This window comes from Aplidium turbinatum, chromosome 15, assembly GCF_918807975.1.
Source record: "Aplidium turbinatum chromosome 15, kaAplTurb1.1, whole genome shotgun sequence".
NCBI lineage: Eukaryota > Metazoa > Chordata > Ascidiacea > Aplousobranchia > Polyclinidae > Aplidium > Aplidium turbinatum.
This window is the reverse complement of record NC_137486.1, coordinates 2673125-2745213: the sequence shown is the minus strand read 5'-3', so window position 1 is coordinate 2745213 and position 72089 is coordinate 2673125. Positions and strand designations below refer to the sequence as shown.

Here is a 72089-nt window from a genome sequence, read left to right as displayed (position 1 = left end):
TTATTGGTCAATAATTCAGTAGTAAACATAAATCCACAATTCACGACACAAATCAATCAATCATACAATTCAGAATAATGAACGTACCGGTAGTATGACCGGATCAGTAATGCCAAATGATGCACTTGTACGCGAAGGATTCTATAGTGATTGACTCTGCAATATTTAAGTTTGAAGTATTAGCCTAACAACAATTTACGCACATCAGAGATACGTTACGTTTGTTTACGGTAGACAGTCAACATTCAGCTACAAAAAACATTATTACATCACAAGTACGCTCACCAGTAAGTTGAACTTTGAGATAGCAAGCTGCAAATATGGAATTCAGCCTACACGCAAATAAGTATTACCATAGCAGTTGTCAAACTTAAGTCCTGTAAAAGTACATAACAGAGAAGCAGCTAACAAAGCATAAACATCAATCAATCAACTTTCAGTCACAAACTACAGTAACTAACAAGTTCGGCTAGCTGGCAAACTAGCAGCAAAAACGAAAACGTCTCGAAAGTTCCATAGACAATCTCGTGGTGAGTGTTGCCATTTGCAAAGAGCGATAACATAACAATGAAGGGGAAACGACGCTAGGTGGCGAATACACAAATCAACGGGAGTAATGCAGTAAAACGAAAGGCAGGCTTTTCAAAGACCTGTTGAAAATCTAACACTCCCGGGCCAAAGAAGGGCCAAACTGGGTCATTCTTTTCATGAATAAAAGTTTTTCAACAGTCTATTGTCATGTAACAGTTCAGTCCTTTGACTCTTCCTCATCGCTCTGATCTTCCAGCAAAATCTCAACGGTGTCTATTGGTGTCTCATCTTCATCTGGATCATCTTCTTCTCTTTGGACAATTACACAAAGTTTGGATATTGGTCTCTTCAGAGATCCGGTTGCAGTCTTCACTTCTACGGAACGAACAACTCCGTGACGATCAGGAAATGTTTCAATTACTCTGCCTAGTGGCCATCGTTGTCTGGGAGCAGAGTCATCAATCAAAAGGACGATGTCTCCTCTTCGGATATTTTCCGTTCTGTGAAGCCATTTTGTTCTTGACATCACAGATCGTGGGTATTCCTTAACCCACTGCTTCCAAAAGGTGTCTGCCAGAAACTGCACATGGCGGTATCGATCACTTGGTCGGTAGCCATCTCTGTCGCAGCTTAACATTGGTGGTAAATTCGCTGAAGAATTCAACTTCAACAAGTGGTTAGGTGTAAGGGGTAAGTCGCCATCAACTTCCAGTTTCACATCGGTGAGTGGTCTTGAATTAACGATGTCTTCTACTTCAAGAAGTAATGTGTGCAATGTGTCATCATCGAGTGGTTGTTTTGGTAAGATGTTCATAAGAATTTGACGTGCTGTGCGAATCATTCTCTCCCAGGCTCCACCCATATGGCTGGCTGTTGGGGGGTTGAATGACCATTCTATTCCTTGTTGTCGAAGGCTCTGGTGGATCTGGTTCTGATTCCACTCATCGATGGCTTGCTTCAAGATTCTTTCACAACCCACAAAGTTGGTTCCATTGTCAGAGAAGATTTTCTTGATGGGGCCTCTGCGAGCTATGAAACGCCGTAGGGCATTTATGAATGCGCCAGTTGTCAGGTCTGGTGCCACTTCCAAGTGAATGGCTCTAGTTGTGAGACATGTGAAAAGGCAGCCGTATCTCTTAATGTCACTTCGTCTGTTTCGGACATTCAGCGGCCCAAAAAAGTCAACGCCAGTCTGTGAGAATGGTGGCTGTGACATTTGTAACCTTGCTTCTGGCAGTTCTGCCATGAGCTGTTGTCTAGGTTTTGCGGTCCTTCGCCGGCAAGGCAGGCATCTTGCAAGTACCCTTTTAACCGCAACTTTGGCATTAACTATCCAGTATTTTTGGTAAATATTGTTCAGTGTATGGCTTTCACCCATGTGCTTCGATTCGTTAGTATGACAATGTTCAATTATCAAGTCCGTTAAGTGGCGCTCTGGAGCTATGATAGCAGGATGTCGCGTTTCGAACGGTAAGTCGGCTCTGTCGATTCTTCCGCCAACACGTAGAACATCTTTCATTAGGACAGGGCTGAGTTTTTCGAGTGGGATCCTCTTGGCTTTGGGCATGTTTGGATGTTTTGCTTTGGATAGAGATTTGATCCAGGCTGGAAAACTCTGACGCTGCTCGTATTTGATTAACTCAATTTCTGCCTCATCAAGTTCTGGCACACTGATTGGTCCTTTCAGTGTAATCTGGGTTTCGTTCTTCATGCGCATCAGTAAGTACGATTTGAATCTCAGGAACCAGGCTACTGATAGTTTCAGTCGGCGCAGAGATGAGAAGTAGGAGATTAGCCTGTTTGTTCCTTGGCTTTCAGTTGTAGAAATGGTAAAGGTTTCGATTTTCCTCTTTGGTTTGTAAGCAGCAAAGATATCTTCAAATTGTGGTTTCTGAGCAGTTTGATTGGGCCATTCTTCTGGAGGTTTCCTCAGAAAATCTGGACCATTGAGCCACATCCCAGAATTCAACAAGGCTTTGGCCGTCATGCCCCTTGAAGCTTGGTCAGCAGGGTTCTGCTTCGTGTCACGGACAAGAAAATTTGAAATGTCGGATTCAGTATCGAAATTGCCTAAGCCTGTCTCCTTTGGTCGAGTACCTCTAAGCAACCAGCCTAAGGGTGTCCTGACTGCATCAGGTCCTTGCTTCGGGTTAGGTGCAAAGCGGCTTTCAATGCATCGGTGGGCGACAGCATGATCATTTCCGATCAACAGTGTAACTGTACCATGGTCCAGTTGCTTCAAGTCAATGCCTTGGAGGTGCTTGTGCGTTTGCAGATACTCCGGAGAAGGCGCTGGAGTTGGCTTGGTAGGTATCTTGTCAACGACGATCACATCTGTCAGTTCTTGCACTTCGCCGCCAACTACTGGTAGAACTTTCAACGATACAGTTGAAGAACTGAAGGAATATGGTCCACTCGAAGACAGTGTTTGCACCTGGAAGTCACCAGATGGCTCAGGTTTCAGTTCAAGCATCTCTACAAGTTTTCGTTCACAAAAGGTGCGGTTTGAACCAGAATCTAAGAGAGCATAAGTATGTATTACCTTTCCTTCTCCTGTCACACGTACGGGAACGATGTCCAAGTAAGTTGCCGAGTTGCTTGTTCTGGAATGGAAGGTTTCTACAACTTCATTTGTGTTCCTTTCTGATGGTCTTCTTACGGGATCATCTGGCTGGCTATCATTTCTTCTATTAGCAATGGGATTAGGGTGTCGTCTCTGGATTTGTTCTCCAGTTGTGACCAGATACCGATGTAAAAGAGAATGATGTGATGAGCTTCCGCATTCAGTGCATTTACCTCGGCTTCTGCAGTCGGCACGTATGTGATCTGGTCCAAGACAGTTTAAGCACAATTTGTTGTTCCTTACAAATTTCTCACGTTCAGTGACGGATTTGGCTTTGAACTCTTTGCAGTGTTGCAAATAATGTGTACTATCGCACAGGATACATTGTATGAGTCGCTTGTTGCCAATTCGGAGCTGTCCGGATTGTTCAGTAGGTTTTGTCACTACGTTAAACAGTGAAGCCTTTTGTTTCCCTTTGGTGTCAGGCTTGTTAAGTTTGTCGACATTTGATGAAAAGAGTTTCACGCCATAGATTGAATTGGCAATCCTAGATTCGTTCGTTATGAAGTCAGCAAAATGTTGGAATCCAGCCACTTTTCCAGTGTCGTCATTAATTTTCAGAGCTTCAATTACCCACTTTTCTTTCAGAGACGCTGGCAGCTTATTTGCAAGGCAGGTGATAAACTGCACGGTATCCAAGTTCGAAGCTTCGGTGTTTGAGCTCAATGATGAACAACATCTTTTCAACAGGACGGACAACTTCTCCAATTGTTCGGGTTCGTGGTGAGAAATTCTGGTAACAGCTCTCAAGCGTTCCTCGCAAGCATGCGCAATAACGTGTGGTTGGCCATACCTCCGTTTCAATTCTTCCCACGCTTCATCATAGCAGTTGTGACCTTCGCTGCTATCGGCAAGGTGCCTTATTTGTTCACAGACTGCATCACAGCAGTGCTGCATGAGGTAAGACATCTTCCTGTCGGGTGTCAACCAATCAGAAATATGGGACTTAAAACGGTGCCAGAAAGCCCAGAAATCGAGTGGGTCACCAAAGAATTTCTTAACATCTGGTTTAGGTAGAAGTCGTTCTGAAAGATCAGGTTGTCGGCTAGTATAATAACAAGGGTAATTTACCTTTTGGTCTGGCATTCTTGCAGATGTTGCAGTTGGTTCTTGTTTGTGCCGCTCATCACCGTGACGCAGAGGTTCCAGGTGTGTGTCTTTGTGAGTGAAGGTTTGCTGTGGCAATCGTACGGGTGTCATTGATCCAACATTGATAATCGAAGAAGAATCATCTTGCCAGAGTGCGGCTTCAGTTTCGGCAGCTTTAATTTGACGCAGGTCTTCAGCTTCGGCTCTCTCACGTTCAAAGCGAGCTTTATCCTGCTCCAACTGAGCGAACAAGCGAGCTTTATCCTGTTCCATCTGAGCGAACAAGCGAGCTTTATCCTGTTCCATACGAACTAGTTCTTCTTTCTCTCGTCGCCTGGCATCATTCTGCTCTTTTGTCAAACGAGCTAGTTCCAATTTGGCATGTGCTTCACGTTGACGCAAACTGTACGTTGTACTCGATGACCGAATGCTTCCGGATTTGGAGCGGTGAGAATGGGTACGCAAGGACGAGTGATGTGAACGTAGTGGAGGAGTTTTAGTGTCTGTCCTCTCGCATTCCGTGAACCACTGTTTGGCTCTATCAGCAAATTCTTCTTTACCTTGATTGTAATCCCGTTTGGTTGAAAGACCTCCTGGAATTTGTTCATTGTCAGGGACATCGACACAAAGCGCCATTAAAGAAGCATAATTTTTATCAATTTCTAACAGGATAATCTGTACTTCTGTGAGGTTTTCACGTTTGCTCATCAGCTGTTCACCACGCTTGTAGCTGTCTCTCAAAGTAACAGCTGCTTGTTGAATAGCTTCGGCTTTGGAATCCATAACTGTGTATGCAAATCCGCTTCGCAACAGCATAAGCTAACTTCAGCAAATGAGAGTTGTCACGTAACACTGATGGGAACTTGGTAAGTAAACGCAAATTTGATCGTCAGGTTGGTGAAGATCAGCAGTTTGGTTCAATTGACGAAATCAGCTTCAGTTCAAAGATGGTTAAGCTTTGATGTCAAATTTGAAAAACGATGTTGTGTGCGACGCGAACACAACAGGTGCGGTAGTTAATTGCGCCGGTGACGTCACGATTTTCCTAATCCACCCGGCAGGACTGAGCAACTGTTAAAGCACGCCAACTTGAAGAAATCACTCGGTTTCCAATGACTGCTTCGCAGCAATGAAGTTTATACGGTTTTTCTGTCAAGAAATAACACAACATAAGACACTAGTCACAATTCAGCAAGCACAACAGTCGAACTGATAAACGTACCAAATTTGTTGACAAACAGTTCTCAATCCACTGTACGGTACACAAGTTCCACAGGTTGGCCAATGACGCACTGAATAAATAAATTCGCGATGTTACCTTACACAATTATTACGTAGGCTACCGTACCGTACAACCATAACGCTAGGTCAATAATCATTAAAAAACAAAGAAACGTGGCAATTCACTTGGCCTAGTTAAGATCGGTTTACGAGAATTAATTTCCATTAGGCTGACAAATTATTGGTCAATAATTCAGTAGTAAACATAAATCCACAATTCACGACACAAATCAATCAATCATACAATTCAGAATAATGAACGTACCGGTAGTATGACCGGATCAGTAATGCCAAATGATGCACTTGTACGCGAAGGATTCTATAGTGATTGACTCTGCAATATTTAAGTTTGAAGTATTAGCCTAACAACAATTTACGCACATCAGAGATACGTTACGTTTGTTTACGGTAGACAGTCAACATTCAGCTACAAAAAACATTATTACATCACAAGTACGCTCACCAGTAAGTTGAACTTTGAGATAGCAAGCTGCAAATATGGAATTCAGCCTACACGCAAATAAGTATTACCATAGCAGTTGTCAAACTTAAGTCCTGTAAAAGTACATAACAGAGAAGCAGCTAACAAAGCATAAACATCAATCAATCAACTTTCAGTCACAAACTACAGTAACTAACAAGTTCGGCTAGCTGGCAAACTAGCAGCAAAAACGAAAACGTCTCGAAAGTTCCATAGACAATCTCGTGGTGAGTGTTGCCATTTGCAAAGAGCGATAACATAACAATGAAGGGGAAACGACGCTAGGTGGCGAATACACAAATCAACGGGAGTAATGCAGTAAAACGAAAGGCAGGCTTTTCAAAGACCTGTTGAAAATCTAACACTCCCGGGCCAAAGAAGGGCTAAACTGGGTCATTCTTTTCATGAATAAAAGTTTTTCAACAGTCTATTGTCATGTAACAGTTCAGTCCTTTGACTCTTCCTCATCGCTCTGATCTTCCAGCAAAATCTCAACGGTGTCTATTGGTGTCTCATCTTCATCTGGATCATCTTCTTCTCTTTGGACAATTACACAAAGTTTGGATATTGGTCTCTTCAGAGATCCGGTTGCAGTCTTCACTTCTACGGAACGAACAACTCCGTGACGATCAGGAAATGTTTCAATTACTCTGCCTAGTGGCCATCGTCGTCTGGGAGCAGAGTCATCAATCAAAAGGACGATGTCTCCTCTTCGGATATTTTCCGTTCTGTGAAGCCATTTTGTTCTTGACATCACAGATCGTGGGTATTCCTTAACCCACTGCTTCCAAAAGGTGTCTGCCAGAAACTGCACATGGCGGTATCGATCACTTGGTCGGTAGCCATCTCTGTCGCAGCTTAACATTGGTGGTAAATTCGCTGAAGAATTCAACTTCAACAAGTGGTTAGGTGTAAGGGGTAAGTCGCCATCAACTTCCAGTTTCACATCGGTGAGTGGTCTTGAATTAACGATGTCTTCTACTTCAAGAAGTAATGTGTGCAATGTGTCATCATCGAGTGGTTGTTTTGGTAAGATGTTCATAAGAATTTGACGTACTGTGCGAATCATTCTCTCCCAGGCTCCACCCATATGGCTGGCTGTTGGGGGGTTGAATGACCATTCTATTCCTTGTTGTCGAAGGCTCTGGTGGATCTGGTTCTGATTCCACTCATCGATGGCTTGCTTCAAGATTCTTTCACAACCCACAAAGTTGGTTCCATTGTCAGAGAAGATTTTCTTGATGGGGCCTCTGCGAGCTATGAAACGCCGTAGGGCATTTATGAATGCGCCAGTTGTCAGGTCTGGTGCCACTTCCAAGTGAATGGCTCTAGTTGTGAGACATGTGAAAAGGCAGCCGTATCTCTTAATGTCACTTCGTCTGTTTCGGACATTCAGCGGCCCAAAAAAGTCAACGCCAGTCTGTGAGAATGGTGGCTGTGACATTTGTAACCTTGCTTCTGGCAGTTCTGCCATGAGCTGTTGTCTAGGTTTTGCGGTCCTTCGCCGGCAAGGCAGGCATCTTGCAAGTACCCTTTTAACCGCAACTTTGGCATTAACTATCCAGTATTTTTGGTTAATATTGTTCAGTGTATGGCTTTCACCCATGTGCTTCGATTCGTTAGTATGACAATGTTCAATTATCAAGTCCGTTAAGTGGCGCTCTGGAGCTATGATAGCAGGATGTCGCGTTTCGAACGGTAAGTCGGCTCTGTCGATTCTTCCGCCAACACGTAGAACATCTTTCATTAGGACAGGGCTGAGTTTTTCGAGTGGGATCCTCTTGGCTTTGGGCATGTTTGGATGTTTTGCTTTGGATAGAGATTTGATCCAGGCTGGAAAACTCTGACGCTGCTCGTATTTGATTAACTCAATTTCTGCCTCATCAAGTTCTGGCACACTGATTGGTCCTTTCAGTGTAATCTGGGTTTCGTTCTTCATGCGCATCAGTAAGTACGATTTGAATCTCAGGAACCAGGCTACTGATAGTTTCAGTCGGCGCAGAGATGAGAAGTAGGAGATTAGCCTGTTTGTTCCTTGGCTTTCAGTTGTAGAAATGGTAAAGGTTTCGATTTTCCTCTTTGGTTTGTAAGCAGCAAAGATATCTTCAAATTGTGGTTTCTGAGCAGTTTGATTGGGCCATTCTTCTGGAGGTTTCCTCAGAAAATCTGGACCATTGAGCCACATCCCAGAATTCAACAAGGCTTTGGCCGTCATGCCCCTTGAAGCTTGGTCAGCAGGGTTCTGCTTCGTGTCACGGACAAGAAAATTTGAAATGTCGGATTCAGTATCGAAATTGCCTAAGCCTGTCTCCTTTGGTCGAGTACCTCTAAGCAACCAGCCTAAGGGTGTCCTGACTGCATCAGGTCCTTGCTTCGGGTTAGGTGCAAAGCGGCTTTCAATGCATCGGTGGGCGACAGCATGATCATTTCCGATCAACAGTGTAACTGTACCATGGTCCAGTTGCTTCAAGTCAATGCCTTGGAGGTGCTTGTGCGTTTGCAGATACTCCGGAGAAGGCGCTGGAGTTGGCTTGGTAGGTATCTTGTCAACGACGATCACATCTGTCAGTTCTTGCACTTCGCCGCCAACTACTGGTAGAACTTTCAACGATACAGTTGAAGAACTGAAGGAATATGGTCCACTCGAAGACAGTGTTTGCACCTGGAAGTCACCAGATGGCTCAGGTTTCAGTTCAAGCATCTCTACAAGTTTTCGTTCACAAAAGGTGCGGTTTGAACCAGAATCTAAGAGAGCATAAGTATGTATTACCTTTCCTTCTCCTGTCACACGTACGGGAACGATGTCCAAGTAAGTTGCCGAGTTGCTTGTTCTGGAATGGAAGGTTTCTACAACTTCATTTGTGTTCCTTTCTGATGGTCTTCTTACGGGATCATCTGGCTGGCTATCATTTCTTCTATTAGCAATGGGATTAGGGTGTCGTCTCTGGATTTGTTCTCCAGTTGTGACCAGATACCGATGTAAAAGAGAATGATGTGATGAGCTTCCGCATTCAGTGCATTTACCTCGGCTTCTGCAGTCGGCACGTATGTGATCTGGTCCAAGACAGTTTAAGCACAATTTGTTGTTCCTTACAAATTTCTCACGTTCAGTGACGGATTTGGCTTTGAACTCTTTGCAGTGTTGCAAATAATGTGTACTATCGCACAGGATACATTGTATGAGTCGCTTGTTGCCAATTCGGAGCTGTCCGGATTGTTCAGTAGGTTTTGTCACTACGTTAAACAGTGAAGCCTTTTGTTTCCCTTTGGTGTCAGGCTTGTTAAGTTTGTCGACATTTGATGAAAAGAGTTTCACGCCATAGATTGAATTGGCAATCCTAGATTCGTTCGTTATGAAGTCAGCAAAATGTTGGAATCCAGCCACTTTTCCAGTGTCGTCATTAATTTTCAGAGCTTCAATTACCCACTTTTCTTTCAGAGACGCTGGCAGCTTATTTGCAAGGCAGGTGATAAACTGCACGGTATCCAAGTTCGAAGCTTCGGTGTTTGAGCTCAATGATGAACAACATCTTTTCAACAGGACGGACAACTTCTCCAATTGTTCGGGTTCGTGGTGAGAAATTCTGGTAACAGCTCTCAAGCGTTCCTCGCAAGCATGCGCAATAACGTGTGGTTGGCCATACCTCCGTTTCAATTCTTCCCACGCTTCATCATAGCAGTTGTGACCTTCGCTGCGATCGGCAAGGTGCCTTATTTGTTCACAGACTGCATCACAGCAGTGCTGCATGAGGTAAGACATCTTCCTGTCGGGTGTCAACCAATCAGAAATATGGGACTTAAAACGGTGCCAGAAAGCCCAGAAATCGAGTGGGTCACCAAAGAATTTCTTAACATCTGGTTTAGGTAGAAGTCGTTCTGAAAGATCAGGTTGTCGGCTAGTATAATAACAAGGGTAATTTACCTTTTGGTCTGGCATTCTTGCAGATGTTGCAGTTGGTTCTTGTTTGTGCCGCTCATCACCGTGACGCAGAGGTTCCAGGTGTGTGTCTTTGTGAGTGAAGGTTTGCTGTGGCAATCGTACGGGTGTCATTGATCCAACATTGATAATCGAAGAAGAATCATCTTGCCAGAGTGCGGCTTCAGTTTCGGCAGCTTTAATTTGACGCAGGTCTTCAGCTTCGGCTCTCTCACGTTCAAAGCGAGCTTTATCCTGCTCCAACTGAGCGAACAAGCGAGCTTTATCCTGTTCCATCTGAGCGAACAAGCGAGCTTTATCCTGTTCCATACGAACTAGTTCTTCTTTCTCTCGTCGCCTGGCATCATTCTGCTCTTTTGTCAAACGAGCTAGTTCCAATTTGGCATGTGCTTCACGTTGACGCAAACTGTACGTTGTACTCGATGACCGAATGCTTCCGGATTTGGAGCGGTGAGAATGGGTACGCAAGGACGAGTGATGTGAACGTAGTGGAGGAGTTTTAGTGTCTGTCCTCTCGCATTCCGTGAACCACTGTTTGGCTCTATCAGCAAATTCTTCTTTACCTTGAATGTAATCCCGTTTGGTTGAAAGACCTCCTGGAATTTGTTCATTGTCAGGGACATCGACACAAAGCGCCATTAAAGAAGCATAATTTTTATCAATTTCTAACAGGATAATCTGTACTTCTGTGAGGTTTTCACGTTTGCTCATCAGCTGTTCACCACGCTTGTAGCTGTCTCTCAAAGTAACAGCTGCTTGTTGAATAGCTTCGGCTTTGGAATCCATAACTGTGTATGCAAATCCGCTTCGCAACAGCATAAGCTAACTTCAGCAAATGAGAGATGTCACGTAACACTGATGGGAACTTGGTAAGTAAACGCAAATTTGATCGTCAGGTTGGTGAAGATCAGCAGTTTGGTTCAATTGACGAAATCAGCTTCAGTTCAAAGATGGTTAAGCTTTGATGTCAAATTTGAAAAACGATGTTGTGTGCGACGCGAACACAACAGGTGCGGTAGTTAATTGCGCCGGTGACGTCACGATTTTCCTAATCCACCCGGCAGGACTGAGCAACTGTTAAAGCACGCCAACTTGAAGAAATCACTCGGTTTCCAATGACTGCTTCGCAGCAATGAAGTTTATACGGTTTTTCTGTCAAGAAATAACACAACATAAGACACTAGTCACAATTCAGCAAGCACAACAGTCGAACTGATAAACGTACCAAATTTGTTGACAAACAGTTCTCAATCCACTGTACGGTACACAAGTTCCACAGGTTGGCCAATGACGCACTGAATAAATAAATTCGCGATGTTACCTTACACAATTATTACGTAGGCTACCGTACCGTACAACCATAACGCTAGGTCAATAATCATTAAAAAACAAAGAAACGTGGCAATTCACTTGGCCTAGTTAAGATCGGTTTACGAGAATTAATTTCCATTAGGCTGACAAATTATTGGTCAATAATTCAGTAGTAAACATAAATCCACAATTCACGACACAAATCAATCAATCATACAATTCAGAATAATGAACGTACCGGTAGTATGACCGGATCAGTAATGCCAAATGATGCACTTGTACGCGAAGGATTCTATAGTGATTGACTCTGCAATATTTAAGTTTGAAGTATTAGCCTAACAACAATTTACGCACATCAGAGATACGTTACGCTTGTTTACGGTAGACAGTCAACATTCAGCTACAAAAAACATTATTACATCACAAGTACGCTCACCAGTAAGTTGAACTTTGAGATAGCAAGCTGCAAATATGGAATTCAGCCTACACGCAAATAAGCTCAGTGGTTACGCGCCGGGCTCAAGATCACACGGCGCTGGTTCGACTCTCGGGGTGTGCGTTTGAGCAACGCATTTCAGGACTGCTCTCCATTCAGCGGCACCTAGTGAATGGAATAATTTCTCGGCAACAAGACTTCAACAATCGGAAAACTTCACTCTGCCAATCTCGGTAACCGGCCCTGCGTCAAGTGCCTCTACAAGTATGCGAACAAGTACCAGGAATAACCTATCAAGGCTTTGTCAGTCCGAGGATAAAGATTCAAAACCAAACCAAACCAAACCAAACCAAGTATTACCATAGCAGTTGTCAAACTTAAGTCCTGTAAAAGTACATAACAGAGAAGCAGCTAACAAAGCATAAACATCAATCAATCAACTTTCAGTCACAAACTACAGTAACTAACAAGTTCGGCTAGCTGGCAAACTAGCAGCAAAAACGAAAACGTCTCGAAAGTTCCATAGACAATCTCGTGGTGAGTGTTGCCATTTGCAAAGAGCGATAACATAACAATGAAGGGGAAACGACGCTAGGTGGCGAATACACAAATCAACGGGAGTAATGCAGTAAAACGAAAGGCAGGCTTTTCAAAGACCTGTTGAAAATCTAACAGCTACTTTCAGGCATTGTCTATAATTTCAAGGCATTGTCTAAGATTTCCAGACATTGTTGATCATTATCAATGCTTGACAGGCTTGTTAGGCATTGTCGGAAATTTTCAAGCATTGTCGAACATATTCAGGGGTTGTCGAGCATTTTCAGGGGTTGTCAGGCATTGTAGAGTAGCTACTTTCAGGCATTGTTGGGCATTTCCAGGCATTGTCTAGGATTTCCAGGCATTGTTGATCATTATTAGTGGTTGAGGGGTTTGTCAGGCATTGTCTAACATATTCAGGGGTGGTCGAGCGTTTTCAGGTGTCAGGGGTTCTCAGGAATTGTAAAGTACTTTAGATGCCTTCTGGCAGGCATTGTCGGACATCTTCAGGCATTGTTTAGGATTTCCAGGCATTGTCGAACATATTCAGTGGTTGATAGGTTTGTTAGAACGCCTGACTACCCCTGAAAATGCTCGACAACCCCTGAAAATGTTCGACAATGCCTGACAAACCCCTCAACTACTAATAATGATCAACAATGCCTGAAAATCCTAGACAATGCATGGAAATGCCCAACAATGCCTGAAAGTAGCTACTCTACAATGCCTGACAACCCCTGAAAATGCTCGACAATGCCTGAAAATGTTCTATAATGCCTAATAAGCCTGTCAACCACTGATAATGATCGACAATGTCTGGAAATCCTAGACAATGCCTGAAAGTAGCTACTCTACAATGCCTGACAACCCCTGAAAATGCTCAACAATCCCTGAAAATGTTCGACAATGCCTGAAAATGTTCTATAATGACTACCAAACCTGTCAACCACTGATATTGATCGACAATGCCTGGAAATCGGAGACAATGCCTGGAAATTCCCAACAATGCCTGAAAGTAGCTACTCTACAATGCTTGACAACCCCTGAAAATGCTCGACAATGCTTGAAAATGTTCTATAATGCCTAACAAATCCGTCAACTACTGATCATTATCGACAATGCCTGGAAATCCTAGACAATGCTTGGAAATTTCCAACAATGCCTGAAAGTAGCTACTCTACAATGCCTGACAACCCCTGATAATGCTCGACAAACCCTAGAAATGCTCCACAACCCCCCGAAAAGCCGACAGGCGACAATGCCCGACAATGCCTGACAATGCCCGACAATGCCCGACAATGCCTGACAATGCCCGACAATGCCCGACAATGCCTGACAATGGGTATTTAGAGGTACCCGGCTGAGATGGTTCATTATCAGCCTGCAATATTGACTTATTGTGGGAGGATAATATGATGCTTGCAACATTCGAAGTACAACTCTAGCTCAGCTTGATAGTATTACGGTTGAATATTTTATGCAATCTATGATGGGGCGAAAAGTGGATAGAAATGAGTTTGAAAAATTCTTTACCAATGTTGCTATCAACCTGCAAGCTGAAAGGAGGATTGAACCATAAAATTTTCCGACTCCTTTTCCTAGATGTACGCAAGTTATTAGCTGGGTTGTAGCAAACTCTCTCCTTAAAACCACTTTTCAAAAGGGCATCATTATAAACAGATGCAGTCAGCAGCAGTCTTCAGGGTTACCAGATTGGCCTTTTTAAGGCCAAATTTCTCAAATTTGGCTTTTTTTAAAGCCGTTTGGCCTTAGAAATTATACGTTTGGCCTTTTTCTAGATTTGGCCTTAAATTTGGCCTTTTTTAAATTTAATCTTTAAAATGCATAATAATCAATATTTCTCTTACATATACTTGCTACTTTCAGAATTATTTTTGCTATAGTTTATTAAAATTCGCTACAAGTCATAAGATATCGATAAATATGAATGTTATAGACATTATTTTGGAATTATAATGTTAACGCTCAAAAGTAGGTGGCCTACACAGAAATGTAACGACTAACGTGTCCACTTTCAGTTTAATTTATTTTTGTTTTGTTGGCAAAAAGAAAGAAAAAAACAAAAATATACAAAAACACAATAAACACAAATAATTTGCACAACAAAGATGGCAGCGATAGACCAAAAGGTCACTAAAGTCAGCTGTATTTTCGATCGATCGGTAGTCCAACACAACCGCTGGCTTGCCAGCAGAGCATGCTTTCAGAAATTCAGTTGTTGAGCAATACAAGTGATTCGTGGTTGTGCAATTGAGTGCGTTTCAAATTACTATTATTGTGATGTTATAAATAAATTTGTGATGAGCAAATATATTATTGATCATAGACTTGTTACAAAAGAATCTTTTTTTAATAATTACTGTATAGTAGTAATGTTCACTTAAATGATACATATACATCAATACATCATTCATTTATTTATTTTTAGTCATTAACGCGTCCGGGACGAAAAAGATACTAACTAAGTATAGTAACTACAATAGTCGATATAGGCCTACCAGGACGTTAATGAACGGGAAATGGTGGCAAAACCTTGAAAGGTTTAAAACGTGCCTGAATAGTAAATCATGTAGTAGCCTGTATGTCTGTAGTTAGCACGGCCACAAAACCCAAAAAACAAACAGAAGCACACATGTAGCAATAAATGATAGCCTAATGAAAAGTGTTGTTCGCATTTGCCAGTTCCAATATTAGTGTGGATGAGCATTGAGCAGTCATCATAATAAAAATAGGATGGGAGAAAGAAAACCAGGCATAAAAGAAACCCATCTTTAGGCAAAAGCCCGTTTTGATGCAGCCCAGGAGAGCAAAGTGTTGAGCTCTTCCCATGGTCAGACTGCACATCACGCAGTAACCTACGAGTCTACGACGATTGAGGAATTTAGACGACATGAACATAAATAATTCAATTATGACGATATGAATTTAGCTTTATTCACTGACGACATTTTAATGTTGATTGCCTTCATATTTAACCTTCTTATGAAAAGTGTTCAGGTCTGTTCGACACTACAGTAAGACTCTTTCCTGTTGGACCATTCCTTTCATACCTTGCTAAGGTATTGCCTTTATAGCGGACGTCGAGTGGTCTGAACATCCTCCCATACCTAGCTGTAGCTGCTACAGCAACATCCCGGGTACTAGCATGTAGTGGGGATGATCTTGAGAACAATACCTTGCTTCTTTTGTGAGTAGGAGTTTATTACAAAGAAATGAATGAACTTCCACGTCGGAACGTTGTAGCCAAATAATGCCTTGAATTCAAATAGAACGAGCTAAACTAATTCAAAACATGAAAAACTACACTACAACCATAATTAAACTAACACCGTGACTTCCGAGAAAGGCATCCGTGACAATCTGACTGAGAAAATAAGGCACCACACAACTGGCCGACAGAAACCATACTGGAAACTCACAAACTGACTGTGTTTATTTAACGCTGAACAATTGATTTAAAGGGGCTTATTGCTTCAAGCAATGCAGCATGCAGGGCCGTAGCCAGACCGCAGAGCAAGGGGGTCCAACTGTTTTTAGGAAGGGCCGAAAATTTTTAAATGGGCAAAATCATTATAATTGTGGCTGTTGCTCGAGAATGTTGGGATTTTGCCAAGGGGGGGGCGAATTTTTTTTCAGGGGGGCAAGGTCCCCCGGCTAGCTACGGGCCTGGCAGCATGTGTCAAATGCGCAACACCTACAACAACGTAAAACTACGTATGTAAAATCAAACCCTGATAAGTGGTGAAAATTCCGAGAAAACGCCCTAATTTTCAGCCAGCGTTTCAAATTCCTACCAAGCACAAATTTCACAACGGCAATTAGACTGTCTAAAGCAAACATGAAAAAAGATCGCAGGCGCTAGGCCTACACCTCCTAAGAAAATTTTCCATGGATTTTTCTTGTATTATTTTGGCATTAAGACCTTTTCACAGTCTGACAACCCTGATTACAATGCTTATTTTATCTTGTTTAAGTTTGGCTTATTTTTGGCCTTTTTTCTACCTATTTGGCCTCAATTTGGCCTTTTTTCTTGTTGAGTTTGGCCTTTTTTTCAATTTTCAGTCTGGCAACCCTGGCAGTCTTATCAAATTCATTCTGGCCAAATGATGTGGCGGACAATCGCTTTGCAATCATAGTCGGGATTTGTCTCTTAATGTTGGGTGGGTGACTGGACTGGGCATGAATGTCAATTGGATCATTATTGGGTTTTCGATAAGGCCAGAATTTACCAGATAGTAATTTCAAAGTGACGTCAAGAAAGTCAGTTTCAATAGGCTAAGGCCAGTCTCCACAGTAATATTTAAGCCATGTTGTTTAAATAATTGAATGACATTTTTTCTCAAACGATCAGTTTTTGGGCCGGATAAATTACGCAAAATAGCCAGACCATCATCACGATACAACCCGCAAGCATCTCTTTGTCAACAATAGCAGAAAGATCGTTCAAAAGAAACAAGCCAACCAATTCACAAACCTCCGCTCCATCAAATGAGCCCATAGTAACATCAAACAATCCATATTTCTTAACCCAAGTGTCACCACCATCAAAAAGCAACGATTTCCTAACATGGAATATTGTTTGTATAATATAATCATCTAAATCCATGAATGATTTGGCAAAATCGATAGATTTGCATAAAAGTTCTTTCGTAATGGATGGGTAAAAATCAACAATATCAAATTTCAAAAAGGTGCATTGGCGTTTAGATGGAATAGCCTTAAACCAGAATAACACGGAGTCTGTGTTTTTCCATTGATTCAGGCGTGATGCATCACGGATGGTTACGTTAATAGAGTCCAAGTATTGCTTACTTATAACTAGAGATGTACCGATATATCGGTATCGGCATCGGTATCGGTGATATCGGCCATTTTTTGAGTATCGGTATCGGCATCGGTATCGGTAAAATTTGGCCGATAGTGTGGCCGATACTAAACATGTAAAAAAAGGCGTTTGCTGGGGATTTTCTGCAGAAGCAAAGATATTATATAGATTTTTTAAAGTAGTAACTAACATCACATTGATGTAGAAAAATAACAACCTGTTCAAATTTTTGATACCTCACACTCCCATGACTTCATGCCGCACCTTTTGGCATTGTTTGCTTACAGTGATTCTTTCACTCAAACAAAACCTTTTGTTTCAGCAGTTTTGCATTGTTCGATTCTTAAGTTGTGAAGGAGACACAATTTCTCCAATATTTATCATTCTTTTCTTTGTGTTTCTTTTTTACTCTCAGCAGAGGATAAAACCAGGCCAAGACTAGCCAGGTAGCAAAAATGTACTTTTGCATCGTTTTTACGTTGCTAAACGTTTAAAAAACCCATATAACTTGGTTGTTTTTAGTAAGCTGGTTTTATCAGTTTGTGATTTAATTTCCACCTTTCGTTGTAATAAACTCACCAAGCTTAAACAATGTCATGGCAGAGTAAGTAGGCGCAAAATAATAGCAATGGGACTACGAATCCTCACTAAACAAATCAATAAATGGTCTTGTTGCGCCTAAGATGACAACCTCATTGTGAAGAAAGGAGTGTTCTTCCCGGCTATCAGCACAAGGCTGAGCACTCACTAGTATACAGAGCTGTTGCGATTCGCTAACCATAACGGTGTAGCTTCCACGCTAGCCATTTAGACCATCCAATCAACTATATGTTTCTCGGCAGCCGTTTTATAGCAAGAATTGACATCGACAAGAATTGAAATGGCTAGTGTACGCCCGGACAGCAGAATAACTAACTTTTATGATTTAATTTAGGGTACTTTTAACAGAACATTTTTGCACGTAAAGCATTAAATTACCACTTTGGGCCCATAATTTCTTTGCAAAGCACCCGATTACCTTTCTGGGCCCTTTTGCTAGATTACGGCCCCCCTAAAGAATAACAACTTTAATGCTTGAAATCAGTCGTTTAGGATGGTTTTAACCAAACATTTTTGCGGGTAAATTATAAAACCACAATTTCAGGCCACCCCAACAAACACAGGCTTGGGCCATCAAGGATACACCGTACCCTTCGTACCCCCCTCTCATAGGCCTTGGTCATCTTAGGTCAACAAGACCATTTTGATTAGTTTAGTGAAAATTCGTAGTTCCATTGCTTTCATTTTGAGCCTATCTATTCTGCCATGACATTGTTTAAGCTTGGTGAGTTTATTACAACGAAAGGTGGAAATTTAATCAAAAACTGATAGAACCAGCTTACTAAAAACAACCAAGTTACATGGGTTTTTTAACCGTTTAGCAATGTAAAAACGATGCAAAAGTATACATTTTTGCTACCTGGGTAGTCTTGGCCTGGCAAAAGCTTTTCAACCGCACGACAAGCGCCATTAGGTCGCACATTACTTGTCGAATAGTTTTTGTACGACTACGCAAATCACTTGGTTTACATTTTACATCTTATTATCAATTATGATAGCCTATTTGGAAAGTTTGCGCAAACACTTTATTAATTTTTCAGAAACCCCAATTATGATGTACAGTAATGTTTCTTCCCTCATACCCCAGTCCTCAATTACGGTGGTCTTTCATTACTAAAACCTACTATTATGACTTACTTTTCAACCACAAATCAAAAACCCTACTAAAATTTGGCAAGACGCACGAGATCGATCAAACTGGAACATCATTGTACATCGAGGGCTGTATCAGCCATGATACCTACAGAGAGACTATTATGACACAACAATGTGGTTGAGATTGGATTCTTGAATCTTTAATAAATTATGCCAATTGAAAGCTTTTTTAATAGTTTTTTGCAAATAAGGTAAAGCTTAGCATTTGATATAATTCCTTGCAAATACCAAAATTGTTTCTTTTTGTAACACCAAAGTATCGGCCAAAATATCGGTATCAGTATCGGTATCGGCCTAAAAAAGTGATATCGGTATCGGGATCGGTATCGGCCAAAATATAGGTATCGGTACATCTCTACTTATAACTATGCTTATACGGCCAATCTGGGACTTGGAAGGATTATTCAACCTGCATTTAGGGTTCGATGTAAAATTAGGTTTATGATCTTTTAACGTAATAAACGCATGATTGCTTGATACTTTTTCAACCCGATCATCAACCTTTAATGCCTTGGCAATCTTTTTAGCCTCAGTATTGATCGTGTCACTGATAGCAAAGTTCACCTTTTTATATTTGGCCAATACATTATCATTAAGTAATTTTTTATAATCCTGGGTTTTGACTTTGTATAAGTTTGTAGTTTTATCGTTTCAGTTAAAATTTGATGTATATATACGAAGAAATGCTTTACGAAGAATTGTTTTACGGATTTTATTTTACGAAAAACAGTTTACAAACAATTGTTTTATGAACAATTGCTTACGAACAATTTGCCTATAACCCTTCAAGTCAGCTGCTCCCATTATTTTGGCTTGCCATTAAGTGTCTTTGCATGCGCTTGAACAAGACAGCTTTCCATTGGGTGCAACCTAATTCGTACCGTCAATTCGTACCTTGAAAAGATCAAAAGAAAAAAATAGAACAAACCCAAAGTCGCTGATAACAGTTTTCGTTTTTCTGCAGTTTCCGCAAACATTTTAAAATTTCCGGTAATGGTCAAGAGTTTGCAGAAGTCGCTGATCGCAGTTTCCGCAAACATTTTAAAAAGGTTAGGGTTGATCGGAGTTTCCACAAACATTTTAATAGGGTTAGGGTTGATCGGAGTTTCCGCAAACATTTTAAAATGTCTGGTAATGATCCTATGAGTTTTTGTTTGTTTGCGGAAAATTTTAATATGTTTGCGGAAACTGCAATCAGCAACTTCGGCTTTTTTTAATTTTTTCTCTTGATCTTTTCAAGGTACGAACTGATGGTACCAACTGACGGTACAAATTGTTCATGGTACGAATTAGGTTGCAGCCCTTTCCATTTAGTGGCAACTAGTTAGGCTTACCAATTTAGAGATGTAAAAAAACGTTTTTTTTGTTTTTAAAAAAACGAGCTCGTTTTTTTTGTTTTTTATTGTTTTTTATTCGTTTTTTTTGTTTTTTTTACCTATTTTTACATTAAATGTCACAATATGCAGCAATTAGGGTAAATTCATTGCAATAGCGTCTCTTTCAACAAAAAAACAGTCTCATTACTCGTATAACTTCTTTCAAATGAGACAATATGTCTCTCAAGTCTCAACTCTCAACACACAAGCCATAAAGATTTCTCATCGTCTCAAATAGTAACACATGTGGTTGGCAAATCTTAAGTTTTGTCTGTAATTTGGTCCAGACGGTTGTTAAATGCAGTACCACACTCGTGTATAGTTTCGAAGCCACCTGGGATTTTGGTTAATGGGCATGTTACGTTAGGACCAGGTGGTCAGGGTCCTGTTTCTCTACTTCACAAAGGCACTTTTCAGCAGCACACCACACCTTTTCCAGTACAACGTCAAGATATTGTTCCAGTTGATGTGCATTTGGTGCAAACTTGATGAAAATCACACAAGCGGTTCTCGAGTTACAAGTGAAATAACCTTAGCCACTAGGTGGCTTTATAGATAAGGAGCAATAGAAAAACGGCCATATCTCAAGAACCGCTCAACATATTTAGATAATTTTTAGCTCTACCCCTATGTTTTTTGGGGTGGGCTATCTGTTTATGAACATTAAAACAAGTTTTGGGCCCAAGGTTGCCATCTGGTATATTTATATACCAAATTTCACAAATCTGGTATATTTTTTTTATGTTTGGTAGTTGAAATTTTCGTTTGGTATTAGGGATGGGCAAAATAGAAGAATAAGCTATTCTAGAATTATTCTAGAATAATTTTTCGAATCTAGAATTTCGAATACCTATTCTAGAATAATTTTTTTAATTTCAGAAAAAAAAAGCTTTGTTTTTATTCTGGTTTTATTGAAGACACATGATGGAAAAGTGGCAACAAAACAAAAAACAACAGTAACTGCCTGCCTAGGAGAGCAAGAATTTGTTGCAGTGAAGATTGTTTAAAGCTTCTACTAAAATGCTCGCCAGTGAGCCACAATCGCAGTTTTGATGCTGTTAATCCAGCACTAGAGAGGGATCTTTCTGAAGATGCAGAAGTAGCTAAATACTTCCTCGCAAGATCAAACAACAGCGAGAACTTTTCTTTATTTTTGTTCCACCATTCAATTGCATCGCTGTTTGGCACTTTTGCCTTAAGGTACAATCGGATTTCCTCGGCAGCTAAAAGCTGTTTGTTGTTACTTGATGCTGAAGTATTCGTCGCTTCAACACCGGAGCTCAATAAAGCATCCATTTCATTGGATTTAGAACTGCATTGTTATGAAACTTCCTACACTAGGTGGTAGCCTCACCCAGAGTTGAATTGTTTTCCATGTTTCGTACGATGAAAATAGATGCAAATCCACAGCACAACGGTCTTCTGACGTCTACAAAGCGCACTGGTAAAGAGAGCTGGCTAGCCGTTTTCGCAAGAGCGACTAACTATCGCCGAGCCGAATGTAATTGATCGGCGAAAAATTAATAAAAAAATTTGGTAGTCGGAAAAGCGGATATTTCATTTCGGTTTGGAAAATTCGATTCGAAATGTGATTTCAATTCGAATAATTAGATATTCGGATTGCAACTATTCGAAATTCTATATTGCCCATCCCTATTTGGTATATTGGTATATATTTTGTAGCATTTGGTAGGTGATTTTATGAGTTTGGTATATTTTATAATATTGTGTCGATTGACTAGTATTTTTTTCAATGTACAAATTTGGAGTGTGTTAACCAATAAAAACTTGTTTCTTCTTTAAAAAAGTTAAGTTGTAACACTAAAATGGATGTACTGTACCATTTGAGATTTAGCCTAATGACCATAAAAACTTATATTTTTTTTATGTTTGGTAGTTGAAATTTTCGTTTGGTATATTGGTATATATTTGGTATATTTTGTAGCATTTGGTAGGTGATTTTATGAGTTTGGTATATTTTATAATATTGTGTCGATTGACTAGTATTTTTTTCAATGTACAAATTTGGAGTGTGTTAACCAATAAAAACTTGTTTCTTCTTTAAAAAAGTTAAGTTGTAACACTAAAATGGATGTACTGTACCATTTGAGATTTAGCCTAATGACCATAAAAACCTAAAGGTTTTCTAAAGCATGAGTGTCATTGGAGTTGCTTAACTGCAATGTTTTACTACGTATTGTTATCTCAAGGTGTTAACCCGTTAAGTGCGTAATTAAATTTTCGAAACTCTCCTTACTGTGCGTATTTAATTTGATCACTCGCAGTATTTTTCGTCGCATTATTGCTTGCTAGGATATTGGGGAACCCCCATGACGCAGCATAATACGCTTTTGTTCAATTTCCTTTTGTGTCTATTGCTTTACCGTTCATCTACTATTGCGGAGAAGTCTCCGGCTGGACTATTGTTTTCTGGTGTAATCGCATTACTCAAGTGATTATACCTTTCACCATTGTGAAATTATTCAACTAGTTGTTTATTATGAAGAAAAAAAAATCAGTTCACAGAACAGAATAATTTCTAAGCATTTATAAGACACTAAATAAAGTACACGTAAGTTTAGTTTGGAAATATTCAAACTATCATTTTCTGACGCTTGTTCTAACATTAGCAGCAACACAAAACCCTAATTTTTGTTGACTATATGTTACAAAATATGTTTTCGAACACAACAAAATATTTCTGAAACTGCTTGCAACATTAGGCTACATTAAAATGACTTCACACAGACTGAACGCGGATGATGTGGTTCGAAGGAAGGAAGCCATTTCAGAAAAAAACACATTTAGGATGAAATCTTTTTATTCTTGCAGTTGTGGTTATATTGTAGGTGAGTGCAGAAGCTACCTAATATTGTATTTGAGTGATTTAGGGATTAATGATTTCCGTCAGGCTGCAATAGTTATTCTTATGTAAACAATGCATCTATGTTTCTTCACACGTCATAATTGCGCCTTCCAGACAAAGCAAATAGAGGAAAGCGAAATTAAAAGTGCCATGAATAGCTGCGATCACGAAAACGACAATTGTCGTCTTACGCACAGCAAGAGCGACTGTCTCGGACGACAATTGTCGTTATACGCACTTAACAGGTTAAAGAATGTTAAAGCTTCTCAGTGAGCAACATTGCAAGTGTTGTTGACTTATGATTTTTACTGTGCTGTTGATGGAATGTAAATTTTGGTTTTACAATGTTGAACAGTGTTGTTAATGTGTGACTAAAACTTTTTTTTATGCTTACTAATACCCTTATTGTGTTATATCGTATGTAATTATTGAATCATAATTACTTAATTCTTTATTACCCTGACGTTGATACTTTGGCAAAGTGAAAAATTTCCAAAATTTTCTGAGCACGTCTATTAGGCGCAGACAGTGGCGTAGCCAAGCGGGGAGGTGGGGTTGGGGGTTACAACCCCCCCCCCCTTGGCACGCGTGTGATGCCATGATATTGAGAATCATGCTTTCAATCTCTATGTCTCTAAAACAAAGTTTGCCTAATTTTAAACGAAACTGCATTAAAAGAGCAAGTTTTGCCAATACCAAACATTTAAATATCTCAGCCAGAAATTAGCAACAAAACATAGAGACTTAGCTTTATTACCAAAAAATGTCGAAGAAAAACATGATCTTATCCTTTTGCTATGCCACCGGACAACACCATTTTACAGGAATATTTATACCCACATTTTTGTTAAAATGCTCTCAGAGTGCACCAAATTCATAGTAATTTTTCTGGGAAAGGTCCCCCTGTCGCTGGGTCGCCTGCCGGCTGTCAAACCCCCCTTTCAAAATTCCTGGCTACGCCACTGGGCGCAGACAATTAGGTGCCTGCCATATAGGTGCGCACACTGTGACGTCGGGACATTTAGGTGTGGCACGCGGTCATTTTGGTGCTATTCGGAGTAAAGTCTATTTTGTTGGGTTCTTGATGGTTGCATGGTGGGTTTTATGCATTAGCCAAGTGGGCGTAGTCTCGTCTGCATCACAGGAACCAACGCTCCAGCAACGTTTATTTGTTTTGTTTTCTGAAACTTGATTAAATATCATGCGAAATCACTGTGGTAGTCAATTCATCTTTGGGTCATATATATTAAAATTAGCCCAAACTAAAACGTTCTTTGCCCAAGTTAAAAATTAAACATTGTTCAGCTAGTTGAGGTGTGCAAAACGTAATTTTTGTGTAAACTTTTGTTTTTCAGATCTTTTTGGTATAAACTTGGTATAATTTTTTAAGTTTGGTATATATTTGGTATATTTTTTTTTACTATTTGGTATATATTGCTCTGCAGAATCTGGCAACCCTGGTTTTGGCTACTAATTTTTGAGATAAAAAGAAATTAACCTCTTGTCGTTACGCACCAATAAAACCATGATGCGTAAATTAAAAAAAAAAAAAATTGGATAGAGGAAAGATTGATGACAAGTTTGGCAAAAGCAGTGTAGTGCTAAACTCCCAACTTTTAGCCCAAATCACATTTAAATGTAGTCGTCGTCGTCGTCTGAGCTTCTGGGGCCGAGGGTCTATCCTTTTACCACCCCAGATTCACGATGTTCCCGGACTACACTGGAAGGCTGCTAGAGAGCAGCCAGTCTTTAGTTTCATCATCCATGACGCGCAGACCTTCCACTCCGTTAGGCGGCCTGAAGATGGTACAGTCATTGATGATGTGGTCTGCGGTCTGTTCCTCGGCACCACATTTACAGGAGGAGGAAAAAGCCATTCCCCATTGGTGCATGGTTGAGCGGAAAAGGCCGACGCCCGCACGGAGACGGTTGAGGCGCACCCACGCCTGTCTCTGTAGTGTCAGGCCGATTGGGCGCGCGTCGGCGTCGGGGATGAATGAATGGAGTCCGGTGGTGCTTGACCTCCACTCAGAATTCCATTTATGGTCCGCCCAAGTAGCCGCAGAGATGTCTTGCTCATCAGCTTCGTTGAACAGAAGCCGAGCGGCTGGCACGAATGGGTGTCTTGATTTCAGTCGGCGGGGGTGCCCGTTTGGGAAGGCAGAGATCTTGTGGTGGAGAAGATGATTAGGCTCCAGTGCCCGCCGACCGAGGGACAGAGTGGCCCCCTCGCGACGAAGCTCAGCAGGTTGGATGCCAGCGAGAATGGGGAGATTGTCCAATGGTGTGGGACGCAGGCATCCGGTCACCGTGCGCAGGGCGCTGTTTATGGCATATTGATAGTTATATATTGCTGTTATATTGATAGAAATGTAGTGAAAGATGGAAACATTTTGATGTTTTTTTATTTTTTGTGAAGAGGTTCAATACTCCTTTATGATGTCATAGTCATGTTTGTTTTCCCTTAATTACACCATTGTGCTGTCATAGACATGTTTAAAAGAAGTATGGTTGCACTTAATCCACCCAATTTGAACTAGTTTGCAGCACTCTGAGGCTTTAGCACTTTTCTGTTTTTGCCGAACTTTTTGTCAATCTTTCCTCTGCCCAATAAAAAAAATTAAAGTTTGCATCATGGTTTTATTGGTGCGTAATGCAGGCCTCGAAATTCACGGCGGACATGTCCGCCGTCACAGCATGTGATGTCCGCGGGAAGTACCCTCTAGATCGGTCATATTTGTCCGCCGAGAAATATCGCAGAAACTAGCGATACAAATCGTCATTACATAGCACGAACAACTGTTGCAAGAATATAATTTGCGCTGGGAATGCGAAATTATCGCATTCCAAGCGCGCATCTAGAAAAAGTTAATACTGTATCTTTTAGCTTCCATTCAAGCAGAAAAACTTTCGAATTTTACGTTGCTTCAACAATTGATGACATTGAATCAGCGTAACAAAGGTGAATTCTTCGCTAAGAATCGATGGGAGTACCGGTACTTCTACACTAATCACGCGCAACTTAGTTCAAGTCTTATGTCACAATGTCTGGCTTTGATCTCCGAGTAATATTGATAAGGCAAGGTTGGTTACAAAGTTAGATTATAAGAGTAGGCTACTACAGCAAGATGCAGCAAAACTTAAGTTTTGGTATTACAGTTAGAAAGAAAAGGCCCAGGGAAAATTCTGAAAGTGAGAATGAGGGCGATAAACCTACTACTAGGAAATTTAGTGGTGATAAACGCATATATTAAAGGAACAACGAATGTAAGGATTAACTTTGTCAAAGATCACAACACATCGTTTACCCCAAGCCATCAATTTCCGCTCATCAAGGCCATCAACAATATGAGTGACAACGAAAAAAATCAAAAGAGGTTGTTTGAAATCGCATATTTCATCGCTAAAGAAGAGCTCGCATTTACGTTTTTCCCTCAACTAGCCGGTCTGGAGAAAAGACACGGAATAGATCTCGGTATCACGTATCTTAACGACAAGCACTGATCTCGTGGAGATTGGCGCACGTCTTTGAAGATCGATGCTATTGAAGCTCTCATCATGCGCATATGTTTGGATGGCCTTGATTGCGCTGATTATAACTGCGAGCCTGCCGTGGTCTCGTGGAATACTGATACTATTTTGAAAAGGCGACCGCATCATGGAGAGGGGAAAAATAATTGTGCTTTTTCTAATGTTTTGTTTATTCTTTTCGTCACTTTCGCTCACATGACACGTAAAAATAAACCTAAAGAAAAAAGCCTATAGTGAAACTTTGCACATCAGAAAATAGTAGCGTTACGCGTTAGAGTTTTCCGACTCGTGCCCAGAGCATTGTGACGCAAGAAACCACACGACCTTGTTCGGCGGAAGTTAATCAGTTATGCGGCGTATCAAGCAGCTACACGGCGCTTTGACTCTTCAAGCGCAGGTCGTTGGTCTGATGAAAGCCTTTCAGAGTGACTTCGCTGAAATTTTAAAAAGCCTTCTCAACCGTAGCCATAGTTCTCAAAAATAGAAAGTTTTCGGACTCGTACCCAGAGCATTGTGACGTAAGAAGCCACACGACCTCATTCGGTGGAAGTTAATCAGTTATGCGGCGTATTATTTTGTTATTATTTATTTGCATCAGACACAAAAAGTCCATAGAATTCAAATTTTTAACAATCATCATCATCATATTTAGTAGCTACACGGCGTCAAGCGCACGTTGTTGGTCTGATGAAAGCCTTTCAGAGTAACTTCGCTGAAATTTTAAAAAGCCTAAACCGTAGCTATGGTTCTCAAATGGCGAAGATTTATCAAGATAAAGGGATTAAGTATGACGATCGACGTTAAAACTGGTGTGTCCGCCGTGAGACTTAATTTGTCCGCCGAGATAGCTGCTCAGACCGGACACGTTTGTCCGCCGTCAACAAAAACGAATTTCGAGGCCTGGTAATGACAAGAGGTCAATTTCTTTTTATCTCAAAAAGCAGTAGGCCTAGTTCTCAAATAAAATAAGTTTTCCTCTTTGATGTTTGTTTTGTATCTTTATCCTGCATTGCGGGAATATGGGTAAAACTTTATACTTGTCAGGAAAAATATTATAAAGCATTTATTCACTATGTGAACACTGAGCAGTGCTGAAAAAACCCACTTTAAAGGGAAAATTTCTTCATTCAGGGTTGGTAGTTACTAGCAATAGTCAACATGGGTGGTGGGCATTTGAAAGGAACATTAACCTAAACCTTTTCTGACAAATGCACTAACTTTTGACAGCTAAAAGTAGCAGTGATAATATCTCTTGCATTATATGTCACAAATAATCTGCAAGAAGCATCAATGACGAAGTGTCCAAGATCTTACAACACACGAAAAGAATACTTCTGTTTCAATATTTATAAAGCATATACTGTACATCGTTGGTAAGCTATCAGTTACAAAACATATTGGCAATAGCTTGCATTAGTAAATTACCACGTCCACAAACAAGGTAAATGTGTGTAGGCTACTGAATACTGCCAGGTCCTTGTTTTGCCAAAATTTCCTCAACCCATTGAGTGTGTACAAGAATAACCAGTACCACAGTATACTAACATCATAGGCTAACTTCCATAAAAGGAAAAAGAAATTAACTCATCTACATTATGTCATGTATCAAATTGCATTAATTCAATGTTTGTCAGGTCTACTGCCACAAACATGCCTGAGAATGAAGAAAGCGAAACAATACGTAGGACTATGCAAAAACATATGCTGCCAAACACAAACACTTAGGAATTTCAGCACACCAATAAAACCATTTTCAGTAATTTAATGTTTTTCAAAAGCACTATAATGAAACTAAGCTGCAAATTGCAAAAAAATTGCAACTGTTCCAGAAAAATATGAAAAAAAAACAAAAAACGAGTGTTTTTTTTGGCTCAAGTTTTTTTTGCATTTACATCTCTACTTACCATACGTCCTGTTTTAGGCGGGAGCGTCTTGTCCCGACCGTTCAGCCAAACGTCCCGCTTGGGCGTTCAGTCAGCCAGCATAATACACGAACATTACCAATTAGCATGTTCTCGTTACTGCTGTTGCTGTGTAGCGTACCGGTAGCCATAGGCGTAGCCAGGGGGGGGGGGCAAAAGGGGCCATGCCTCCCCCAAATTTTCAAACAATGGACTCCGTAGTTGAGCCCTTTGTTGAAAATATAATAAAATTTGTAGAAATTTATAACGTTTTCCAAGACATCTGGCTATTAACACCTCCAAGGACTTGTTTTTAAAACAATATGTCTAATAGACACACAGAAAGATAGCAATAAGTTTTGCAAATCGTAAATTGCGCAAAATTTATTCGATTTACGTTTCTTTTAACTAATTTGTGGAAGCAATTTCAGAATGGCTTACTCTGTTGGGTTTTTGTGTAGCCTACCGTAGTTAGGCCTATTGAGTTTTTGTGTAGCTGAGTTTTTGGTGTTCTCTAATTTTAGCCGCAGTTTTTGCCTGTTTGTGTGTATGAGCTACCTTTAATAAGTTAATATCTGTTTAGAATAATATAGCTTTAGTAGAGAGGTACTTTTTAAAAACCATAGACAGACAATCGATTAATTTTGAATTATGCAATTCTATGTTATTAAGTTGTTATCGATTGTCTGTCTATAATATCTGTTTATCTGCTAATACATTTCATACAAATATTACCTTAAAGTGTTTCCAGAAAGCGCTATAATCCATTATTTGAGTGTAATTTTGCAAAAAATTTCCGGGTGAGCATGCCCCCAGAACCCCCTAGAATGCGCGTGCCTTCGACACGCTCTACCCCCCACCACTTTTATTGCTTCTCTTGCTCAACCTACCAGGATACGTCACTGCACATCAGGTGACGATGGCTTAAATCAAACACTTTGTCATCCTCTGCAATTCATCAAATATTTGCCCCCCCCCAAATTTTTTTTCTGGCTACGCCACTGCCGGTAGCCTACTTGCTGAAGGTGAATGTGTGATTTTGTTTGTTTTGTTGTGTTCGATAAAAATGTTATTTGTTATGTCATTGTTAGCGGATAATTGGTAGGCTACAATTGGTTATGTGTCAGCCCTGTACGTCAAGAGGGTGCTGGTCAGTGGTCAGCCACTTTTGTAGATGTAGTAGCTGGTAGCCTGGTAGTTAACGTCAATTTCTTTCTATTTTTCGAACTGATACCGATATTTAGACAGAGAATATGCGCATGAACTCTCGATGGCAATACGGTCAATGAAGACAGTCGGGATGGCTTTAAATGTAGGCCTATGTGATGATATCGGAAAATTTAAAGTTAAAAATCACTTAGCTCTAAGTGGTCTTGGTCTTTGGAGGCATCCCGTTTTGAAGTCACAAAAATATGGTTTACAACTAGTGGATGCAATAATTTTCCCACAACAACATTTCAACAATCGGAAAACTTCACTCTGCCAATGTCGGAATTCAGCCCTGCGTCAAAAGCCTCTACAAGTACGCGAAACTACCAGGTATAACTTATCAAAGGCTTTGTTAGTCAGAGAATAAAGATTCAGAAACTAAACCTACCTTCTTTAATACTGGTAGTAAAATGCATGTAGACTACCTAGGCCTAAAATTATTTATCAGATACAGACACTTGACGTTTTTGCTTATATTTTTACGTGTTGGTCACAGCGGACAACCATAATATCTCCGTGGGAAAGTTGTTGTAAGATAGAACTCCCGAATCCTTCGTCTGTATGCGATGACACCGAGCGAAGCACACTTCTGAAATAAGAAGGCTTTTAATACGTCTAACAGTAGAAGGGCTTTAGCTTATCGTAAATAATCTCTGTTTATCGTAAAATGACAATTGGCACCGATAATAGTTTAATAAATCTTGTTATAATAACCTGCATTGCGCTATTAGCATCAGGACTGGATGATCACAGCATGCTCATTGTTGCTTGTTAATTCATCTACCCATATACTTGCTTTACATCTAGCCTACTGCAAAGGCTTTGTTAAGAAAAACAGCTTAGGCCTAATGGTAACTTTTTAACCGTCTTTCCAAACAAGTAGCCTATTCTTTAAATATGCTACGATATTCTTTAAACAATGAGTGTAAAAAAGTACAAAATTTGCAAGTCAGAAAATTTAGCTTTTATCATAGTAGTTATCAAACTTAATTCATATTTTTTATTTGACATGAAAGAGTACGGTATTGGTATAAGTATAAAAAATGTGAATTTCAGTTCTTAGTTTTTATATATACCCACTTTTTTATAGGCCCCCAAAGTTTGGCAGGCCTCCGAAAAATGCGTGTATTAAATTGAAACCTCTATAATCATATCAAGCATTTCTCTGACGACTTTTTAATCTATATTTTTGGATTCCTTGGGTCTTAAAATGTCTGTCTAGCAATTTTCAGCCATATTGTATGATCGTAGGTTAAGAAATTAGAAATATGACAAGAAATTGGACAAAATCACTGAAGTGGAACAGGCAAAAATGGTGATTTTTCTAATGCCCATAACTCCACGAATGGTTAAAATTTTTCAAAATGTTTTTTGCATTCTTCATATTTCTTTGACATCTACAAGTATGCCAAATTTCAATAAAATCTATGACATGCGGTGTAATTTTTCCAAAAAATTTGCTCATTTGGCCTGGAATGACCCTTACTTCAGTCGCAAAATCGATAGAACTCTCAAGAGAAAAGACAACTCAAAGAAACCTTGGAAAAGTGTGAAGGCAAAAAGAAAGTGAAGACATGAAGTAGGCATAGCCTACACGAGCGGAAATTAAATCAAATAAAAAAGTAGACTGTTTTGGACTGAGATACAATTAATCACTATTGGAATGCAACTTTAATTCGCACTATATTTATTTTAGGCTGTGGCTATATTTACACTATATAGTGTAATAATAGCCTCAATAGTGTTGCCAGATAAGGAATTCTGCCCCAATGTGAGAAAAGTTTAAAGCTGTTAAAAACGAAAATTTGTATTTTGGAAGTTTTTTTTACTCCTGGGCACAGATCAAAACCCTAATCTTATTCCCAACTCTTAACCCTTACCTTAACCCGGTTTGGGTGTAGATGACATTTACACCCAAACCATAGATGACGGTTTGGGTGTAGCCATGTTTTTCGCAAAAGTGTTTACAATTTTATTTTACACTTGCTTTTACAATTTTTTTCTGAATCAACTTCAGATTTAGTTCGGTGAAATTTGTTTGAAAGTGAATGACATGTCGTTTCGCAACTCCGGACCTCTTGATTGCAAAGTTTATGTTGGAAATCTTGGAAATCAAGGTTCTCGTGGGGAGCTTGAAAGAGTTTTTGGATACTATGGAACTCTGAAAAATGTTTGGGTTGCAAGAAATCCACCAGGATTTGCTTTTGTGGAATTCATGGATAACAGAGATGCTGAGGATTCAGTTAGAGCTCTTGATGGAAGGTGTGGTGGGAATATTCTGAATCGATAATTAGCTGTTCTTCTCGCAGTCTCCTCGTCATTTGGCTCACAACAGTTTATGGCACACTTTTTATTATTTTTGTATTTGTATTATATGACAAATAAACTGATGATGATTCTGATTTAAGCGAAAATGTGTTAAAGACACATGTTTTTATAACGTTAGAAATTGTTGTTTCTTTGTCACGTTTGAATGTCCACAGTTCAGTTTTATTTCGTTCCGGCTGAATTCATTGTCATTTAAGATTATCTCTATAGTCTGTGCATCACCAATAGTGGGAATCATATTTATGGCTCATCAGCAGCAGCAGGTTTCATCTGGGCAATGAACAACATACCAATGTGCATCATTGTTTCAGAACGATATGCGGTGTTCGTGCTCGGGTGGAAATGTCGTCCGGTATGAGCAGGCGGGGTGGGGGTGGTGGTGGTGGTGGTGACCGCAGCCGTGGAAGACGTGATGACTATGATGATTTCAATGGCGGCCGCAGAGGAGGACGATATGACAGGTAATAAAGATTCCATAATATGGAGGTTTTTACTATTGTCTTCATATTTGTTTACATTTATACTACAGTACATTAAAAAATCCAGATTTTAAACCTCATTCTGGAATCAGCGATAAGTATATATTTAATTTGTTCTTCGTGTAAGCATTCATTTGTTGTACTGAATATACTGTGAAGTCTATAAACCTTTCCTTATCATCACCCTAGTGAAACGATGTTTGCCTGTACTGCATTGAGAACTTACTAAAGAAGGTTCCACAATATTTAGGCGCATGCCAGATAGGGTCATTCACTGTAGCACTGGGCGGTTAGGCCCTATTCCAAGTAAAGTAGTTTTATTGGATTCATGGTGGTTGTGACAGCATAGTATATTTTATCGATTTATGCTTATCGAATATGTTTTGTGTGATTGGTACTAGACTGGTTAATTATTGAAATTCAGTAACCTTGCAATTGCGGGTCCACGTCTTTTAGGCGTAGACAGTTAGGTGCTGGTCAAATAGGCGCGCACACTGTGGCGTCCGGATATTTAGGTGCTATTCCTAGTATAGTATGCTGATTGTATCAGCTCAGCTTTGGCAAAACCTAGTTGGGGTTTTGACGAAAGACTAAGTTACTCTTCACTCAAGCCTACCACCCGCTTGAATATAGGCTACGGTATATTTTTTACTGATGTTTAGTGTAGTTATTATTTGACTTATATAACTAAAAGTGAACTCAGTCATGTTCGGAAACTTGAATAATTTATTGATAAAGCTTTCGCCGACGCAAACCTGGACTAACGACAAATAAGTGCCGAACACGCCCATTCAAAAAAACAATATATTTTTCTGTTCAATATAACATTTTGTGTGAAAAGCATTGTCGGATAAAGCTGCTTCACTCACTGAAGCCATGACTAACAACAAATAAATGCACGCAGATTAACAAAACAACATATTTTTTATAACATTTTGTGTGAAAAGCATTGCCCTACCTGCCAAGCTAATACAATCTGCATACTTTACTAGGAATAGCACCTAAATGAACGGGCTCCGCACCTAAATATCCAGACGCCACAGTGTGCGCGCCTACTTGACCAGCGCCTAACTGTCTGCGCCTAAAAGACTTGCTCCCGCAATTGCAACCAATAAAGTACTCCTTTCCCAGAATAGGGTCTAAATCACCCAGCGCCTTAGTGCAACGTCACCTAATTGCACTGTGCTAGACAATAATGTAAATATATTTTTGTGCAGCTGTTGAGTGTTGATGTGTGATTTGTCGTCATTTCTTGGCTCAGTTATTCAACTGTATTTCACATTTATATACCTATTTTTGAATTGAAAATTGTTGTTGCACTTTTGTGAGGTCTATTCTTCTGTGACGGTTGATACTGATCGATCGATCACTTATCACTCCACCGTGCGCCAGTTACTTTGTTTGATTAAAAATTTGGATTATATTGATGAATTGACATCATTATGAGTGGAGCAAGGAACTTTGCTGCTGGTGGTCCTGCCTGGAGTAATGTGTCTTTTTTGTATGGGCACGATTTTTGAGCAGGAGACATAATCATAAGGATATGTGAACTTCTGTCACTCAATCGAGTGAAAATTCAATGTTTTTGTTTGAAATCAAGATCTTTTGTTCTTAACTTGGTGCACGGATTGTTCATATTTGTGTACCTTCATGGTGACTACAATGATTCTACTATTGTGAAGGAAACTGACCACAACAAATATTACAACACAAACCCTCGACGCTATGACACTGACAGATACCCTTCCACCTGTTTGACTCGAGCAAACATATAAAGCGATGGATACATTGAATCATATGCTATATTAAACCGTCAAGTTACCTGTGCGATTGTACTTTGTGTAATGCTCAACAGAGGTGTATAGATCCAAGTTTTTTAAGATCCTGACCCAATCCGACTTTTGCTTTTGGAGATCCGGATCCCACAATTTTTAGATCTCAAATCTGGATCTGAAATAGATCCAAATTAATTTTGATTTTGAGACCCGGTAAAAATATTTCACTGCATGACAAGTTAACACTTTCATATTTTTTTTTGCTAAAAGCTTAAAGGCTTGACGTATGCTCGGCCAAGGCATGATATGTACGCTTTGTGCAGTACGCAGTAACACTAGAAAGTGGTAACACACACAACGGTTTGGAAATGTTGCCAAGGGCTTATTTGAAACTTTTTTATGTGTTCAAAACTTAAAAATGGTGATTGGTGGTATAAATTTAGCATTCGGATCCGTTGAAAAAGAGTTACATCCGGTCTTGTTCTTGTACATGTACAGTTGTACACTAGGGTGGAGTGAATTTCACTTAATGTTTTAGATTTTGATTTAAGGTGTTCTAATGTTGTCTTTGGACCTAAAAAATAACCCCGAACATAATTTTGGTTCTTCTACCCCTAAATTGACCCTCCTACCTGAGGTCAAAGGTCACGCGAGGTCAAAATTGCTCTATCTCCACTTCTACTGGTGCTAGAAATTTGTTTAATGGCTTAAAAGATTCAGAAGACCCATATTTCTATCTGTTCTAAGAGAACTTTTTCTTATATTGCTAGTAGAATTTGACTAAACAGCAGAAATATAGTTTTTGTGGTATTTTTGCTTATACAACATTACAGTTAACGAACTTCAACAGCCAAAATGGTAAATTTCAGCAATTGGTTGGATTGTTGTTTGAGAATAAGTGTATTGAACATCGAAATATTCTTATCTGTAGCATTGATGAGGAACTGAAGTTTGAACAAGTATGAAATTAATGTTTTGATGCATGTAAGATGACATTTCAATGGTTGAAAGGCATGAAATTATTGAGAGAGAGATACAATATGATACAGTTTTTGCCAACAAGTCATACTACGCACAATAATATTATTACACAAACAATCAAAGTTTAAATTGAGCATGAACTAACCAGCAACAACGAGAAGGCTGCGAAGGGACCACCGACAGGTCTTCAAGTCAAGCAGCACCTAATGAAAATCCCATTGCTTGAAAATGAAAATCCAACTGCACTTTTAAACACTCAAAAATGTCACAAAACGTATTGCCTCCCTCATATTTAGGTCCCGGTTATGCCCCTTGTAACTATAACGAAAAAACAAGTGTTTTTTATGCAATCGTATTCAGCAGTAAAATTGCTTTTTGGTGTTGAAAGAGGGCATCAACTTCCGCCATTTGATCTTTTTCCGGATCACACCATCCCATCTTTCGAACCTAGCCACACGCATGGAAGCTTCTATTACGAGCTTCTACACGTTGATTGTGGCATGGGTGATCAAGTTCAAGCTTGTTTGTTTTGAAATTTTGTATTGCATCATCATTCATGTCTTTGGTTGCGGGAGGTTCTGTGACATGAATTTCATCAAAATTGACCATCTTGTGGTCGGAGAACTCGTTGATATTGATCTCTGGTATGATAAATTTTCGAACAGTTGCTCTCCTCTCTGCAACAGATTTCGCCTTTGTACTTTCATCATCTGGGGTCATTTCAACATCTTTGCTTCTGCGTAGCGATAGCACAATATTGACAGCTTGCGATCGAATTGTATCATCATCGTCAGCCGCATTATCGAAAGAAGAATGTTTTCGGGTGAGCTGAGAAGCCATTAGGCCTACGCATTAAAGTTTTTGATGCAATGTCTCTTGCTTGCTTCTAGAGAAATTGGTTGATTCGTTTGAGCATGCGAAAATAGTTGACAGCTACTTTACTTATTTTAGAGTTAAGCTTGACATCAAACCAACTTAGGAAGTAGACTTTTAAACAAAATTCTACCAAAATTCTTAAATTTTCGCTCGGATTTGTTTGGGAAGTGTAGTAGACTATTTCAAAATGCAACATCCAAGTGTCAACCATCTTGCTTGTGACAAGCCACCTACTTCAAACTGTGCTAAGTCATTCTCAAGTTCTCCAGAAATGACAGCTAAACAAATTTGGTATACATAAAATTGATCGGAACTCAAACTTTCCATAACTTCTTTTGGCAATTGAGGAAATTCAATAGAAGATAATGGCTTAAACTAAACCACATGCCAATCAGACACTAAGCCATTTAGCTCTTTGTCAATTAGGCCTGAAAACGAGCCGGAGTTTAAAGAGACTCCATCCAAGTGCTCAAAGACATGCCTGAGAGGTAGTTCGTTGGTATGCAGGAGACAGATGACCTATTGTGAAGATCTTTGCAGCAACTCTTCTGATGTGGCAATGCTGCAATGGTGTTTACCAGTCATAGTGTCAAAATTGCGGTTCCATCTGAGCCTATAATTGGCAAATTGTTCTGCAGGTCGGTATTTTCCAGTGATTTGTGGATAGCTTTGTGATTCTCAAATAACAATCCAACTAATTGCTGAAATGTTGTAGGCCTATAAGCAAAAATACCACAAAAACTATATTTTTGCTGTTTAGTCAAATTCTACTAGCAATAGAAGAAAAAGTTCTCTTAGAACAGATAGAAATATGGGTCTTCTGAATCTTTTAAGCCATTAAACAGATTTCTAGTACCAGTAGAAGTGGAGATAGAGCAATTTTGACCTCGCGTGACCTTTGACCTCAGGTAGGAGGGTCAATTTAGGAGTAGAAGAACCAAAATTATGTTCGGGGTTATTTTTTAGGTCCAAAGACAACATTAGAACACCTTAAATCAAAATCCAAAACATTAAGTGAAATTCACTCCACCCTATTGTACACCTCTGATGCTTAACTTATTATTGTGTCGTCAATAAAAGTACCGTGTGCAATACGATTAGAACAGAGGTGGTGATGAGTTATTGTTTAATAATTTAAAAAATCTCTATTTGTGACGTGTGACGGAAGCTGGACCACGCCGCTAACCTTGCTTTAATATTTTGTATTCTATGGGTGAGATATACTTGCTTCCATTAACATCAGCTGTTGTTTGATGTGCATTAGCTAATTATAAAATGTCGGGAATGGTTAACAGCCAACTCTGGCAACAACGTGCAGCCTTTGTCTCATTTAATCTGTGGTTTGCTTAGAAAGCTTGGAAATCCTTCAATGTTTTATCGTGCTATGATGTAAGTTTTGTATTCCTATCTAAACTTAAGTTTTGCTATATATAAGGCCACATGATATTTTACAATATTTGATGAAGTCTGGTTTGTTAATTTTTAGACAGATATTTAATAATTTTATGTACCCATTTCTAGGCTTGTCTCTCGTCTACCACTACCCGCAAGCCCATCATTATCATCTCCTGTAACTTAGTTAGACAACGCGTCGCTACCATCACCGGCTTAACAGCAACATCAACCCTCGATAGTTAACCAACAACAGTATTTCGATAAGCCAACATCACCGAACCATCGTCTCGCCTTCGCTTAAATGATCATCAACAACTCTTTAACAACTTCTGGTTAAACAACTCAGCACCCAAGAACATCTCAACGTTTTCATCTTATCTACAGTATGCTGCTGCGCAAGTGATATATTTTTTAAATGTGTAACCCCAAAAAAGTGCTTTCTTAGGCTAAACATTGTAATTTGTGAACTTTTTTCCAATGGTTTAATGGTCAAAGCTTCATGTGGAGGAATTAATCTTCCTGCTAACATTTTGTTGCTCTTAGATCACGATCCCGCAGCCCTCGCCGACGGTACAGCAAGAGCCACAGCCGATCGCCACGACGAGAGAAAAGAAGGTGATTCTTAGTTGTTTGGAATTGTTTGGAGAAGGCTCCTCTCGTAGCAGAATGGTCACGCTTCATTTGTTAGAATGGATGGTGTGCTTTACAGAGAATAGTCCGCGCAACAATTTTATTTTGTTTGATGTCTTGCACCGTACGGTCAGATGATATTGTTGGCCTAATCTCTCAATCTATCACCTCATCCTTCTCAGGCAACTGTTAAAGCCTGAATGATGTACGACAATAAATACTGCAAACATTCTAATTGGTAAAATGGGAATGAGTCCACCATTAGACTGTTCCGTGGTGCATCACCCACTATATTATTTTTATGTATAAGCTGTGAACACGATTGTTCACCGGCACGTGACGCGGTTTGTGCATTGCAGGAGTTTGAGCAGGTCGCCTGTGTACAAGGACCGCGCATCGCTCAGCCCCCGAAGGTAAGAATCATCCATCTGCTGTTGAATAGTGGCAACATTTGGCCACGTGAGTAAGTGAGCACTAAGATCTAGCTAATGATCCTATCTAAACAGAAAAATGTGTACTAGTATGTCAATCATGCTTAAAGCAATAAACCATAGAGTCTTTTCAATTTATACGTAAATGTTTTACCGAATTTGACATTAAAATCCACAATGCTATGCTCATCGAATCCTGCAACGTGCTCTCATCTGGTGCGGTGCCGAGATAACTCGCCAGCGTGTCAATCGTTCCTTGTTTATTCCAGATCGCCATCTCCAGCTCAAAGCAACCATTCCCGCAGCCGATCGTCATCCATCGGCAAGCGTGACCGAAGCAGGAGCGCCTCATAGTGGCTATAGTCGACCACACGAGGGCGGTGAAGCAAATCTTCACAGACTTTGTATATATGAATTCCTGGCCGGACCCGCCACGTCAGTGCGACATTAATCGGCTCCATTGTAAAACATTACGGCTTGCACAAAACATTACTCCATTGTAAAAGAACGAAACTGACTTATGGTTCACAAAGAGAAGCAACAATGCAATGGAGTGGTTCGCTGCAAACGAATGTACACCACTCAGCCTGTTGCTCTATCGAAAGTAATGAATGCCAACAATTATCCCTCGTTCATTTGTGACAATCTTGTTGGGCCTAACATTTCGAAAACAATAAAAATTGAAATTCAATCAATTCATTTGGACGGCGTTTTCAATATATTCTGCCAACTTCTGAACAAGCTCGTCCTCGTTTGTAAAGTCTTACAGCCTGTTCGATGGTGACACGGAGTTTATTCTTATAAACCAGAGATATCTAGACTAGTCCAGAAATCTGTGCTTGAAACTCACTAAAGTAGCAAAGTACTTTAGGAAAGTTTCCGTAAGAAACTGTGACTGTGTCACCTTCAAAATTATTGCTTAGCCTACCATTGTGAAGGTTGGAACCTGGTTCGTAAAATTTGTCGGTAGTAAAAACGCATTGGCTTCCATCTACGACAAGTTACGGGTGGTGTATGAGCATCAGTGGAGTGGTCGTCTTTGACCGTGGCAGGCTGCATCAAGTGAAACATGTTTTGCTGAATGGTAAGAAGTTATTCCCTGCAGGAAACTCGTATTGTTACATCACAATAGCATTGCCTATTCACATTTTGTGCGGTCATCACAAATTCAGGGCCGTAGCAACAAAGAACGTGGCCTCCTCCGAACATCCAGGGTCCCTTACAACGCAGAAACTGGAGTGAGCTATTTACTGTATTTACACAACATGCAGGGTTTATATTATGTATACACAGTAGAGGGCACAGTTCCGCTAATTAGTGATGCTAACGCTTTGGTAGCGGATTAGCGTTTTCGCTAATATTTAGAAATTTTAGCGGACTCGTTAGGAAAAGTAAATTTATTGGAAATCCGCTGATTTCTTAGTTGAAAGCTAACTTTTATGTTCGCTGCGCCCACCACTCAGGCCCGGATTTAGAGGGGGCAGTTGCCCCGGGCCCCCCGACTTTTGAAGGGCCCCCTATGTGGAAAAAATGTGATTTTGTGTTATTTTATTCCGTTTGACTTTTAAAGTTTCTGCAAAATGCTGTGCAGTACTGGACTGATGCTACTGTAGACGTAGAGATGGTTTTTACGCGCCGTAGGCGCGAAAAAATTTTTTGCACGGGGGCCCCCCGATCTAAAAGTGCCCCGGGCCCCCCATCAGCTAAATCCGGCCCTGCCACCACTGTGTATGCATGGGTCTACAGTGACAGTGTATACATTAGGGTGTCCCACTTTTAGGCGACTTTTCAGGAAAATTAGGTTCGGGTAAAATTCTGACTGGATTTTCGTCACTGATTTCAAAAAGTGACGTTATTTTTTCATTATGACGTCATCTTGATGTGCCAGAGAGAGAGAGAGAAACCTTTTATTTCGTCTGTTGCGACAATAGTACGGTACAATTATAAACAATACGAATAAAATAGTACCATAGCTATCTAAATACCACAACAGACAGGAAGCAGCGAAAGACTATATCAGTCATCGAGTCAGCTGCTTCCCAGTTCTTAATGTGACAAATGTCAAGCATCGGCAAATTACGTTGAAACAAGATAGGCTGATGTTCAGTAATATTAATGAAAGAAAAAAAATCATGTGCTGCTGCGATCCTTAAGTGAAGTCCTGTGGTTTTATTCCAATATAAACTTTATTCCGGGTGATTAAAAATAGGAAAAACTTTTGAAATCAATAAACTCTTGTAGCAAGGGCGTTTAAACTTCAGTGCAACCAAGAAAAGTTCAAGCCAATAAATAGTTCAAGGCTACCAGCAAGCGGATTTTGGCCTTATCATGAATATGGTAAGAGCTAGAGAGTTGGAATTTGCGCTAAAATGACCGGAAGGGACAATTTCCTATTTGTTGTCAATACAATGTAAAACGCTAACTGCGACAGAAAAGGAGTTATTTTGAAAAAACATGTTTTTGTTCATTTTTGGACAAAAAATGAGAAGCATGGCAATTTTGCTGCAGTGACGCTTTTATTTTGATTGTTAAGCTAAACAAATGACTAGAAGAATATTTCATGTCTGATTTGGTCATGAAGTGCAAACTCTTGAATATCTCTCCATGTAAATGAGATTTATTTTACACACGAAAAAACATTTTGGAAGGCAAAGTGAAAGGCCCTAATGCATACGAAGATAGTCGTTTGATGAACAGAATTAAGAAAAAACCTAAGCCCCAACATCTGAAAATCTGACAAAATTGTAAAGTTTCCATCAGAGCTATCTATCTATAGCCGCAAATTATTTAAAAGCCAAGATCTTATGGTTTTCTGAGCACAGGAAAGAAGCGAAAGATTCATCTTTTCGGAGCGACCATATGTGTCTTCCTTTGTTTGTTTGTTTGTTTATCTTTATCCTGCATTGCGGGAAAGCGGACTTGAGCGCTATGCATCGGTGTACGCCTTCCGACATACACCTGACCCACGCTGCAGCCGACGGCAATGTCTATTTTCCGGTTGTCTACTTTACTGATGACTTAAATTTGGTACTACCCATTACTCGAAATCGATCACTAGGTAGAGGCAATTATCGTTAAGTTTCTTGCCCAGAGAAACAACAGCAAGTGCGGGTGGCTGGAGTCGAACATGCAGGCTCTCGACTGCGAGCCCAACGCGCTAACCACTCGGCCACTGCTGCCGACTAACGCTCCACCAAACGCTCCTTGCTTCGATAGCTCATTTATTCAATTCAATTTATTTTTTCTTTGTCAAATTATTGATGGATGTTTCAGAAAATTTGAACCCCTACTTTTTTATCGTCAAGAAGGCGTGTCCCATGCGCGTTGGATAACAACAGCGAGTGGTTACGAATGCTGATTTTTGGGTATTGTGTTGAGCCTCAGGATAATAGGATATTCTTAAACTTCAACGTGGGGTTTCTTTCATTGTTTATGTTTATTTTCCAGCATAGTCATCCATATTGAAATTGAGAGCATCGTTTTTAGGCCTCAAACATTGGGATGCATGCTTAACAAAATGTTTCAGAACAGCGTTGAATACTGGTTCATCAACAGATTTATATACAAGTAGTAAATCTCTTGTAAACAGTACAATTAAGGGACTTTCAGCAGCGAAAGGTTTAAGTTCCCACGCTGAAGCTCCGCGGTCCGCGGTGATTTTTTCTCCAAAAAAAGTAAGATGGCTCCATGCATAGCATGTTTTTCATCTCCATCAGTGTTTTGGCGTATGATCGACAACAACAACAGAGCGCTTCATTGGAAGACTGAAAGGCGTTGTGAACGGCTTGATTCGAAATGACCAAGATGATTTGGCCAAAACAGATTTGCGCATTTGTGCTGCTTTGCACAGTTTGGTGTGATAAATAATCCCATTGAACTGTGTTGTGTTGTTGAATGGTGGTTTTGTTTGGTAGATCTTTAAACTAAATGATCAAGGGTTTAAAGTTAGCTACTGTAGTATTAGTAATTGCAACATGCATGTAAAAAATCAATGCTGATATAATCAATTGTAAATACAATATGCTAGACTAGGGTTGGGCAAACAACATTACTTTTTTTAAAAGGAGTGCTTTTTATGGCCATTTTTCACGCTGATCACCAATCCGTTGAAATTTTTGACTTAAGATGATGTCTTAGGTTGGTAAAATGCAAAAATTCAAAATGGCCGCCAAATTTATGCATTTTTCAGATAAAATTTGATAATTATGTCTTACTAGGTCATGTAATATGTCATTTTTTCTGTTTTCAGGGTCACTGATATCGAATATGAGGTCAAAACAGTGATGCAGAATGGCTTTATACAGTTATAGCTAAAACTGTGTATTTTTTATTGAAAAATACATACTTTTTAATTTCAGAACCATTTTTGAGTTGATTAATCAACTATATCTTTTGTTTTTGATGTTGTACATGTTTCGTGTTCTGAAACTAGTTATACACTTAATACACGAAGTGACCCTGTGTAAAAACGTTGTATGGGATAGTTTACCATGAGCAACCCAAAATAAAATGTTGAGTAAATTACCCGATGGAAGATACATCCTCGGTCGCACGTTGAATGTATGCAAAACAAAGAAAGGACAGAAACAATTGACACTGGTAGACAGTAGCGTAGCCAAGAATTTTGAAAGGGGGGGGTTTTGACCACCCAACGGCGGGGGGTCTGGGGGGCCTCCCCCAGAAAATTTTGAAAAATTACTTTGAATTTGGTGCATTCTGAGAGCATTTTCAACAAAAATGTGGGTAAGAATATTCCTGTAAAATGATGCTGTCCGGTAGCATAACAAAAGGATAAGATCATGTTTTCTTCGGCATTTTTCGGAAAAAAAGCAAAGTCTCTGTGTTTTCTTGTTGCTAATTCCTGGCTGAGATGTTTGAATGTTTGGTATTGGCAAAACTCGCTCTTTTAATGCAATTTTGTTTAAAACTAGGCAATTTTTTTTTAGACTGAAAGCATCATTCTCAATATCGTGACGTCACACACGTGCCAAAGGGGGGGGGGTTGTAACCCCCAAAACCCCCCCCTTGGCTACGCCACTGCTGGTAGATAGCAGCAAAATAGTTGCAACTGAACTTTGCAGAAGATTGGGTGGATAAGAACGTATACCCAAAGCATGAAAGCGTGGTATCCAAAAAGATCAAAAATGACTGAACTTCTGAGAAATTTGTGCAAACAAGATAACAATACAAGGTGCAAGAAAACGGATGCGTGGATTAGTAAAGTAATGAGTTTTAATAAGAGAATGACTAAAAATGCATACAATGTTCGAACAAAAAACAGCGACTATCAAGCGAAATTAGAGAAGCAGTTTGGAGCAAAAATGACTCCAGAAGATGAAGAATTCTACCGCGATAACTGCTTTGGAAGTTACAAAGCTATTTGTCTATCTACTGTTTCAAGTTCCTGGTGAAAACAAAAGCACCGACGAGAAACACGCCAATTATCAGCTGATAAGAAAAGAGAAGAAACGAAATCTTCTACAATGCGAGAAATAGAGGGTAAGAAGTTGCAGTATGAGGACTCATTGTCTCTGGCTGATGGCGATAATCAATCAATCAATCAGCGGTGAGCAGAAACAAGATGTGGATTTTTCAATGGATAATCTGAACTTTCGTACGTCTTCATCTTCTTCCATCACTACCCGTAGTAAGAAATCGTCCAGTTTACCTGATACTCTGGACAGTGTCAATGACTTCTACAGTAATCGTTTCCAAAAGTCAAGGTCAGAGAAAGTGGCAATAAACTCAACGAAAGAATAGTGCAATGTACAGTGCAATGTTTCTCGGATTATAAAGTGAGTGCTGCAGATTTAGCCGGTGTAATAGTACGACGAAAGTGTCCCAAAGATTTTACCTTCGTTTTTTCAAGTAGGAGAACTCTCAGCAGATATTTGGAGGATGCCTCACATATGAATTTGGAGATGGTCGCTAATATACTTCTAGAGAAAGGAGACAGTGTTGTAACTGTCGCCTCTATGACACTACTAAAGCGGCCGGCCATCGGTTGTATGATTTAAAAGCCGACCAGATTACAATATCGGGACCCAGTCGAGACAGACGTACCATGACTACTGGTTACACAGAGAATCTAAGTCACGAAGAAGCAGATGACACCGCAGCATACGCGTACAAGCTTAAATGCTTGGCAGCATTGTCAAATTCAACCGTTGATGAAATCAAGGGTGCCACTATTTTTGGATGTCCGACAGGGCATGTGACTGTACCAACCACGCTCTTGCAACATCTAGGTATTGAAGCAGAGAAGATGATAAAATGCTGTGCCCATGTAATTTTGGGAATTGACCATGCTTGCGATAAGGTTTTTCGTGATATAGAGCAAAAGATTGGTGTTCAGAAGTTGCTACACGTATCTGCTGGTGAGAAAGTATTCACATCTCCCAGCACCAGCGTCCATACTTTGGCACATATAGCAATCGCCAAATTGTTGTCGCCTAGCCACGCTGCACATTCAGTATCACTTTATAATGATTATAAAAATTGGATGGATGCTCAAGGAATTAAACACAACGGTTTCAAAGGCTTTGAGCTGATTATGCCTCTGATGGGACTGCTTGGTATTGATAAACGTGAAGATGACACGGGTGATGAAAGAACTTGGGAAGGTGTCAGGTCGTTTTTCAATAAGAAAATACCAGAAATTAGAGCCAAGCAAGAGGAGTGCATGAAGTGCAAGATGGGTCAAATCCGATTGTATGGTGCTGTACTGAATGAAGTTCTAGATGCAATGGACAGACAGTTGTCCGAGATGAACTTTTTTGCAGGTCAAAGTAGTGACGACGTCAAATTGAAACATGCACCATTGACAAATTTAGAATGCAAATCCGAATTCGCCAAACTTGATAACCGTATAACTTTCAGTGGTGGATCGACGACAGTGAGAACTCATTCAAGGAAGAATGTAGTTTCAACGAATAAATTTCTCATGGATTTGTCATTTACAGATCTCAGTGAAGATGAGAAGTTGAAGAAATGGAAATGGGCAAGGTGCTCAGAAGAAGTTACCCGGGCGAAAAAGCTTGAACAAGACTTTATTGTTAAGTTAAAAACAAGTCACCTACTAGCGCTTCTAAAAAAGCAAGAAGCGAAGAAGAAGAAAGTGTCCAAAGTGCTACTGGTACTTGAGAAGTGTAAGAAGCATGGAGGTCCGCCGACTCCAAATACCCTTGACTCTCTTGATAGACTTAATGAAACACAACTGCTCAACGAAATTGGTTACCTTAGGCTTAGATCGACAGTGGCGCCCGATATACGCCAAAAGCGTAGAATTAAATGTGCCGACGGTATAAAAACATTCACGTTTGAGAAGTTCAGTGTAGACGAACTGAAAACATCCATCAGAAATGCTTTCAAGCCAGAAGACAATATTTCTGTTGATGTCGATATCTTGCTGAAAAAAGTTCTTTGAAATTCAAAGGGCTCTTGTAGAAACAAAGTTGTTAAGATGCTGGTACCCAGACGTTGAAGTGAAAATTAAAGTAGCTTATGGAAATTTATATCTTAGTTTTTTCCTTTGAAATTATGGTCCTGCTCACATTTCTGTGCGGATTTTATCGCAATATGTATCTGGAGCAGTCCAGTTGGCCTGTGCGAGTTTAAAAACATGATTATCGATATCAGTGACCCTGAAAACAGAAAAAATGACATATTACATGACCTAGTAAGACATAATTATCAAATTTTATCTAAAAAATGCATAAATTTGGCAGCCATTTTGAATTTTTGTATTTTACCAACCTAAAACATCATCACAGATCAAAAATTTCAACGGATTCGTGATCAGCGTGAAAAATGGCCATAAAAAACACTCCTTTTAATGGGACAACAGAGAAAAAGTCTATGTGTGCCCAACCCTAGCTAGACTACTATCAATGTAGGCTACTTAATTGTTAAACAATGTGGCGCAGCACAGCAACTTAACAATAGAAATAAAAGCGTCACTGTAGCAAAATTGCCGTGTTTCTCATTGTCACAATCAATGTGCAAGCCCTCGCGACGGGCTGCTTTGTATCTTAACCGAACGTGCTGTTTTAATTGTGGAATTCTTATGCTGTATGCTATTATCGGTTATTGTCCTGTAGTAACCTCTCATTGCGAAATCTTTATTATGTGACGTATTTCTAGAACAGTGGTTCTTAAACTTTTTGAGACACGCCTCTCTTTTACAATTCTAACAAAGTTTGCGCCCCACCTTGTTACAAAATCAAAAAACATTAAGCAGAACAGCAATTCGTTCCCAGATAAGTTGCATTAATGCGAAGGATGTAACTGTTTTTTGGATACTAAGTGTTTAATTCGAGGATTAGTAGCAGAAAATGCACATCTCAGATCGGCTTCACAGTCAAGTTTGTGTCTAGATTTTGTCTTTATGTTTATGAGAGTAGAAAAAACATTTCCGCACAAGCAAGTGGATGAAAATCGAAGAAGTGTGAGTATAGCCACAGCACCCACACTCTTGTAAATGTCTGTACATGCATAGGCGCCGACTCCAGGGGGGCGGGGGGGCGGCGCCCCCCCCCCCGTGAATTTAGCTCGGGGTGGCTGCCCCCCCGCAAATTATTAAAAAAAAAATTCTAAATCAAATGTTTCTAAGTTCAGATTTGCGTTAGTTTGACCTTCATTGCGGATCGATCTCAATTAAAAGATCTACCGGTACTTGTTGCAACAAGAGCGCTGCTCCTAAGATAACAAAAGAAACAGAAGTACGGTAGCTGATAAACGCAAGCATGGTGCCGTTGAAGCATTGTAACAATGATTGAAAAACGTTTTTCTTGATTTCTTCTGCTTTGTTTTTTCTTGGGAATGTCAATAACGAGATGCGGTTTATTGTTTGCTCACTTTAGTATCTACGCGTTTTAAGAGCTAAAGTTCAAAGTGACCAGCATATAATTCGAAGTAGCCTACAGGCCTCGAAATTCGTTTTTGTTGACGGCGGACAAACGTGTCCGGTCTGAGCAGCTATCTTGGCGGACAAATTAAGTCTCAAACAATTATATGCTAGAGTTCCCCTGGAACCCGGATAATCTCTCAGATGAACCATCTGTTGAGGGCCCTAGTGTACCAATCACCACCGAGATGATCGAAAGAGCCATCAGTAAGATGCGCATGGGCAAAGCTCCTGGTCCTTCAGGAATAGCCTAATAACAGGAATAATATTCAGGAATAATAGCAGAGATGCTGAAGCCAACAGGCGAAACTGGAGTTGCTCTTATACGAGATCTTGTAGAAGCTATTGTTAGCGAGGGTCGTATACCAGCAGACTGGGAAGAAAGTTAAATCGTCAATATCTATAAAGGTAAAGGGGATGCCCTTGATAGGGGTAATTACAGAGGCTTGAAGCTGCTTGACCAGACCATGAAAATACTTGAGAGAGTGACAGAACAATTGATTAGGCAACAAGTACAGATTGATGAAATGCAATTCGGCTTCATGCCAGGCCGAGGTACAACTGACGCCATCTTCATCATTCGTCAACTTCAAGAAAAACACCTTGCCGTAAACAAGACTCTCTATATGGCCTTTGCAGGGCCTAATTAAGGCTCACGGGGCCCGAGGCACAGCTAAGTTTAGGGGCACCTGTTGGCAATCGCTTTCAATGCAATGCCCTGTAGTCTCTGCGAATGATGAAATATGGGCTAACAAATAATTCAAGCAAAACTATAACTTCATAAATATTAATTTAGCCAATTTACCAACAACTTTCTAACAGTATGAACACTCTTATACTTGTTACAAAAATTATTGGATGAAAAATCTCTCTAACAGATAAGAAATTGAGCTCATTTCAATTTTTGAAAATACTAGCAAAATATAGGCTACATTTGAATTTGAAATAGCTGAGTTTATTAATGGTTCCTTGAAACCAGTGCTGTGTTAAACCCTTTGTGGGCCCCGGGGCCAGAATAATTTTGGGCCCTCTATCGTCAAGCAAACCTATAATATTGTGCATATTTTCACTGCACCGACATGGAAATGTGGTTCATTTCAATAGACTTTCTCACCAGTTTAGAAAACAACACAAGTGTAAGTAACCGCAAACACAGGTCTATCATTTCTTAGCTACACCTTTGCTCGGAATGAAAGCCGAAAGTGTTAACAATTTCTAATAAAAAAATACTGGCAATGGAACATATCGGTCACTATGCGGTAATACCATCGTACCGCACAAAATTTTGACTGTTTGAACTTTGCCGCCCGGCACAGCGCAGATAAAATCTGACGATAAAACCAAAACTGTACAAATTATTAATTTTCATTCAGATTTGGTCATCTGGTAACATTATTGTTTTTCACCATTTTTATGTTTTATCTGGCAACATTACTTGTTCTGTCAACCAAGGTAAAAACAATAAATGTTGTAATTTGTAATAACACAAGCAGTGTAAAGCGTTTTGAGGATCAGGTGTTCAATTATTTTTATTCAACATTATTTCATTCCAAGGCAAAGCTTTCATAATTTTATGTAGGCATTCAAGTTAATTAAATTTTTTAGAGTATAGTAGCCTGGGTGGTGCTCTTGCACAAGACGCCCTGTTGGTCAACTGGACAAAATGATGACGTCAAAAACGTCAAACACATTGGACTATACTATTATGAAAAAGGAAGTGCGGGGTGGAAATGCAATGAAACACACCAGAAGGAAATTGTCTCCCATTTATTGATTTGTTGTTCAATTTAAACAAATATGCGATCGGTGAAAAGCACAAGCATAGATCTAACCAAAAAAGTTAATACCAAGTCCCACTATGGTACTAGCTCCATCTGGTGGCCACCTAAACTTGACCAAATTCAAACCATAACGAAAACATTCAAACCATAACGAAAACATCATTTTAAATGATAAACAATCTAAATCAAATCCAATTAAAAGAACATGTTACTGTTTATTGAAGTGCTAACTTTCATTTTTATATCTTATTGAATATGCGCGCAATCGTTGTTCGAAGACAGCCCCCCAACGAAGCTTTTGCCCAATGCATTTCAATGGCGAATCGATCGTCTTTCAGTTCACGCCCTGCGTGTTTACGATAATTAATTGTCTCCCATTTATTCATTTCTTGCTCAATTTCAACAGATTTGCTATCGTTAAAAAGCACAAGCATAGATCTAACCAACTAAGTTAATATCAAGTCCCAAAATACTACTAGCTCCATCTAGTGGCCACCTAAACTTGACCAAATTCAAACCATTATCAAAAGTTTATTTTAAATGATAAAAACATTTAACGACAACCAATTAAAAGAACATATTACTGTTTATTGAAGGGCTAACTTTCATTTTTATATCTTATTTAATATGCAAGCAATCGTTGTTCGAAGACAGCCCCCCAACGAAGCTTTTGCCCAATGCATTTCAATGGCGAAATGATCGTCTTTCAGTTCACGCCCTGCTTGTTCACGATAATTAATTGTCTCCCATTTATTCATTTCTTGCTCAATTTCAACAGATTTGCTATCGTTGAAAAGCACAAGCATAGATCTAACCAACTAAGTTAATACCAAGTCCCAAAATACTACTAGCTCCATCTGGTGGCCACCTAAACTTGACCAAATTCAAACCATTATCAAAAGTTTATTTGCAATGATGAAAACATTAAACGACAAAAGAACATAGCCTATTACTGTTTGCCCAATGCATTTCAATGGCGAATCGATCGTCTTTCAGTTCACGCCCTGCGTGATCACGATAATTAATTGTCTCCCATTTATTCATTTCTTGCTCAATTTCAACAGATTTGCTATCGTTGAAAAGCACAAGCATATATCTAACCAACTAAGTTAATATCAAGTCCCAAAAAACTACTAGCTCCATCTAGTGGCCACCTAAACTTGACCAAATGCAAACCATCACCAAAACTTCATTTGAAATGATAAACAATCTAAATCAAATTTTTTCGAATTGGCTCTAGTTTTTGAGATAGCCTACAGCAAATACTTTTTTTTGGCAATTTTGAGCCCCTATAGATTTAACATCGTGTCGTTTATTACATAAACAAAACTGAAAGTAATCCCAGGCACATTTCTGAGTTGTATAAACGCCATTTGAAACCAATCACGTTGATTACAACCCAAACAAACGGCTATTTAACGTTTAGGCTACTGGCTTAGTAACAATCAAAATACGACTTGAAGCAAGCCTTAGGATACAAGATGTAGAATATATAACTTGTGCTTCGAACAACGATTGCTCGCATATTAAATAAGATATAAAAATGAAAGTTAGCCCTTCAATAAACAGTGACATGTTCTTTTAATTGGAATTGATTTAGGTTGTTTATCATTTCAAATGAAGTTTTGGTGATGGTTTGCATTTGTTCAAGTTTAGGTGGCCACTAGATGAAGCTAGTAGTATTTTGGGACTTGGTATTAACTTAGTTGATTAGATCTATGCTTGTGCTTTTCAACGGTAGCAAATCTGTTGAAATTGAGCAAGAAATGAATAAATGGGAGACAATTAATTATCGTGAACACGCAGGGCGTGAACTGAAAGACGATCGATTCGCCATTGAAATGCATTGGGCAAAAGCTTCGTTGGGGGGCTGTCTTCGAACAACGATTGCTCATATATTAAATAAGGTATAAAAATGAAATTTAGCCCTTCAATAAACAATAACATGTTCTTCTAATTGGTTGTCGTTTAATGTTCTTATCATTGCAAATAAACTTTTGATAATGGTTTGAATTTGGTCAAGTTTAGTTGGCCACTAGATGGAGCTAGTAGTATTTTAGGACTTGGTATTAACTTAGTTGGTTAGATCTATACTTGTGCTTTTCAACGATAGCAAATCTGTTGAAATTGAGCAAGAAATGAATAAATGGGAGACAATTAATTATCGTGAACACGCAGGGCGTGAACTGAAAGACGATCGATTCGCCATTGAAATGCATTGGGAAAAAGCTTCGTTGGGGGGCTGTCTTCGAACAACGATTGCTCATATATTAAATAAGATATAAAAATGAAGGTTAGCCCTTCAATAAACAGTAACATGTTCTTTTAATTGGATTTGATTTAGATTGTTTATCATTTAAAATGAAGTTTTGGTGATGGTTTGCATTTGGTCAAGTTTAGGTGGCCACTAAATGGAGCTATTAGTATTTTGGGACTTCATATTAACTTAGTTGGTTAGATCTATGCTTGTGCTTTTCAACGGTAGCAAATCTGTTGAAATTGAGCAAGAAATGAATAAATGGGAGACAATTAATTATCGTGATCACGCAGGGTGTGAACTGAAAGACGATCGATTCGCCATTGAAATGCATTGGGCAAAAGCTTCGTTGCGGGTGCTGTCTTCGAACAACGATTGCTTGCATATTAAATAAGATATAAAAATGAAAGTTAGCCCTTCAATAAACAGTAATATGTTCTTTTAATTGGTTGTCGTTAAATGTTTTTATCATTTAAAATAAACTTTTGATAATGGTTTGAATTTGGTCAAGTTTAGGTGGCCACTAGATGGAGCTAGTAGTATTTTGGGACTTGGTATTAACTTAGTTGGTTAGATCTATGCTTGTGCTTTTCAACGATAGCAAATCTGTTGAAATTGAGCAAGAAATGAATAAATGGAAGACAATTAATTATCGTGATCACGCAGGGCGTGAACTGAAAGACGATCGATTCGCCATTGAAATGCATTAGGCAAAAGCCTCGTTGGGGGGCTGTCTTCGAACAACGATTGCTCGCATATTAAATAAGATATAAAAATGAAAGTTAGCCCTTCAATAAACAGTAATATGTTCTTTTAATTGGTTGTCGTTTAATGTTTTTATCATTTAAAATAAACTTTTGATAATGGTTTGAATTTGGTCAAGTTTAGGTGGCCACCAGATAGAGCTAGTAGTATTTTGGGACTTGGTATTAACTAAGTTGGTTAGATCTATGCTTGTGCTTTTCAACGGTAGCAAATCTGTTGAAATTGAGCAAGAAATGAATAAATGGGAGACAATTAATTATCGTGAACACGCAGGGCGTGAACTGAAAGACGATCGATTCGCCATTGAAATGCATTGGGAAAAAGCTTCGTTGGGGGGCTGTCTTCGAACAACGATTGCTCATATATTAAATAAGGTATAAAAATGAAATTTAGCCCTTCAATAAACAATAACATGTTCTTCTAATTGGTTGTCGTTTAATGTTCTTATCATTGCAAATAAACTTTTGATAATGGTTTGAATTTGGTCAAGTTTAGTTGGCCACTAGATGGAGCTAGTAGTATTTTAGGACTTGGTATTAACTTAGTTGGTTAGATCTATACTTGTGCTTTTCAACGATAGCAAATCTGTTGAAATTGAGCAAGAAATGAATAAATGGGAGACAATTAATTATCGTGAACACGCAGGGCGTGAACTGAAAGACGATCGATTCGCCATTGAAATGCATTGGGAAAAAGCTTCGTTGGGGGGCTGTCTTCGAACAACGATTGCTCATATATTAAATAAGATATAAAAATGAAGGTTAGCCCTTCAATAAACAGTAACATGTTCTTTTAATTGGATTTGATTTAGATTGTTTATCATTTAAAATGAAGTTTTGGTGATGGTTTGCATTTGGTCAAGTTTAGGTGGCCACTAAATGGAGCTATTAGTATTTTGGGACTTCATATTAACTTAGTTGGTTAGATCTATGCTTGTGCTTTTCAACGGTAGCAAATCTGTTGAAATTGAGCAAGAAATGAATAAATGGGAGACAATTAATTATCGTGATCACGCAGGGTGTGAACTGAAAGACGATCGATTCGCCATTGAAATGCATTGGGCAAAAGCTTCGTTGCGGGTGCTGTCTTCGAACAACGATTGCTTGCATATTAAATAAGATATAAAAATGAAAGTTAGCCCTTCAATAAACAGTAATATGTTCTTTTAATTGGTTGTCGTTAAATGTTTTTATCATTTAAAATAAACTTTTGATAATGGTTTGAATTTGGTCAAGTTTAGGTGGCCACTAGATGGAGCTAGTAGTATTTTGGGACTTGGTATTAACTTAGTTGGTTAGATCTATGCTTGTGCTTTTCAACGATAGCAAATCTGTTGAAATTGAGCAAGAAATGAATAAATGGAAGACAATTAATTATCGTGATCACGCAGGGCGTGAACTGAAAGACGATCGATTCGCCATTGAAATGCATTAGGCAAAAGCCTCGTTGGGGGGCTGTCTTCGAACAACGATTGCTCGCATATTAAATAAGATATAAAAATGAAAGTTAGCCCTTCAATAAACAGTAATATGTTCTTTTAATTGGTTGTCGTTTAATGTTTTTATCATTTAAAATAAACTTTTGATAATGGTTTGAATTTGGTCAAGTTTAGGTGGCCACCAGATAGAGCTAGTAGTATTTTGGGACTTGGTATTAACTAAGTTGGTTAGATCTATGCTTGTGCTTTTCAACGATAGCAAATCTGTTGAAATTGAGCGAGAAATGAATAAATGGGAGACAATTAATTATCGTGATCACGCAGGGCGTGAACTGAAAGACGATCGATTCGCCATTGAAATGCATTGGGCAAAAGCTTCGTTGGGGGGCTGTCTTCGAACAACGATTGCTCATATATTAAATAAGATATAAAAATGAAAGTTAACACTTCAATAAACAGTGACATGTTCTTTTAATTGGATTTGATTTAGATTGTTTATCATTTCAAATGAAGTTTTGGTGATGGTTTGCATTTGGTCAAGTTTAGGTGGCCACTAGATAAAGCTAGTAGTATTTTGGGACTTGGTATTAACTTAGTTGGTTAGATCTATGCTTGTACTTTCTGAACGATAGCAAATCTGTTGAAATTGAGCAAGAAATGAATAAATGGGAGACAATTAATTATCGTGAACACGCAGGGCGTGAACTGAAAGACGATCGATTCGCCATTGAAATGCATTGGGCAAACAGTAATAGGCTATGTTCTTTTAATTGGTTGTCGTTTAATGTTTTCATCATGGCAAATAAACTTTTGATAATGGTTTGAATTTGGTCAAGTTTAGGTGGCCACCAGATGGAGCTAGTAGTATTTTGGGACTTGATATTAACTTAGTTGGTTAGATATATGCTTGTGCTTTTCAACGATAGCAAATCTGTTGAAATTGAGCAAGAAATGAATAAATGGGAGACAATTAATTGTCGTGATCACGCAGGGCGTGAACTGAAAGACGATCGATTCGCCATTGAAATGCATTGGGCAAAAGCTTCGTTGGGGGGCTGTCTTCGAACAACGATTGCTTGCATATCAAATAAGATATAAAAATGAAAGTTAGCCCTTCAATAAACAGTAACATGTTCTTTTAATTGGCTGTCATTTAATGTTTTTATCATTGCAAATAAACTTTTGATAATGGTTTGAATTTGGTCAAGTTTAGGTGACCACTAGATGAAGCTAGTAGTTTTTTAGGACTTGATATTAACTTAGTTGGTTAGATCTATGCTTGTGCTTTTCAACGATAGCAAATCTGTTGAAATTGAGCCAGAAATGAATAAATGAGAGACAATTAATTATCGTGATCACGCAGGCCGTGAACTGAAAGACGATCGATTCGCCATTGAAATGCATTGGGCAAAAGCTTCGTTGGGGGGGGCTGTCTTCGAACAACGATTGCTCGCATATTAAATAAGATATAAAAATGAAAGTTAACACTTCAATAAACAGTAATATGTTCTTGCAATTGGTTGTCGTTAAATGTTTTTATCATTGCAAATAAACTTTTGATAATGGTTTGAATTTGGTCAAGTTTAGGTGGCCACTAGATAGAGCTAGTAGTATTTTGGGACTTGATATTAACTTAGTTGGTTAGATCTATGCTTGTGCTTTTCAACGATAGCAAATCTGTTGAAATTGAGCAAGAAATGAATAAATGGGAGACAATTAATTATCGTGAACACGCAGGCCGTGAACTGAAAGACGATCGATTCGCCATTGAAATGCATTGGGCAAAAGCTTCGTTGGGGGGCTGTCTTCGAACAACGATTGCTCGCATATTCAATAAGATATAAAAATGAAAGTTAACACTTCAATAAACAGTAATATGTTCTTGCAATTGGTTGTCGTTAAATGTTTTTATCATTGCAAATAAACTTTTGATAATGGTTTTAATTTGGTCAAGTTTAGGTAGCCACTAGATGGAGCTAGTAGTATTTTGGGACTTGATATTAACTTAGTTGGTTAGATCTATGCTTGTGCTTTTCAACGATAGCAAATCTGTTGAAATTGAGCAAGAAATGAATAAATGGGAGACAATTAATTATCGTGAACAAGCAGGGCGTGAACTGAAAGACGATCGATTCGCCATTGAAATGCATTGGGCAAAAGCTTCGTTGGGGGGCTGTCTTCGAACAACGATTGCTCGCATATTAAATAAGATATAAAAATGAAAGTTAGCCTTTCAATAAACAGTAATATGTTCTTTTGATTGGTTGTCGTTAAATGTTTTTATCATATAAAATAAACTTTTGATAATGGTTTGAATTTGGTCAAGTTTAGGTGGCCACCAGATAGAGCTAGTAGTATTTTGGGACTTGATATTAACTTAGTTGGTTAGATATATGCTTGTGCTTTTCAACAATAGCAAATTTGTTGAAATTGAGCAAGAAATGAATAAATGGGAGACAATTAATTATCGTGAACACGCAGGGCGTGAACTGAAAGACGATCGATTCGCCATTAAAATGCATTGGGCAAAAGCTTCGTTGGGGGGCTGTCTTCGAACAACGATTGCTCGCATATTAAATAAGATATAAAAATGAAAGTTAGCCCTTCAATAAACAGTAATATGTTCTTTTAATTGGTCGTCGTTAAATGTTTTTATCGTTGCAAATAAACTTTTGATAATGGTTTGAATTTGGTCAAGTTTAGGTGGCCACTAGATGGAGCTAGTAGTATTTTGGTAATTGATATTAACTTAGTTGGTTAGATATATGCTTGTGCTTTTCAACGATAGCAAATCTGTTGAAATTGAGCAAGAAATGAATAAATGGGAGACAATTAATTATCGTGAACACACAGGGCGTGAACTGAAAGACGATCGATTCGCCATTGAAATGCATTGGGCAAAAGCTTCGTTGGGAGGCTGTCTTCGAACAACGATTGCGCGCATATTCAATAAGATATAAAAATGAAAGTTAGCACTTCAATAAACAGTAACATGTTCTTTTAATTGGATTTGATTTAGATTGTTTATCATTTAAAATGATGTTTTCGTTATGGTTTGAATGTTTTCGTTATGGTTTGCATTTGGTCAAGTTTAGGTGGCCACCAGATGGAGCTAGTACCATAGTGGGACTTGGTATTAACTTTTTTGGTTAGATCTATGCTTGTGCTTTTTTCCGATCGCATATTTGTTTAAATATTTCCCTCTGGTGTGTTTTATTGCATTTCCACCCCGCATTTTCTCTTTCATAATAGTATATTCCAATGTGTGTGACGTTTTTGACGTCATTATTTTGTCCAGTTGACCAACAGGGCGTCTTGTGCAAGAGCACCGCCTGGGTTAGTGGCAAGAATAAACAGGTCCCTTATGTTAAGAATGATTTTTGTTTTGTACCGTACAACATGTGATATGCCAGGCTTATAAGGTATTTGAAGATAAGAGCAATTTCATGTGCATATATTCAGAAAAGTAAATACAGAAGAACGTTTTTGCTAAAAGTACAGGACAGGTTTTTCCTGCTCGCAACATCACTAGTCAAGGATATTTATAATTACGGTATTGTAAATGTCAAAAATAAAAGGATAATTAAACTATCTGAAATGCTATTTTGCTTACAGCTAACAATTTTTTAAAACAAAACACTTTTATTGGTGAAAATAAATTGAATATGTGAATTCACAAAGGGCCCAACCCTATTTTTTTTATTTTACTATTTGTGCTTTCCGATTTCTTTCAATGTCTTCTAAATGATGCTTAAAAAAACAGCCAAATTTTTCAAACATATCGGTAAGCACATAAAAAATACCCTATCAATTTTTCCATTGGTTTTGAAATGGGCCCAACTACAGCAATTGCACTTCAACTTCTCTATAGTTTCTCCACAGAATCCTCAATGAGTGAACTTTTTAGGTATATATGATGCTTCTTACCAGTATTTTTAAGCATATAATCAGTGCTATATTCGAGGGTATACGGGATACGGCGGTATACGCAGTATACCCTCTGCTTTTTCGAGCAACTATAGTATGCCCTCTAGTTTTCCAAAAAAAAAAATTATTTTGCACCTCTCGTCCAATTTTGATGTTGATAATTCATGTTATGGTAGAATAAAGATTAGTATTTTGCAAGTTATGTATTATTTATCATTTTGGCAAAGCTGACAGTATACCCTATGCTTTGTTTACGAATACAGCACTGCATATAATCATTATCGAAGCTTCACCACAAAAGTAAATGACTAAAATAATTAAAACAGTTGTGCCGAAAACACTTTGTGGCAATTGTGCCCTTGTTGAATTCATATATTCAATTGCATCCAACCTGTTATATGTTAAATACATTTCTGCAGATCATGTTACTAACGTTATTGCATTTTAACTTTGTTTTTAGATACCGTAGTGATGGTGTTTTTAGAGATGTTTCAGTGCATTTAGGGCCCAAATTTGTATCATAGGGCCCAAATTTGAGATGTTTTAGTATAATAAGGGCCTAAATCATCTTCTTAATGGACAAGTACACACAGTGAACTTTAGCAACTCATAAAACACTTTACTGAAACGCAATGTTATGTTACTGAAACGCAATCTATTATTTGTAGGCCCTTTGAGATGGTGGGCCCGGGGTCCGGGGGTCCCTTGACACAGCACTGCTTGAAACCTATAAAAGTATTAACGCCTACGGTACTAATGTAAAAAAAATTGGGGGCCCCCAAAACCAGGGGGCTTGAGGCCTGTGCCTCGTGTGCCTCATGGTTAATCGGGCCCTGGGCCTTTGTAGACCTAGAAAAAGCTTTTGATCGAGTGCCAAGGAAGGTGATCTGGTGGGCCATGCGAAAGCTGAGTGTTGAGGAATGGCTAGTACGGATAGTACAATCAATGTACCTGAATGCTAGGAGCTGTGTGCGTGTTGGGGATGGGCACAGTAACACTTTCAAAGTAGGCGTAGGTGTGCATCAGGGTTCTGTATTGAGCCCACTGCTCTTTATCATTGTCCTGGAGGCCCTGTCACTCGAACTGCGCACAGGCTGCCCTTGGGAGCTGTTGTATGCGGATGACCTATTGACCTTGCCATTATCGACACCTCATTGGAGTCACTAGTTGACAGAATCGCCGCCTGGAAGAAGGGAATGGAAGCAAAGGGCCTAAGAGTGAACATGGGTAAGACCAAAATAATGATCTCTGGCATCAACCAGAACTCCCTAAGAAGATCAGGAAAGCACCCTTGCTCGGTATGCCTAAGTGGAACCGGTAGCAACTCTATCTTCTGCACCAATTGCTCCCACTGGGTCCACAAAAAGTGTAGTGGAATTAAAGGGTCACTCAGACCGGACCCACACTACTCATGCCCACGCTGTCAGGGCACAGCAAGACCAATAGATGGCAGGCCGGTAAGCGAGGTTGAGATTGAAGGTGGCACACTTGACGTGGTAGCTGACTTTTGCTACCTTGGTGATACCATGTCTTCTGGAGGGGGGTGTGAGCATGCGGCTATAACTCGGTGCAAGTCAGCCTGGAAAAAGTTTAGAGAACTTCTCCCTATCCTCACAAGCAAGCAACTTCCTGCTGCAACCAGAGGACAAGTTTACTCCAGTTGTGTGAGGAGTGTCATGCTCTATGGCTCTGAAACGTGGGCTACTTTAGCAAGCACCGTCAAGCGCCTACAACGTAATGACAGAGCGATGGTAAGATGGACCTGCCTGGTCGGGCCTGAGGACAACATCCGGTTTGAGACTCTGCTATCAAAGCTCAAATTAAAAGACATCAGTGAAGTCCTCCAATTAGGCAGACTGAGATGGCTTGGTCACGTTGAGCGCAGCTCAAGCTGGATCTCACAGGTCAGATGTGTCAACATCGCAGCACAGCGGGGTCAAGGTAGACCAAAACTTTCTTGGGAAGAACTTGTAAAACGTGACCTTGTAGCCCTGAACATGGACTCTGCCAACCCAATAAATCGCGAAGTGTGGAGGGGAAGACTTCGTTCTCGACAGACAGACAGGCCACACCCTCGACATGAGGATTAATTCATGGCCTGTATATATAATCTAAATTGGTTGATGATGATGATGATGGCTGACACACCAGTTTTAGCCGCCGATCGTCATGCTTAATCACTTTATCTTGATAATAATTCTTTGCCATTTCAGAACTATAACTACGGTTTTAGAAGGCTTTTTAAAAATTCAGTAAAGTCACTCTGAAAGGCTTTCATCATACCAACAACTTGCGCTTGAACGCTACTATTTTCTGCTGTGCAAAGTTTCACAGGCTTTTTTCTTTAAGTTTATTTTTGCGTGTCATGAGAGCGAAAGTGCATTTTCCTTGGGTCTTTTTTTTTCTTATTGAGATTTTGTTGCATCTTGCTGTAATAGCCTAAGCTTGTATAATCTAATTTAGTAACCAACCTTGCCGTATCATTATTACTCGGAGATCAAAGCCAAACATTGTGACGTAAAACTTGAACTAAATTGCGCGCGATTAGTCTAGATTGTAGAAGTACCTGTACTCCTATCGATTCTGGGCGAAGAATTCACTTTTGTTACGCTGATTCAATGTCATCAATCGTTGAAGCAATGTAAAAATGGAAAGTTTTCCTCCTTGAATGGAAGCTAAGGGATACAGTATTCACATTTTCTAGATGCGCGCTAGAATGCGCTGGAAATTATATTATCGCAACAATTGTTCGTGCTATGCAATGACGATTTGTATCGCTAGTTCCTGTGTTATTTCTCGGCGGACAAATATGACCGATCTAGATGGTACTTCCCGCGGACATCACATGCTGTGACGGCGGACATGTCCGATGTCCGCCGTAAATTTCGAGGCCTGAGCTTACATTATAAAGCTTGGCGATATACAATGGCATATTGACGCAAAAAAACATCAATGCTAACAAACAAACATCAGCATTTTGAATGTAAGCAATCAGTCGGCTAGAAAGTTTGCCCCCCCGGCGATTTTCAAAACCCGGCACCTATGTGTACATGTTTTACCCAGAACTGTTCCACTTTGATATTATTGTTCACGCAGTTTTCTCAACGTGTAGCTGAACTGAACTGTAGCTGAACTGTAACTGAACTGAACTGTAGCTTTATCCGTTGGCCTTTATCTGTTGTTCGCTTAAACCGTTTCGCTACTGTCAAATCTCCTGCCAGGTAGACAATGATGATGAAGCATTTGTTTTGTCATTGTTGCCTACGTGTTGTTTTCGCATTATATATAGGCTACTGGTTCATTGTAGTGTTTATTCATTCCCTATTCAAGCTGTTCTGAAGAGAGTTTAATACTCGAAATCTAGATATACAGCAATTCATGTTGTGTGTAGAATGGAATTAAAAGCGGATTTGGTGTTAGAAGTCTTGTCTCAGATTTCATAGAATTTAGACATACGAAGACGAAGGCGACCCAGAACTCAGTTAGTGACATTCCTTCAAAGTCGTCCCTTTCAGTAGAATTTCATGTTAGCTCCACGAATTCCTCTTGTAAATTATCTGTGGGGTTTCTTCTCCCGAACTATCTTGTGAGCAATTCCGAAAGACACTTCTACAGCTTCTGCCAACGACGATTGGCGAATGCACTCGCTACTTGCAATCTTTATTTTTTTAAAAGAGCCTTTCTTGCATTGCAAAAAAGCTAGAGGTTTATTTTGATGGTCAAGGTTTTTTTTTTGAAAATAACGCTGCGAACGAGTTGGTCTCAAAGCGTCGTTGCTCAGATTTTGAAAACATATGACGCATTGTGGTACAACTTGGTCATTTACTATGGCATCTATAAAGTCAAAATTCAGATAATCTTCGTCATACTTTCTCTTTATTCCACTCATTTTATGTCAATAGAATTGATTAATTAAAAATAAACCTAATTAAATCAATGTTAAAAAAAGTTTATTCATGGTAAGTTACTGTTGTAGAGTTCAGGATACTGCTGCACCTCTAGCCGCTGTCACTTGCCAGTCAGTCGTTGCCATTATTGTTACAATTAGACCTCGAGGCTGCTGTGCCAAAAAACCGTTGTGTTACGAGAGCTAAGGGGTCGCAGAAACATTTAGCAACGTCTAAAACATCACAAAGAATGCGAGATGTGACAACAACACGCTCTACAAACACTGGTAGGCTACTGCTGTAGCACAAAGTTTCATCTTCAACAATCGACTGTCCAGCGTAGTTGTGAAGACATGTTTAGTCATAATTCATGCAGAGTTTTTCAATTTCTTGCGCCCCCCTTGTGAGCCTCACACGCCCCCCAGTTTAAGAACCACTGTTCTAGAACATTTTGTGAACGTGCGAACCTGGAATGTTCTTTTGTTTTTCACAATTGCCAGATGTTGTTTGTTATGATGTAACATTACGTAACCTTCTCGAAGTTACTAGACCAAACAACCTGCTATTAAATAACTCCTAATCTTCTTCTTCAACAGATTGATCATGTTTGATCAGCTGTGATCTCCCTTATGAACTGCTTCCATTTTGTTCTGTCTTTTGTTTTTATTAGTGCTTCCGGCATGCTTTTTATTCCTGTAATTTGCTTGATATTGTCAAAATATTTGATTTTTTGTCGTCCTTTTGTTCGTTTGCCTTGCACCATCCCAGTTAACATTGAATTTTCCAACGAGTTGCTTCTTGCAATGTGTCCGAAATATCTCAATTTTCTAAGATTAATGTTGTTTATCAGACTCCATTTATCGTTTATTTGTTGTGAAACAAATTCATTCGTTTTTCTTTCCATCCAGCTGATACGTAATAGTCTTCTGTGACACCACATTTCAAAACTTTTTAACTTTTTAATGTCACGTTTTTTGCATGTCCAAATTTCACATCCATATGTGGCAATTGGGAAAACGAGAGTTCGCAATAATCTTAATTTGGTGTTTTTACCAATTGACCTCTGTTTCCACACCATTGTAAGTGATGTCACAGCTGTTTTTGCCATAGCAATTCGCCTTCTAATTTTCGTGCTATCATCATAAGTGTCAGTTATGACACTGCCAAGATAGCAGAAACTACTATCGGTGCTAATTGTCATTTTACGGTAGACAGAGATTATTTACGATAAACAAAAGCCCTTTTAGTCAAACGTATTAAAAGCCTTCATATCCCCTTCTCTAGATATCCCTGCTCCTAATTAACTCCTTTTCTGCTGCAGTTAGCGTTTCACGTTGTATTGACGACCAATAGGAAATCGCTTGTTTGTTTGTTTTTCAAATCGTCCCAGTTTTTCAACTCTCTAGCTCTTACCATATTTGTGATAAGGCCAAAATAGCAAAAATCCACTAGCTGGCACATCAAAATGACGTCATAATGAAAAAATAACGTCATTTTTGAAATCAGTTACGAAAATTCAGGCAGAATTTGACCCGAACCTAATTTTCCTGAAAAGTCGCCTAAAAGTGGAACATCCTAGTGTACATGTATTCCATGGATCATCAGTCAGTGGTTCAAATTCAGATATTTCTTTTCCGGCAGCAGCTGGAATATCTGTCACAGTTTGTTTGGTAGAAACCCTGGCTTCGTCTTCAACCTCATTTGAAGCACTTCTGCATGCGATTTGTCGCTGCACGCACTGTCCGTTTCATCTGCCTGTACCCAGTGTTGTACGCGTCATTGAAATAAATTGACAGCGTCAGCGTCAGCGCGAATTGCCTAAAAACTTTACGGCGTAAAGTACTGCGTAAGCTCTTAAAGAAATTGACGGCGTCAGCGTCAGCGCTAATTTCTAGCGCTATTTTTTGCCAGCGTCTCATAAAACGGAAATATTTCAACCAAGTTTAGGCTAACAATAGCTAAAAATAAAGAGCAGATATTATGTTTTGAGACTGTATTGTAATTAGCTGCTTAGCCTATTAGTTATTTCCTTACAGAAAAAGCAAGCATTTCAAAACGTTTGTCTGACAATTTGCTGCGTTTGGGACGCATAGCCTAGGCTATTGTCCTTTCCAAGTGAAAACATGCGTTCCACAGCAGCGCTGGTTGGTATTGGTGTGTTGTATTTCAAAAATAAATTGAAAACGTTTACTCAGAAAGGTATCACTGTTCCTGACGTGCTGTGATAGTTTAGCATGTATAAATCTTTTAACCAGGTTCACTGCACCAACATCGCTCTTTTCAGAGGCATAAAGCTCTTGAAATAAAGTATCTTCAACGTTCCGCGAAGCCGATCATGGATTTTTCGCTTTCTGTCTCTGATCTCTCGTTCTCAATACATGGGTGATCACTAGGGCCCGCAAAAGTCAATAAAGTCAAAAATTTTTAAGAACCTCGTCTATCCACGAATCCAAGAATAAAGTTATTTTTAGCACCTAGGGGACTGTTTCTAAGAAGTTTATAGGTCAAAATAAAGTCAAAATTGACAATAAAGTCAAAATTTTCAATAAAGTCAAAATTTGTCAAATTATGGCTTTTGACAAACTTTTTGTGTTTCTTGAAAGTAATTTTTGTCAAAATCCTCGTGGAAGCATTGTAAATCAGGAACTGCGACACAATTAAACCATATTAACCCATAAAAGCAGGAAATATGTCACAATGCTGACGGATCAGCAGTACCTTTTATCGCAAATTGCCCATTGTGTTACGTATTTAAATATTTTTTATAAAAAGCTCCATCTTCACAAACGTAGTCTTTTCGAAAATCAACAGTTTGGATTTTAGGAATAGCCAAGCTAAATCGTCTTCAGCAAAAGTTAGACAGATTTGTGGAGATTTTCCTATCGCCGAAAAACACGACGCACTTTTTATAATCCATAAAAACCTTGACTTTTCGACAAAATATTACGTTTGGGTCTGAAATCGACAAAATATTATGTTTGGATAACTAGTATCAATTCAAGGAAGAAATGTGACCTTTACAAATAAGCAATTTCGTTAGGTCAAAATAAAGTCAAAATTTGATAAAAACCAAGTAAAAAAATTTATTTTTTAGGTCAAAATAAAAATGGCCCTAGACTGATCACCATTTGGCGAACTTCTTCCGCGTGTATTCCAGGGAGCCATTCTAACCAAGGCAAAAGCCGGTAATTCGGATGAGTCGCGCTGGCCAGAATACATTGTGAAACCATAGGTGAAACTCTAATTGTGAAACGAGATTTTTCATTTCTTTTTCCATGAAAATAAAAAATGACGCATAGCGCTTGACGCTTAAAATCGGCAAAATAGTTGACGGCGCTATCACTTCCGTCAACTGAAAAATAAATTGACGGCGCTAGCCTCAGCGTCAACAAAAAGTTGACGCCGTCAACGTACAACACTGCCTGTACCAGGGATGGGCATTATCGGCGATAATTTACCGGCGATAATTATCGGCGATAAATTTTTATCGCTTATCGTTATCGCTCAATTATTTCTTCAGTTATCGTTCTCGCCAAAGGCAATATTTGATTATTGCCGATAATCGCCGATAAATTTTACTTCGGATCAACACACAAGTGGAAAGACCATGAAAAGTAATATTTTTACTAGTCACCTAGTTAATGAAACTAAAATTGAAACCAGTTCTTCTTCATAATACAATTTTGGTAAAAAGGTCACTTTCTTCAACCACAGACATATACAACCAAGCAACCACACGGCATTTAACATAATCCATTAAAATTGAACATAAACTATAAGCTACAAACGTTTTCGGCCATACACACGTTAGCCTTTATCAAGTAACAAAAAAATAACTGCTTGTCATATCTACACTGAAAATGAATAACTGATCTAAACACTGAATTGAAAAAACGAAATGCAAAATGAAACGGCATTGCATAGGAGAAAGGCACATCACATGGCGTTTAAATTACACGAGGCAAAGACGCATCATATGACGTATCAAGAAAAGACGTTGAGTAAATAAGAAGCACCTGAGGCAAACAACTGTGTATTGAGGCGAGGATTGTATGATTTTATTAACAAAGCCTCGTGGATTTTAGTGTCGAATTCGGTGGAACATTTACGCATAATTCCAAACGACTCCAAGGATGGTTTGTTATTAGAACATGTTTGACAATCGAATATGTGATCTTTAATGGCACTTTGCTTGTTCAAATTAGTTAAATCTAAGTGCTCCCTCACTCTCGTGGCCAAATGCCGCGTAGACATACCGATGTATGTACAATTCGCGTCATGCGAACAAGTGAACTTGTAAACGACATTTGAACACAAGTAAGAGGGAGTCCCAGATTTAAGCTGAAAATAATAGCCAACTTTGAACGTTTTATACACAGGAACAATATCCACGTTGAACTTCATTTTGATAAAACTTGACATATTACTGACAAAGCGTCACGATGCTTTACCCACAAATGGAACTGTAAGACAGTTTTTCCATTCACGCTTGAGAGTGCGTAGAACGTGAATCCAAAAACCCCCTCAGCACCTTATTGAAAAACCATGTGGGGTAGTTGTTCGCAATAAAATAAGACCGTAAACGATTGACTTCAATATTAAAATTATCAAAATTAGAGCAAATATCTTGTGCTCGCTTGAGCAGGCATTTAATTAATCCAGATTTGTAGGCAGAGGGACATACAGCATTAAAATTGAGAAGGAGGTTGGTATTGGTTGGTTTTCGCCAAACCCAAGTGTCAAATTTGTTTTTATTAATTTTAATTTCGACATCGAGAAAGGGAATGGTCTGGTTTGCTTTTTCTACCGTGAAAGTTATATTAGGATGTTGCGAGTTGAGAATGTTGAGAAACTGCATACAAGAATTATCATCATTTAATATAGCAAAAACGTCGTCAACATAACGTAGGTACAATTTAGGATGGCAGTTCACACCAGTTTCAGAAAAAATCTTTTGTTCAATATGTGCCAAAAAAAATTAGCAAGCGTTGGACCCAGAGGCGAGCCCATTGCCACACCATCAATTTGTTTATATAATTTGTCTTTGTATAAAAACATACCTTCGGTGGCTATGTACAACAGTTTTATAAAAATTTCTTTTTTGATAGGTGGTTGGTTGGGTTGATCTTGCAAAAAAATACAATTGGCGATAATGTTTATAGTTTCTTTTAAAGGAACATTGGTGAATAATGACTTTACATCGAAACTAACCATCAGTTGATTGGTAGCACACTGGAATTTATTGAGACATACATCGGTATTGTATGTCTCAAATAATTTATTGTACATACATCGGTATGTCTACGCGGCATTTGGCCACGAGAGTGAGGGAGCACTTAGATTTAACTAATTTGAACAAGCAAAGTGCCATTAAAGATCACATATTCGATTGTCAAACATGTTCTAATAACAAACCATCCTTGGAGTCGTTTGGAATTATGCGTAAATGTTCCACCGAATTCGACACTAAAATCCACGAGGCTTTGTTAATAAAATCATACAATCCTCGCCTCAATACACAGTTGTTTGCCTCAGGTGCTTCTTATTTACTCAACGTCTTTTCTTGATACGTCATATGATGCGTCTTTGCCTCGTGTAATTTAAACGCCATGTGATGTGCCTTTCTCCGATGCTATGCCGTTTCATTTTGCATTTCGTTTTTTCAATTCAGTGTTTAGATCAGTTATTCATTTTCAGTGTAGATATGATAAGCAGTTATTTTTTTGTTACTTGATAAGGGCTAACGTGTGTATGGCCGAAAACGTTTGTAGCTTATAGTTTATGTTCAATTTTAATGGATTATGTTTCTCGGCAGCCGATTTGTAGCAAGAATTGACAGCGATAGACACCGTGTTTCGTCCATAAGGCTGGGCTCGTCAGTATCGCACCACTAATTCTGCCACTGTGCTGATAGCTCAGCCTTGTGCTGATAGCCGGGAAGAACGCCTCTTTCTTCACAATTTAATGGATTATGTTAAATGCCGTGTGGTTGCTTGGTTGTATATGTCTGTAGTTCTTCTTCAGTGCCTGAAGTGCACAGGTCGTTGTCAGGGGAGGGGGCACGCCCCCCCCTGCAGCGACGGCCCTGACAACACAATAATATTTTAGAGTTGCAAATTGCAATGCAATGAAATGCATGCAACAATTCTCTTTTTGTTTTGTTGCAATCGGCAATCGCGAATGAATTTCACAATTAAAATGTAAGCGCACAGACAGCACAGCATTTTTTGAAGCGAAGCGAAAGAAATTGGCAAGTGATTTGTGAAAGAGTTGCAATACGAGGCCGCTTTCAAGTAAGCATTGCAGCTGAAAGAGAACTCTGATTGCAGCATCGTGCATTTTAGCGCACTTTTCAAGATCAAGACTCTGGAGAGTGGGATTTTATTGCATAGGCTTAGATTTGGGGCGAAGGAAGTTAAAAGTTGTTCCTGTTTAAAGTTAAAGAAAATTAGCCATGCAGTAGGCTAAGTATGAAGTAGCCTAGATAGGCTATGTATGACCGTCGAGAAAAAATGCAAGAACAATACAGTAGGCCTATAGTTCAGTGCTCTCGCCAGAGCGAAAAAAGTAGGGAGGGTGGGCACCTGCCCAAAGTGAGAGAGCACCAAACGTTAACCTAATGAACAAGTCATAAAAAAGCCGGTCACATAATAAACGCCATCAGTTTTCGTGGGGCAACAATAGTATGAATGCTGAATGGTAATTTTGCAAACCAGAGTTAACAAATAACTAATCAACATAATAAGAAATCGGTTTATAAGAAGAGGCCACAGAGACAAAAACGTAACTAATAGAATTTGAATGAAAAATCATTTAAAATTCAGCCAGAGAACTGGGGAAGCGCTGCAAACTCACTCAGTGGAATCCGAGGATCGGAAGCTCAGGGAGTTTATCAGAGAGTTTTTGGCATTAAATGGCTAATTTTAACATTGAAAAATCCGATATTGTTCCGATATTACTTTCGTTTGATTTTGCGTTTTTTGGATTTTTTTCAATTATTGCTGACTTTTCTGTAAACAGCCCTTTAAGCAGAAAGCAACATACAAAGTTTGGAATTTTTTATGGTATTTTCATTTGATTTAATTATTTTGCCTACTGCACGTAAGCGGCAGTGTAACTCAATTGGTAAAAGATAAGCACTGCGGTTAGGCTACCTCAGTGGTTTGATCTGGATCAAGAGGTTGAAGATTCGATACCCACTGCCGCTGTTGCGATTCTATTCATGCATAACTTACAAAATATTTTGTCCCTTTACACTTTACAGTATATTATGTTCGATTTTTCGTCATGTTGATGAAAACAGTTCGTGCTGCATGGGATGGGGCAGCGCTAATCAAGAAAGAAAAAAATTATCGTTATCGGACATTATCGGCGATAATTTTATCGCTTAACTTTTTTTTGATTTATCGTTTATCGTTATCGCTTTAGGCATTTTTTGTTTATCGATTATCGATATCGCTTAACTGAAAAATGAGTTATCGCGCCCAACACTGCCTGTACTTTGGATTGTAACACAAAATACGTTGACGACTTTGAAATTTTCTAATTCCTTCTCGGCATCTTTTGCTGCCTTTCGTTTCGTTTACTAGGTCCGCTCTTATACGTTCTCTTGGACATCACAAAGCATGCTTCAGCGTTGCAAATGATAAAAAATTAAACAACTAAACTAGCCTACTTACTAGCTGCTGCTCACCAACTCGTCTATACATCGTCTGAAGTAGAGGCGAAGAGCAATGAAAGGTAGTACCGGTAAATTGTTAGGCAATAACTCCAATGATGACAGATTTTGTTTTATAAGTAAAGCGAAGTTATTACTTCCTCTTTCACCGTGTTGTTGTCAGCTCTTAATACAGCGAGTAGAAGGCAGATCGCGATTTAAAGAGGCAAAGAGCTTTGTAGCGCAAACAGCAAACTTGGCTTGTTTTAGCTTGTTGGTGGTGGTCTTTGAAAAGTTTTTTAATTTGATGAATATTTTCGCACAGTCGCAGCACAACGGTTAGGATCATTCGACGCCGCGCAAACATTTTAGGCAGGGCCGTTCACAGGATTTCTCGGGCCCGGTACCAATTTATTTTCGGGCCCCTTTCATCAACAATGTTATGAATATACTGTAAAGGTTGCGGTTAAAATGGGGATGACACATGCCGTTCAAAGTAAAAAATTAAGAGAAATAGATCAAACCCGATACCAGTATGCCAAAAGCATGGTTGTTTAACAAATCTTGCGCAATCTTGAAATTTTCTCAACCGCGAAATTTACTATCTTCATTTAGTGGTTGCTTTTTTGAATTTTTATTTGTCACATGGCGCTAGCGTATTACTTCCTGATTCCATTGATGTTTCACTGGTCATTCTAGGCTCACCAGAAGAGAATTTACAGCAAAGTTAGTGCAGACGTCAGAAAGTTTTCAATTTGATTTGGAAAAGGCTTCAGGGTTAAACATTTGATGATTATTGCATTCTGAAAAGCGGTTTTGGTCTAATTTTTCGTCCAGAAATAGGGATAGCAATTTTCTTACCTGTGCCATTTCAGTTTTTGAGTTTAAACAAACATTAGCTTGTTTATTTTGAAATTCGTGTTTCGGGTTATATTTGACTAAATATTCGTGGTTAGGGAAATCACTTTACTAGACTAAACTAAATTTTGGCTTAAGTGGCTGTTATAACCTCTGATGGCAATTCTTTTAGATCTGATTAGCCTATGTTAAGATCTTAATAATGTTGGCATTCGTGGGGAATCTTTTAATCTTATGTTTGTGTGTACGTTTTTAAGTTCTTTGTTGGCTTGCTGAAATTGATTTGTGTCTTTTGACAATATATTTGACTCGTGAATAGATTTTACATGAGCAATTATGCATAAGTGCACTCATGCAGTGGAAGCACCATAACTAGAAAACTAGACCTAATAGACAAAAACTGACTGCATTTTCGAAATCAGCGACCCCAAGTTAGCTAAAAACAGTTGAAATATTTTCGGCACCAAAAAAAAAATTTTTTTTGTCGGCTAGTGTAATTTAGCCTATGATTTTATGTTTCACTTTTCGTCATTGCACTTGCTTTATTTTTGACAAGTTGAGTTTTTTATTTAAATTTCTGTGTTCACTGTTCATTTGCTTATGGAAAAAATATAACACTTGCTTTGATGTGGTAACTAGAAGTGATTTTATCAGCTTCGGCAACATGGCCGAGAGGTTAGCGCGTTGGGCTCGCAGTCGAGAGCCTGCATGTTCGACTCCAGCCACCCGCACTTGCTGTTGTTTCTCTGGGCAAGAAACTTTACGATAATTGCCTCCACCCAGTGATCGATTTCGAGTAATGGGTAGTAGCCTACCCATGGCGATCTATACTACTGGCTTTTACGATATGGCCTTTGCTACTACTGGCCTTTGCTATGAGCTAAACGCATCAAGACGTGTTCCCCTTACGACCATCAGCACTCTTGATAACGCACCATGGCCGATCTTCATAGCAACTGTCCATACAAATCTTAAATATATCAGCTAAAGCTATGTGGGCTAATAAAGCTATAGCCTAATATGTTGTTTATTTGTTATTTGTTTTTTGTTTTTTTTGTAACATTTTCTTTTTTTATTTTCCCTTTATATCTTAAATTTTTCTGAAGGTGTTGCGACCGTGCCAAATTTCTTTCAAATCAATAACTTACTTCGGTCTCAAGCACGTTTTAATGTTCGCGTTTTGTCGCTTCTACCCTTTTCTCGACCTTTGCTATGTTGACGTGTATTGTTTTGATATGATGGTCAGAAATAAAAACAATTGAACTGAACTGGCCTTCCCAACGTGGCAACAGCTAAATAATGTGGGGGCCTATACGAAAATTCAATTTACCGTACCAACTGAGATAAGTGTTACAACATATAATCAGCAATTTTCATTGGTCAAGTAATGTTCTTTAGCCTAAAAATTGTAAATACAGTGCCAAAACGTAATTAGAAGATGTAATATTATTAAATAAATGGCAAGAAAGCAGGACAATAGCTACATGTTAAGAATAGGCTACCATGAGAATCAAGATATCAACAGAATCAACGTACGGTACACGAAATTAAGAGTGACCCAACTTCCAAACCACTCAGTATGTTAAAAAATTCGTTTTCTAATCCAGAAGTATTTGTTTGTTAGTAATATTTCATGCAAAGACGCCTTTTTACGCCTAATACTTGTTAGTTGCCAAAACTTAATAGGCCCCCACATTATTTGACTGTTGCCACGTTGGGAAGGCCAGTAGGCCTAGTATAGATCGCCATGGTAGAACCAAATTTAAGTCATAAGTAGAGCAGACAACCGGAAACAGACATTGCCGTCGGCTGTAGCGTGGGTCAGGTGTACGTCGGAAGGCGTACACCGATGCATAGCGCTCAAGTCCGCTTTCCCGCAATGCAGGATAAAGATATGAAAAACAAAAAACAAAGAAACAAAACAGCTTCCGAGTGTTGCTGCTTTCACCGCATTGTTTACCGCTTAATTTTTTACGGATCATTTTTTTAGGCGGATCGCGCAGAATTAT

General features: G+C 39.1%; 3 protein-coding genes across 3 annotated transcripts; 1 reads left to right on the top strand and 2 right to left on the bottom strand.

Annotated features, from left to right (window-relative positions):
- Positions 1-748: 748 nt before the first annotated feature.
- Positions 749-5026, bottom strand: LOC145784692 (uncharacterized). Its single transcript, XM_082596556.1, has one exon. The coding sequence runs from the start codon at positions 5024-5026 to the stop codon at positions 749-751; it is 4278 nt and encodes a 1425-aa protein (XP_082452682.1).
- Positions 5027-6450: 1424 nt separating this feature from the next.
- On the bottom strand, positions 6451-10728 carry LOC145784690 (uncharacterized). Its single transcript, XM_082596554.1, has one exon. It carries the CDS (start codon positions 10726-10728, stop codon positions 6451-6453), a length of 4278 nt encoding a protein of 1425 aa, XP_082452680.1.
- A 21003-nt stretch (positions 10729-31731) lies between these two features.
- LOC145784216 (uncharacterized) lies at positions 31732-39343 on the top strand. The gene is made up of 5 exons (XM_082595995.1): positions 31732-31972; positions 32350-32499; positions 38088-38159; positions 38534-38587; positions 38875-39343. Exons 1-5 carry the CDS (start codon positions 31764-31766, stop codon positions 38957-38959), a joined length of 570 nt encoding a protein of 189 aa, XP_082452121.1. The 5' UTR covers positions 31732-31763; the 3' UTR covers positions 38960-39343.
- The last annotated feature ends 32746 nt before the right edge of the window (positions 39344-72089 follow it).

Coding starts and splice junctions, on each gene's coding strand:
- LOC145784690 (XM_082596554.1), bottom strand. CDS start 10,728: ATGGATTCCAAAGCCGAAGCTATTCAACAAGCAGCTGTTACTTTGAGA.
- LOC145784216 (XM_082595995.1), top strand. CDS start 31,764: ATGTCGTTTCGCAACTCCGGACCTCTTGATTGCAAAGTTTATGTTGGA. Junction 32,500..38,087: donor AGAGGAGGACGATATGACAG/GTAATAAAGATT, acceptor TGTTGCTCTTAG/ATCACGATCCCGCAGCCCTC. Junction 38,588..38,874: donor GCATCGCTCAGCCCCCGAAG/GTAAGAATCATC, acceptor TGTTTATTCCAG/ATCGCCATCTCCAGCTCAAA.
- LOC145784692 (XM_082596556.1), bottom strand. CDS start 5,026: ATGGATTCCAAAGCCGAAGCTATTCAACAAGCAGCTGTTACTTTGAGA.